The sequence below is a fragment of the Melanostigma gelatinosum genome, assembly GCF_949748355.1.
Source record: "Melanostigma gelatinosum genome assembly, chromosome: 15".
Taxonomy (NCBI): Eukaryota; Metazoa; Chordata; class Actinopteri; order Perciformes; family Zoarcidae; genus Melanostigma; species Melanostigma gelatinosum.
Genome location: NC_136648.1, coordinates 4722533 through 4794621, shown reverse-complemented (window position 1 = coordinate 4794621; position 72089 = coordinate 4722533). Strand labels below are relative to the sequence as shown.

Genomic DNA, 72089 nt, shown 5'->3' with positions numbered 1-72089 from the left:
ACAACTTGAGTTTCCCTTTGAGATTTACTGGTTATTTCTCTGCATATTATCTTTATTGTTGGGGCCACAGTAGACCTATCGGTGCTGAAAGATCAAATGTTGACCTTTTTAACAATAGCCACTTTAAAGATGATGGTGTTTTTTTTACCACAAAAACAATGTTTCTCTTGTTTGTAAGGCAATGTCTTTTGGGGAATGAATTCTTAGTTTTCTATAGTTTCCCCCGGTTGTTGAGCAGAGATACGCCACGCTGTAAAGAACAGGTATCGACAAAAGAAACTTGATCAGTCTTGAGTCTCAGGAGACAGTTGAGAGTCCCACAATGGGACATCATTAAAGTCTAATAATCGATTGAATATTGGCACAGTTTTCTTCCAACTTCACCTTTTCTAATTTTAAGCATCTGGATTAATTGCTTTTATTGTTGAATTTCTTTTAACGCTCCATTGAAGGACATCAAAGTGTGTGGATTTATATGCTGTAATACTGCACCTAATACTGTTGTATTTGTGGCGTTGTTTTTTATATTCTGATGGAAACTATAAAGTAAAGTTCATATCCAGCAACTCATGGAAACAAATCAAAATGTCCTTTACTGTAAACACCAAACAGGTAACATGATCTGACAGGAATGTTGATCACGATGTTCTGCAGAATATGATTTGCATACTAGCAGACGATCACAGAGCTCACCGCAGGTGAAAATGCGCTCTTCATTTCATAAGATTGATCACAATGCAGTTTGAGTTACAGTAAACAAATGAATGTGTTATGAGTGAGTCAGTGACTCATCACTGGTTGAAGGAGAGCTATTGTAAACACTGTAAAAAAGTATAATTCTGCATTTTCTTTACTTTCACGACTGCATTTGTGTTGTATTTTATCTGATCTAATCTTATTTTCGAATGCACTTATTCACCTTAAATAAATCACTTTAAATTGACTCTGGTGCCGATACAGATAAACCTCAACATGAGCTAAATGAAAACCACCGAAAATCACCGACTTCATGTTTAACGTGTGCAGATAATCATGTATTTTTTTCATTTTAAGATATTTCAAACTGTGATTATATAAATTTGTAATAGAATCCACAAGTCTTTATTGGCCCTGAATAGAGTGGAAGCAGATTAATTTGATTTTCAGGACAAGAAGAACCATATCGAAGGGTTCAAATCACATCAACCGGCTTGTTTTACTCCAGTTTTATGACTTGTATGCAACTTTTTTGTACTTCAGAAACGAAGCACAATGTGTTTCACGTGTTAGAATTGATTTATCTGCGTACAAGGATTTCAACTTTGAGGTATTGTACTTAACAGCTTTGGGAAAACAATACAGAACAAGAAGAAGCTTCGGACAACTTGAGTTTCCCTTTGAGATTTACTGGTTCTTTCTCTGCATATTATCTTTATTGTTGAGGCCACAGTAGACCTATCGGTGCTGAAAAATCAAATGTTGACCTTTTTAACAATAGCCACTTTAAAGATGATGGTGTTTTTTAACCACAAAAACAATGTTTCTCTTGTTTGTAAGGAAATGTCTTTTGGGGAATGAATTCTTAGTTTTCTATAGTTTCCCCCGGTTGTTGAGCAGAGATACGCCACGCTGTAAAGAACAGGTATCGACAAAAGAAACTTGATCAGTCTTGAGTCTCAGGAGACAGTTGAGAGTCCCACAATGGGACATCATTAAAGTCTAATAATCGATTGAATATTGGCACAGTTTTCTTCCAACTTCACCTTTTCTAATTTTAAGCATCTGGATTAATTGCTTTCATTGTTGAATTTCTTTTAACGCTCCATTGAAGGACATCAAAGTGTGTGGATTTATATGCTGTAATACTGCACCTAATACTGTTGTATTTGTGGCGTTGTCTTTTATATTCTGATGGAAACTATAAAGTAAAGTTCATATCCAGCAACTCATGGAAACAAATCAAAATGTCCTTTACTGTAAACACCAAACAGGTAACATGATCTGACAGGAATGTTGATCACGATGTTCTGCAGAATATGATTTGCATACTAGCAGACGATCACAGAGTTCACCGCAGGTGAAAATGCGCTCTTCATTTCATAAGATTGATCACAATGCAGTTTGAGTTACAGTAAAGAAATGAATGTGTTATGAGTGAGTCAGTGACTCATCACTGGTTGAAGGAGAGCTATTGTAAACACTGTAAAAAAGTATAATTCTGCATTTTCTTTACTTTCACTGCTGCATTTGTGTTGTATTTTATCTGATCTAATCTTCTTTTCTAATGCACTTATTCACCTTAAATAAATCACTTTAAATTGACTCTGGTGCCGATACAGATAAACCTCAACATGAGCTAAATGAAAACCACCGAAAATCACCGACTTCATGTTTAACGTGTGCAGATAATCATGTATTTTTTTCATTTTAAGATATTTCAAACTGTGATTATATAAATTTGTAATAGAATCCACAAGTCTTTATTGGCCCTGAATAGAGTGGAAGCAGATTAATTTGATTTTCAGGACAAGAAGAACCATATCGAAGGGTTCAAATCACATCAACCGGCTTGTTTTACTCCAGTTTTATGACTTGTATGCAACTTTTTTGTACTTCAGAAACGAAGCACAATGTGTTTCACGTGTTAGAATTGATTTATCTGCGTACAAGGATTTCAACTTTGAGGTATTGTACTTAACAGCTTTGGGAAAACAATACAGAACAAGAAGAAGCTTCGGACAACTTGAGTTTCCCTTTGAGATTTACTGGTTCTTTCTCTGCATATTATCTTTATTGTTGAGGCCACAGTAGACCTATCGGTGCTGAAAAATCAAATGTTGACCTTTTTAACAATAGCCACTTTAAAGATGATGGTGTTTTTTAACCACAAAAACAATGTTTCTCTTGTTTGTAAGGAAATGTCTTTTGGGGAATGAATTCTTAGTTTTCTATAGTTTCCCCCGGTTGTTGAGCAGAGATACGCCACGCTGTAAAGAACAGGTATCGACAAAAGAAACTTGATCAGTCTTGAGTCTCAGGAGACAGTTGAGAGTCCCACAATGGGACATCATTAAAGTCTAATAATCGATTGAATATTGGCACAGTTTTCTTCCAACTTCACCTTTTCTAATTTTAAGCATCTGGATTAATTGCTTTTATTGTTGAATTTCTTTTAACGCTCCATTGAAGGACATCAAAGTGTGTGGATTTATATGCTGTAATACTGCACCTAATACTGTTGTATTTGTGGCGTTGTCTTTTATATTCTGATGGAAACTATAAAGTAAAGTTCATATCCAGCAACTCATGGAAACAAATCAAAATGTCCTTTACTGTAAACACCAAACAGGTAACATGATCTGACAGGAATGTTGATCACGATGTTCTGCAGAATATGATTTGCATACTAGCAGACGATCACAGAGGTCACCGCAGGTGAAAATGCGCTCTTCATTTCATAAGATTGATCACAATGCAGTTTGAGTTACAGTAAACAAATGAATGTGTTATGAGTGAGTCAGTGACTCATCACTGGTTGAAGGAGAGCTATTGTAAACACTGTAAAAAAGTATAATTCTGCATTTTCTTTACTTTCACTGCTGCATTTGTGTTGTATTTTATCTGATCTAATCTTATTTTCGAATGCACTTATTCACCTTAAATAAATCACTTTAAATTGACTCTGGTGCCGATACAGATAAACCTCAACATGAGCTAAATGAAAACCACCGAAAATCACCGACTTCATGTTTAACGTTTGCAGATAATCATGTATTTTTTTCATTTTAAGATATTTCAAACTGTGATTATATAAATTTGTAATAGAATCCACAAGTCTTTATTGGCCCTGAATAGAGTGGAAGCAGATTAATTCGATTTTCAGGACAAGAAGAACCATATCGAAGGGTTCAAATCACATCAACCGGCTTGTTTTACTCCAGTTTTATGACTTGTATGCAACTTTTTTGTACTTCAGTAACGAAGCACAATGTGTTTCATGTGTTAGAATTGATTTATCTGCGTACAAGGATTTCAACTTTGAGGTATTGTACTTAACAGCTTTGGGAAAACAATACAGAACAAGAAGAAGCTTCGGACAACTTGAGTTTCCCTTTGAGATTTACTGGTTCTTTCTCTGCATATTATCTTTATTGTTGAGGCCACAGTAGACCTATCGGTGCTGAAAAATCAAATGTTGACCTTTTTAACAATAACCACTTTAAAGATGATGGTGTTTTTTAACCACAAAAACAATGTTTCTCTTGTTTGTAAGGAAATGTCTTTTGGGGAATGAATTCTTAGTTTTCTATAGTTTCCCCCGGTTGTTGAGCAGAGATACGCCACGCTGTAAAGAACAGGTATCGACAAAAGAAACTTGATCAGTCTTGAGTCTCAGGAGACAGTTGAGAGTCCCACAATGGGACATCATTAAAGTCTAATAATCGATTGAATATTGGCACAGTTTTCTTCCAACTTCACCTTTTCTAATTTTAAGCATCTGGATTAATTGCTTTTATTGTTGAATTTCTTTTAACGCTCCATTGAAGGACATCAAAGTGTATGGATTTATATGCTGTAATACTGCACCTAATACTGTTGTATTTGTGGCGTTGTCTTTTATATTCTGATGGAAACTATAAAGTAAAGTTCATATCCAGCAACTCATGGAAACAAATCAAAATGTCCTTTACTGTAAACACCAAACAGGTAACATGATCTGACAGGAATGTTGATCACGATGTTCTACAGAATATGATTTGCATACTAGCAGACGATCACAGAGCTCACCGCAGGTGAAAATGCGCTCTTCATTTCATAAGACTGATCACAATGCAGTTTGAGTTACAGTAAACAAATGAATGTGTTATGAGTGAGTCAGTGACTCATCACTGGTTGAAGGAGAGCTATTGTAAACACTGTAAAAAAGTATAATTCTGCATTTTCTTTACTTTCACTGCTGCATTTGTGTTGTATTTTATCTGATCTAATCTTCTTTTCTAATGCACTTATTCACCTTAAATAAATCACTTTAAATTGACTCTGGTGCCGATACAGATAAACCTCAACATGAGCTAAATGAAAACCACCGAAAATCACAGACTTCATGTTTAACGTTTGCAGATAATCATGTATTTTTTTCATTTTAAGATATTTCAAACTGTGATTATATAAATTTGTAATAGAATCCACAAGTCTTTATTGGCCCTCAATAGAGTGGAAGCAGATTAATTCGATTTTCAGGACAAGAAGAACCATATCGAAGGGTTCAAATCACATCAACCGGCTTGTTTTACTCCAGTTTTACGACTTGTATGCAACTTTTTTGTACTTCAGTAACGAAGCACAATGTGTTTCATGTGTTAGAATTGATTTATCTGCGTACAAGGATTTCAACTTTGAGGTATTGTACTTAACAGCTTTGGGAAAACAATACAGAACAAGAAGAAGCTTCGGACAACTTGAGTTTCCCTTTGAGATTTACTGGTTCTTTCTCTGCATATTATCTTTATTGTTGAGGCCACAGTAGACCTATCGGTGCTGAAAAATCAAATGTTGACCTTTTTAACAATAGCCACTTTAAAGATGATGGTGTTTTTTAACCACAAAAACAATGTTTCTCTTGTTTGTAAGGAAATGTCTTTTGGGGAATGAATTCTTAGTTTTCTATAGTTTCCCCCGGTTGTTGAGCAGAGATACGCCACGCTGTAAAGAACAGGTATCGACAAAAGAAACTTGATCAGTCTTGAGTCTCAGGAGACAGTTGAGAGTCCCACAATGGGACATCATTAAAGTCTAATAATCGATTGAATATTGGCACAGTTTTCTTCCAACTTCACCTTTTCTAATTTTAAGCATCTGGATTAATTGCTTTTATTGTTGAATTTCTTTTAACGCTCCATTGAAGGACATCAAAGTGTGTGGATTTATATGCTGTAATACTGCACCTAATACTGTTGTATTTGTGGCGTTGTCTTTTATATTCTGATGGAAACTATAAAGTAAAGTTCATATCCAGCAACTCATGGAAACAAATCAAAATGTCCTTTACTGTAAACACCAAACAGGTAACATGATCTGACAGGAATGTTGATCACGATGTTCTGCAGAATATGATTTGCATACTAGCAGACGATCACAGAGCTCACCGCAAGTGAAAATGCGCTCTTCATTTCATAAGACTGATCACAATGCAGTTTGAGTTACAGTAAAGAAATGAATGTGTTATGAGTGAGTCAGTGACTCATCACTGGTTGAAGGAGAGCTATTGTAAACACTGTAAAAAAGTATAATTCTGCATTTTCTTTACTTTCACTGCTGCATTTGTGTTGTATTTTATCTGATCTAATCTTCTTTTCTAATGCACTTATTCACCTTAAATAAATTACTTTAAATTGACTCTGGTGCCGATACAGATAAACCTCAACATGAGCTAAATGAAAACCACCGAAAATCACAGACTTCATGTTTAACGTGTGCAGATAATCATGTATTTTTTTCATTTTAAGATATTTCAAACTGTGATTATATAAATTTGTAATATAATCCACAAGTCTTTATTGGCCCTGAATAGAGTGGAAGCAGATTAATTCGATTTTCAGGACAAGAAGAACCATATCGAAGGGTTCAAATCACATCAACCGGCTTGTTTTACTCCAGTTTTATGACTTTTATGCAACTTTTTTGTACTTCAGTAACGAAGCACAATGTGTTTCACGTGTTAGAATTGATTCATCTGCGTACAAGGATTTCAACTTTGAGGTATTGTACTTAACAGCTTTGGGAAAACAATACAGAACAAGAAGAAGCTTCGGACAACTTGAGTTTCCCTTTGAGATTTACTGGTTCTTTCTCTGCATATTATCTTTATTGTTGAGGCCACAGTAGACCTATCGGTGCTGAAAAATCAAATGTTGACCTTTTTAACAATAGCCACTTTAAAGATGATGGTGTTTTTTAACCACAAAAACAATGTTTCTCTTGTTTGTAAGGAAATGTCTTTTGGGGAATGAATTCTTAGTTTTCTATAGTTTCCCCCGGTTGTTGAGCAGAGATACGCCACGCTGTAAAGAACAGGTATCGACAAAAGAAACTTGATCAGTCTTGAGTCTCAGGAGACAGTTGAGAGTCCCACAATGGGACATCATTAAAGTCTAATAATCGATTGAATATTGGCACAGTTTTCTTCCAACTTCACCTTTTCTAATTTTAAGCATCTGGATTAATTGCTTTTATTGTTGCATTTCTTTTAACGCTCCATTGAAGGACATCAAAGTGTGTGGATTTATATGCTGTAATACTGCACCTAATACTGTTGTATTTGTGGCGTTGTCTTTTATATTCTGATGGAAACTATGAAGTAAAGTTCATATCCAGCAACTCATAGAAACAAATCAAAACGTCCTTTACTGTAAACACCAAACAGGTAACATGATCTGACAGGAATGTTGATCACGATGTTCTGCAGAATATGATTTGCATACTAGCAGACGATCACAGAGTTCACCGCAGGTGAAAATGCGCTCTTAATTTCATAAGACTGATCACAATGCAGTTTGAGTTACAGTAAACAAATGAATGTGTTATGAGTGAGTCAGTGACTCATCACTGGTTGAAGGAGAGCTATTGTAAACACTGTAAAAAAGTATAATTCTGCATTTTCTTTACTTTCACGACTGCATTTGTGTTGTATTTTATCTGATCTAATCTTCTTTTCTAATGCACTTATTCACCTTAAATAAATCACTTTAAATTGACTCTGGTGCCGATACAGATAAACCTCAACATGAGCTAAATGAAAACCACCGAAAATCACAGACTTCATGTTTAACGTGTGCAGATAATCATGTATTTTTTTCATTTTAAGATATTTCAAACTGTGATTATATAAATTTGTAATAGAATCCACAAGTCTTTATTGGCCCTGAATAGAGTGGAAGCAGATTAATTTGATTTTCAGGACAAGAAGAACCATATCGAAGGGTTCAAATCACATCAACCGGCTTGTTTTACTCCAGTTTTATGACTTGTATGCAACTTTTCCCTCCTCCTGCGTCACCACCTGTGGGTGGTTTGCTGATTAAAAAAATTCCTCAGCGATCGTATGCACATATAAAAGAGCAGAAACTGCTGAACAAAGAACATCCCTCCTGCTCAACACTTGACTTTCACAGCTCAGGTAAGTCTCTTAGGAAAACGTCATCCGGTTCTCTCTGAGTGATACTTTTATCTTTTTAGCTCATTTTAATTGTTTTAACAAGTTTAATTGAGGGGAATTGCTAGATGAAATCTATTTTGCTGTGTGATTTGAAAGACTTTTGTACAACTCAAAACACGATGATTTAAGGTTAATATCCCCTGAAAGACAACTGGAATGCTCTGGTTTATAGATTATCAAAAATGTAACTGGTGGTTTTTAAGTTAGCTAACTTTGTCTAAAGAAGGAGAGTTGCTGGAGTTAGTTCTTTGTTTCTTTTGATGGTTTTGTAGTTTATTTTCATTTTAATTTTAATTTTTTGGTCTTTGCATAATTCAACATCTTTTCAGTCAACCAAATGTGTTTTTAGAAATACTTTGTTGTTGTGCTTAATTGATTGCTGATTGATTCAATGCAATCCATTTTGAACATGCTGAGACTTTAAATTTCTCTTTGCGTAATTAATATTTGCCAACTCAAACTGCAGTGTGTTGATGATAGACCGGCTCTCCAATCACACTTTTAATAACTATTCGTTTTTTTGTTCATTTACTGTCTTCCTTTAAAGAATGGCACGTGGATTGACCCTGTTGGTTGCAGCGCTGGTCGTTTATGTGACTCAGAGTGTCCAAGGAACGTCTCACCTGTCCTTTTCCAATGCTTCGGTTGGTTTTCTTTCACTTAAATTCTGTGTAAATCATCACAACACCTGCTTGACCTTTGTAATTTAAACGGGTAATGTGTTTCCACCTTGAAATTCTGTTTTTAAAATGAAATGCCAGGTTTGAAGGCTAATTAAGTAAAAGGGAGAAAACGCCAGCTATTTTTGTTCACCACCACTTTTTTTTTTTTTTAAAGTAATGGCTAACCAATATAAGGGTTTATGTCTGGGTCTTTAGAGCTGTTAACTGATGATCATTTCCTGTGTTTGGACTTCTCTCTACTCTTTATTGTTAAATGTTTGTTTCCAAGAAGCGGCTGTAATCGTATAGTTGAATACATAACTTTGCTGAACAACAGAACATGATTCTGCTTTTAAAGGGCTACTCCAGCACTTCAGTATAGCACCTCCTTAAGGTTGGGGAACTCTCAGGGGATTTATTTTTATTCAATTGATGCACCAGAGGCCAAGATATTCTGACTTAAAGTCCCTAGGTGCCAGATCCTAAAAACACTGGGTCCTATTTCCATCATGCAACTCTGACATTATATAACAGGCTGAGTATACTCGTCACCCTGTGTATACATGGAGGCATTAACTCTGCAAAGAAATGCAGATAACGCAGCCTCTGGTTGACAATTTTACATAGTTTGCGTTTTTTTCAAAACAAATAAAACTTCAGAATTGGTGACTCATTATAACTGCTCCGAGGGCAGAAACGGTTTAGAAAATAACAGACTTTAGCTTCATTTACTGCACAAAATATTTTCATAGCCATGAAGAATTTAGTCCACTGAGTTTTCTGTTTGTGTACCAGGTGGACATCACTCGCTCAGGTTGCGGAGTCGATAAACTGTGTGTAGAGACCCCAGATGACTGCACTCCTGGAACAGACAGCTGTCTGTTTGTGTCTGTGGTCGCCGCCGCCCCAGTGGCTCCCAACGGCGCTATGCTGTCCATCGAGCTCAGTGGAGAGTCCACAGATATAATCGCACTGGGCCTCACTGCGAACGCCTCAGAGGTAACGCACACTATTTCAAACATCTTTTTGCTAAATTAGACACTCAACTTAATCTCATGCTGCTTTTTAAGCAGTAAAATACTTTTATACAAATGGGGGACAGGTTTGTGTCTGCGAAAAGATGCTGTTTTCCGGAGTAGAGATCCTTTTGACATGAGGCCAAAGTACAGAGTATTGTTTCCTCTTCCCCAGAAACTTGTTAGGCAGCCGTTGCCTTGTAGAGTCAGAACTCGATGATACTATACTTGATTTACAAGTTTATGATAGGTTTATGTTATGTCCCGTTCCTTATTTATACTTTTCTGGATCTAGTTAATCAGTGACATGGAACCATCTCAATGAATGCATCTGTTAAATATGACTGGCATTTATTGACTCGAAACAATATTTATCTAGTTGATCAGGGCTGCCTGGATAGTCCATCAAACAGCTGGACAATGTGTCTCTTATCTCATACTGAAGGCTGTAAAGAATACAATATTGTGGCTTTCATAATTTGTGCAAAATAAGGCCATTTCTCCAACCATTAAGTCCATTATGATATCTTCTGTATAAACCCATGGACTTTGAGGATCCAGCCCTTGAATTGGGACATAGTGTGAAATATGTTGACGATGGCAACAGGTGCTATATGGCTGCTGTGTTTACACAGAAAAGTAACAAACTGGTGACTTTATTACTGGATTTTGAAATTACTTTGGAACAGTGATAGCATCATCAACATGACATGTGTTTTTTTTATTTATTTTTTTATTTTGGCGCCTACAGTGACTATAAATGAGAAATTATTCACGGCAACAAATCAGAATATTTAAACGTGTTCAAGCATATTGTGCAATGACTTTCCAAAATGATGTGACATGAACACAGAAACATGCAACAGGGAAGCGGAAGGAAAATGATAATACTGAGGAACGGATGAGTTGGAAACTAAACTCCGGACTGTTGACTCACTATGTTATTTCCAGCCTTAACAAAGACGCTGACTGTTGGAATTTGTCATGTGGTCACTTCAAGGTTGATGCATTACCCTTTAATCACTATTTTATTTTCTGCAGGGTACCACCATGTTCTTCATTTGCGGTAATGACAAAGGGTTCGTCTTCAGTACAATAACACTGAACAACACAAACTCTGCGCCCACCGGAAATGAGGAGGTGAGGACTCGTATTTACTGTCGTATAGATGTTGGCGTAAGTAAATGCACTCGTTTCATGAAACAAGGGGTTAACAGAAACTAATACACATTTACATACATGCTGATAATTTAGTGTCTATACTGCGTATGCTAAAAAGAAATCCAAATATTCCAAAATTTAAAAAAGTCTATGTCACTTACTGAGCAGATACTTAATAAAGTTATAGATTCACAGCCTTAGAAACAACGATAGAGCAAATGATAAGAACAGACATTAACTTATTTATACATTTCAAATACTTGTGTCATTTAGTTCCAATGCTTTCAGTAGGTTGTCTGGGGTGTCAGAAATCATGCTAAGAACTTTTGAGATCCTAAATCATTGTAGGTAATGGATTAAACATGTCACCAACAAACGCTATAAAATGATCCTTTACATCAGGGGTCTCAAACATAAAAATATATTGTTTTTAAATTAGACTTGAAAATAAAAATATCCCGATAGTCGACATTATGAGATGCCTAAACAGTCATAGAAGCAGCGCTTTGGCTTGTTGCTGTACACTTGAAATGTATTGTGAGTACATTGAAGACTTTAAATGTGACTTTAAACGCATGAAATACTTCATGTGGGATTGTGCAAACGCACCCTTGAAAGGATTTTAAGCGTTGAACAAAGTTAATGTAATAACTTGATATTTGTCTTTGCTATTTTCTTTAATCGTTTGATCCAGTAATGTGAGTTTCTTAACCCGAAATTAAGAGGATTTAAATTATTATCGAAATGTGCTTAAATATATTTTTATATAACTATGTACAATAGTTTTACACTTTAATAATCAAATTCAGAGTTATTTAACAATATGTTGGGAGTAGTTACATTTACAACCGGCCCTTTGTGGGCGACATGATGCTGATGTGGCCCGGCATGAAAATGAGTTTGAGACCCCTGCTTTACATCGGGTAAGACAGGAGTTTATTCACTGGACCATAATTGAGCAGCATCACAAATTAGTCAAATAAGTGAGGCAAATCTGTTAAATTAAAATGTTTTCTGTGAGTAAATGTGTTTATAAAAAAAAAAAATTTCTCTGACCTTATTTTACCGCACCATAACTTACTTTACGTCACGCAACCTTTCTAGCCAGTGTCAGATATCCGTGGCACGGTGAATGGAACTCAGATCGATTGTGAGTTCAACATTACAAGTGTGAACACCACCAGAAGCAGAAGCAGCGAGGCTACCACCTCCTCCATCCTCCTCGGGACTGGGTTTCTTGGAGGGAGTAAGTGGACACACAGTAACACACGCGTACATTAATATACAAGATTGCTTCACAACAGGATTTCCATGAAACCTGAATTCTTAAAACTAAAGTTGCACAGGATTTTGTTTATTCATCTATTTCATCCTGAGTACACAGTATCGTAGGGGAATACTGTATGTTCTCTCGCGTTGGAAAGTAAATATACATTTACTAAAGTACTGTACTTGAGTCTTTATTTTCCTTATTTCTTCTCATTACAGTTCAGAAGGAAATATTTAACAGTTTACTCCACTATATTTAATGACGGCTTATACTTTACAAAGTAAGACTTGAGTACAAAACCTATGAAGAGCTTCTAAAATGTAGTTTATATAATTTAAAAAAACAGTATATACAAATACAGCTGAAACATATTAGTCATGTGACTATTTTCCATGTGAAAATATTTTGTAGTTTCAGCTTCACACGTGAGAAATCAGATTTTAATAGCAGTTTTTTATTTTTATAAATGTTTGCAACAGTGGTTGTGAAGGTAATTTTGAAATTGGAGAGAAATGTTAGTATAACTTGAATGTACAGACAAAAACAGTGACGAGAACAAGTAGACCTTAAATGGAAAAATAACCTTTACTGCGTTTCTTCTTTTAGCTTAGCCCTCTTTTCTCCAGATATACAGATGGATTTACTCCTTCCTCTTTCAAACTGGAAATGTTTATTTTACTGTGACTTTAACTGCTGCCCATGAGAACGTGTGTAACCGCCCACTGCTCTGTCAATCTTCAGTGGGTGTCCCCTTCTTCTTCACGCTTCTGAACAACGGTCCTCTGAACCTCGCCGACCCAGCCAGCAACCTCATCAGAAACACAACAGCAGCACCCAGCGTCAACGCAACAGCAGCACCCAGCGTCAACGCAACAGCAGCACCCAGCGTCAACGCAACAGCAGCACCCAGCGGCAACGCAACAGCAGCACCCAGCGGCAACGCAACAGCAGCACCCAGCGGCAACGCAACAGCAGCACCCAGCGGCAACGCAACAGCAGCACCCAGCGGCAACGCAACAGCAGCACCCAGCGGCAACGCAACAGCAGCACCCAGCGGCAACGCAACAGCAGCACCCAGCGGCAACGCAACAGCAGCACCCAGCGTCAACGCAACAGCAGCACCCAGCGTCAACGCAACAGCAGCACCCAGCGTCAACGCAACAGCAGCACCCAGCGTCAACGCAACAGCAGCACCCAGCGCCAACGCAACAGCAGCACCCAGCAACACACCGATGCCCAACAGCGGTGGAGCTGTCCAGCCTCTTGGTAAACAAAACGCCACTGTTTATATATTTGCATTTTCGTTTTAAGTCTTCAGATACTGATGTCTGAGAACAATCCACAACAGCAGTAACTAAATAACGAGAGATGGAGGAACATCTCATTTTGTTGGTCATATAATATCCTAGACAGAAACGGGTACGTCATTTTAAATTGATAGGAAAGGTTCTTAATTTGGTCCGTTTAGTAGCTGTTCTGGAGCTTTCGATTGCATCAGATGATGGTTGTCAAGGAAATTGATATATGATCAAAAGCTCCAATAATGAGTTCTGAATATTAACTCTGCATGAAGTTTATAAACTCCATAAGTAAATGTATGCTGCTTGTGTACAGTGACTATAATTATTACAAAACACACTTTTGTTCTCACCTCTGGCCATGCAGATAATTTCAGTTTATTTGTTATAAAGATATTTGTCAGTTTCTGCCTCTACCCAAAAGCATTGGAGATGAATAAAGTGTTACATGTCTGTCCATAAATGTCTCCAATGAATACCGATGACCTGTTCAGAGTACCGGGGACATTGGAAAGAGATGAAGCTATTGCGCTTCATCAGTGTAATTTGTCAATACATCACAAATCGATGTCCATTGATGATATTGTTGAGGCGGAAACCGCAGCAAATGAAATCAAAAGAAATTTGATTTGTAGTCTCTGCACTGAGCCGCCATGTCATTACTGAATCGACAGAACAAACATTTAGTGATTAACTCCTTTTTGTCCCTTTCCTCACCAGCTGTGCTGCTCCTGCTGAGCGTCCTCTCGCTGGCGGTCATGCTGAGAGAAGGAGGTTGTGGCTAGTTGGATACAATGAAGACACAAAGTGTTTTTACTGCACTTAGATGTGTTTTAACTGTTTGTACTTTAAGCTGAAACTCATCACTTGTCTGTTAGAGTCTTCTGAATAATTATATACTATCTATCTATCTATCTATCCGGTTTGCATTTGTGTAACTCTTTCCTACTAAACTTGATCTGCAAATACAAATTGTAAGACTTTGGTTTGAGCGGTTTCTTGGCAGTTAACCTCAACTCTCAAACCTCCTTTATGGGAAACTCAAGGGAAGAGTAGTAGTTTTATTCTGAAATGTACTGTGACTGTAAAATATCTGTTCCTGGGATAACAAATAAGTTCCATCAAATCTAAATGAATAAAGTTGAAGCTATTTTTGTTTGTTGCGTCACTTCGTTGATGGTTTTTTGCCACATCATGAATTGCACTGCCTCTCACGGTACATAACCAGCCATGACTTCAGGGCTGCAACTAATTATCTCAGTTAAGACATGAATAACAAACACTTTTCTAAGAGGTGAATTGGCGTTTCAAAACTGAATGGTTTGCTTGAGACTTTTCTGTAAATTACAGCTCTACATTAAATTACATGTTTGTACTTTACTCATACAGAGAAATGTTACTAAAAGCTGCTATATATATAATTTTGTGACTTCAGATTGTTCACAACTAAAATTGCTCCTGAGGAAAAACATGGTGAAATCTTTAATCCAAAACAATGGTCATGAAATCAAACCATGACATTGTCATTTGTTTGGGGACTCTCTCATTTAGGGACATTCTCGGTGTGACTACAACTTCCAACGACAGACCAGAGTTTGGTACAAAACATTTCTGCAGCTTTGGCCATTGTATTCAAAGATATTGCTAAAAATCTGCAAACAAACTTGAGCAGTCAGACACTGATTGTAAAGAAACCAACGTTTTTGCAAGTTTTTCTGTTTGCTGCTAAGTTTAATTGAACCAGATTCAAGGTCATTAATCAATTCCTGCATTTTATTACTGTATTTTATTTCTTACACTGCTTTTTATTTTAATGACTTTTTAATGTTTCAATGAATGTTTTTTAAATCTTTACTTTTGCCTTGTGTTTTAATGGTTTTAAGTGAAGCACTTTGTTGTGGAATATTTCTATGAATAGTCGGGAGAAGAGTGTCAACGTTATCAAATCAATGTCAAATGAAACAGTCTGGATGAACGATCAAAGTTGTAATAGTCAATTTATTTGCTTGCAAGCAAAGAGAACACAGTCTCACAGATACATCACCGTCATCTGCAAGAAGGTGCTCTGACAACATAGTCAAATGCATGGACATTTATACTCAGCCAGATGCTTCCTTTGATGTCACTGTGACCTGGTCAAAGTGTTAAGTCACAGTATGCAGAGACGGAATAACCCTGTGAACCATCACACATCATAAATACCTAAAGAGGGTCCCGCCCTTCCTCTAATGCTTATCAAAGGAAATACCGTATTCAAGACCCCTCTGTGTGTCCCCGTCTCCAATTTGGAGACAGACACAATACACAGGAACAAACATAACAAGATAAACAAGGTTTTGTGCCTGCACTTCCAAAGACTTACATTCTTTAACCCTAAAGCATAAGACTATGACATATTTTCCCACAACTTTGAATTACCTTGTTGAAATGTGCTGTACAAATAAACTTGCCTTGCAAAGTAGCTAGCAACTGTTATTTATTTAGTGGAAACAGATTTTTACAAAATGTCCATTAATATAGTGTAAAATAAGTTTGCATAAATATTCACCCCCCTTTTAAAGTGACTGACCTAATTCAGAGGTCCAGCTAGTTGATGCCAGCAGTGTCGCAGGTAGTGGAATGGAGATCACCTGAGTGCAGTCGATGTGTCAAGTGTTTGTAGTGTTCCTGCTACAATTGCAACATGAAGACAACACTCCAAGCAACTCATTGAAAAGTACAAGTCAGGAGATGGCTACAAAAATATTTCAAACTCACTGGACATCCCACAGAGTTTAGTTAAATCCATCATTAAGAAATGGAAGGAGTATGGCACCTGTTTAGAGCTGACCGGGCAAGAACTGGTGAGGGAGGCCACCTAGACAAAAATTTAGCTTTTTGGCCATCAGACTAGACATTATGCAGTGTTTGGTGTTCGCCAAACATATCACCACAAACACACCATCTCCACCGTGAAGCATGGTGGTGGCAGCATCATGCTCTGGGGATGCTTCTCAGCAGCAGGCCCTGGAAGGCTTGTAAAGGTAGAGGGGAACATGAATGCTGGAGGATAATCAGACCCTGCAAGAGAACTACGACTTGGGAGAAGATTTATTTTCCAGCAAGACAACGACCCCGAGCATACCGCAAAACATACACAGAAATGGTTCAACGACAACAAGGTGAATGTTCTGGAGTGGCCAAGCCAAAGCCCAGAATTCAGAATTTGTGGCTGGATTTGAAAAGAGCTGTAGAATTGCAGTGTCCAGATGTGCCAGCCGGATTGAGACACACTCAGTGCTGTGATTGCAGCCAAAGGTGCATCTAAGTACTGACCTGAAGGGGGTGAATATTTATGCGATCGTTTACTTTACCTTATTTTTAATTGACATTTTGTAAAAATCTGTTTTCACTTTCACATTAAGGTTTTTTTTGTTGCAAATTCTTGTCAAAAAAGGCAAATTATAGCTGTAATAAACATTTTCCTTTTGAGTAGAATTCCTATAAGCTCTTATGCAGAAGGTGCTATTTTTTTCATTTGTCAAAAACTGAACTTTAACTTGAGGGTAAAATAATGCACAAGTTTTTGCTTAGTTTCCCCAAACAAACACTGCTGTAGTTTATCGGGGGGGGGGGGGGGGGAAGAAAAGTGCTTTCCATTTTAATATTTTATTGCAATTTATTCCTTTACAGTTGTGAATAGTATAAAAAAAAACAGACCTTAACATACAGACACACAAGGTCAAAACAAACTCACGATGAAGAAAAACAAACACACGGACCCTAAAACCGGCCTTTCGTAGCTGAATGTCTGTCCTCGCATTAAGACATGTCCGTCGAGCTGTCGTCTCTGAGAACATTAACAGTCTTGTGTTTCCGGCTCCTCCTGAGGGCAAGCAACGACGCAGTAAAAACACATACCGAAACCCACAGATAGTTACTCCTGGTACAGCAACACTGGACAAAACAAAAAAAAACTAAATCGGCTTTACGGACAACAGTGTGTGTGTGCACCATGCTCGAGTGTGTGTTTGCTCTACAACGCGCGTGTTAAAACCGGAGTCCAAGTTCCTACTGGAAGCTGTGTGTACACTGCATGCGTCGGTGGAGTCCGCGCCTACGAGTCCTCTTCGCCATTGACACTTTCGATATCGTCGTCACCTTCCACGTGCTCTCCTTCCTCCTCCTCATCATCCTCTTCTTCGTCCTCCCTCTCTTGACTCTTCACCTGCAGGTTGAATGAGCAAAAGATTTGTTACGTTTAAGCCGTGTTATACTCGGTTACAAACGTTTTAAAAGAAGATTATTTTAAGGATTACACCAATATACTGGTTTGCCAGCACTAGTGAACAATATAGAGTTATTAGAAATTCAGTGTAAGCATTGAAAACCTGCCGTTTAAAAAACGTGCTGGCATGAAAATAGCCATTAAATGAATCAGTAGCTTTAATGCAAAAAAAACAAAAACATGGCACCTCTTCCTCCTCCAGCAGGTCTCCATCGTCCTCCTCCTCTTCGTCAGAGTCGTTCAGCTCCTGGCACTCTCTGTCTCTCTTCATCATGTCGTCCTTGTTGCTCGTGTGCGGCGGTGAAGTCACCTCGCCCGGCTCCGTTTTCATGCCCTTAGCTCCTGCCGCAAATTCAGATATCAGAGTCAGAGAAACCGTGGCTCTGTGCAACCCATCTGGTGTTAGCAAGAGAAGAAATGTGTAGATAGAAGCAGGAGTCAGACACTGCCCACTAAAAACATACTGCGTTTTCCCCCCATACCCGACTTCTTGCTGTGGTCCTTGTCCATGTGCTCCAGGCTGTTCAGCAGGTCGTCCACTTTGCTTTTGATTTGGGTCAACTCCCGCTTGATGGTCTGCAGCTCGTCCACTTTCACTGCAGAGAAAAAAGACGACCTCGGGGTAATAACACGTAAATTACCACTGCGCAGTACCCGGATAGTCTTTGCTGGATGCTGCTCCAGATAATCTTACTTGTTTTGGACGAGGAAGTCCTCTGACCACTCTTGGAGGAAGAAGAGAAGCTGCTCTTTGGTCGCCGGCTGCTTCCTCCGCTCAGGCTGACCCGCGGGCGCTTGGACGGGATCACGGCCCGCGACAAGGGGGGAGGAGGAGGGGGAGCGGGGACACGGGACGGGTACGAGTACATCCTGGAATCAAACACAGGACGAAAAAGATTAACAGAGTCTGGTACAGCAAATGTATTTCATTCAACGAGGTAAAAACTGTGTCACCTGCTCTTTGAAAGACCGAAAGAACATCGTTTTACTTTCAGCGTTCACAATGGACTATTTTCATGCATGATTCACAGCAGGGACAACGACTTCAGGAAATACAGAAAGTGTGCAGAGTGACACAATAGATAATCCGTCAGTTTCCTTCAACCTGAAACATTTGACTCACCTGTCGTAGTAATCTCTCTGAAAGTCATAGTCGAGTTCAAAGGAGGAACTGCTGCTACAAAAGACAAACAAAAAGGAGTCCGTGTCAGCTTTTAGATTTAGTGACAATACTCTTGTTTCTGTTAAGCCACGCCCAATTGTGGTATTTGTCCTGAGATGGCACAGAGTACCAGCTGTTACGTTGTTAGCATGAGCGTCATTGGGACCGACCTGTACATGTCTCCAGCTGAGCGTTTGGAGGTTTTTGACCGGTGTGGTTTGGGTTCTCCAGCCAGGTTGATGTCTGAGGAGAAAACAGATCACAGAGAGTGATGCAGGGGACTTCACATCTGATCCCTCTCGCTGTCAAGCTGTTTACTAAATCTCATTATTTACCTTTAGTCTCGATTTTTATTTTTTTATATTAAAATAAACAAGAATTTAAGCCAACATGTTGGAATGATTAACAATGCAGTCACAGTTTTACCAGCACTAGAACATCTTGTATCTCCTTTTTGCTGGAGGTTTGTCCAACACAAACTTGAGAGTATTTGTACACTCAAAGTGCATTTGTAATTTCAAGAACTTACTTGATAATTGATATTTTTTGTGGTAAAATATCAGACACATGCTCCAAAGCACATTGTTTCTGTCTTAAAACATTTCTGGATTGTTAACGTTGCAGGTGGTCACAAAAAACAACAACTAAACCTTCAAAAACAGTTCACAAAAACTTCACATTTCAAAGCTGCAGCCTTGAAAGATTAACTCGTAATGACGGTGTGTAAAATGTGTTTTTATGTTGTCCATAGCTTTGGCATCAAGGAGTCACACGGTAAAGGTTTTTCAAATTCTACAAGTATGTTTTTTTCCTCTTTAGACTTTTTTCTTGTGCGAGATACTCGTTAGTACTACCTCATTATGCCTTAATGTTTACTCAACTCAATCAGGAAAAACAACCCTTACTATTAAACATATGCAACCTGTGACAAAGCACCGTAAATAATCGTGCTTTGTTTCACGGGGTCACACGCTCTCACGGTTGGGAACCACCGTCCTACAAGATACAAGTACCGGTACAGTCATGAAAAATATCTTAGAAACTAAATCCTTACCAAGTACTTGCCCGACAATCATCCTCCCGTCCTCCCCGTTGACGGCAGTTCGGGCGTTTCTCTCGTTGGCGAACTGAACGAAGGCGAAGCCCTTGTGGACAGAGCAGCCCACGATCTTGCCGTATTTGGAGAAGATGGCCTCCACATCCGCCTTGGTGACCAGCAGGGTGTTGAGGTTGCCGATGAAGACCCGCGAGTTGAGGGAGCGTTGGTCGTTCTTGTTGGTGATGTTGCTGGCCATCAGGCTGGAGGTGGTGGGTGAACGACTAAGCAGGAAGACACACACACACACACACAGACCCCAGATTTAGTGGCAGAATGAGTAACATTCCCCCCCTCTGGACCATTGTTTTTGCTGGGTGATGACCATGAAATAGGACAACAGCGTACACGATCAGCAGGCTTTCCTGGGTTCAGGGTCTTTTTTATTATTGATCAACTCAAAAATATTGTCAAGTCTATTCGTGCTTTTATACAGTACTACATTATGGTTGATGGTGAAGCAGGCAGAAACAATTACGTTTCATTTCACTCAGCAGGAGCAGTTATTTTATCATTCAGCTGTAATGCCCCGTTCAGACCACTAGAGGCCGTTTTAGCTACACCACGATAGAATCTGATCTCTGTATTTCCCACAGAACAAAAAGATCTCAGTGGGTCCCTGGAAATATTAGGATCGCCAAATAAATTTGAATAACTTCTTCTAGTCTTATTTACCATTTACATATACAGTAACATGTGAGCCACATGGATGTTCATTTTGTTCTGATAAATGTAGCCATTTTCTCACATTACATTTGTTTATCTGAGAAAACAAAAAGAAACGAGTGAGATAGCCAGTTAACTCTGCCTAAATGCATTTATTTGGTCTTATTTTTTAAGTATTTAACACGCGTCTATGTTTTAGATAACATACATAAGGATATACATATATTGCTATGAAAGGCCTGTAAATATGGTTACAGCAATTTAATTATAGGTTTATCGTGACTTGGTTTGTCATGTATAGAAATTGGGTACCCAGACACATTTTGGGGAACCCCTTTCTAAAAGACTAAAGGGAGGATGCCAGTCCTCGGTGAAGCCCAGAGCCTTGAGTGAATTTAAGAGCAGCAAACATGTAAAACAGTAGTGGCATCAACAATAACCAACCCACCCCCGGCTCACAGGGGGTCTAACATTCATCACTCACTCCATAGCGTCTGTGTGCAGGGCTGCTGTCGTCTGATGTTTGACACTGTGGGCTGGGATCAGTTTGGGCTGGCGTCGACCTTTCGCCCCTCACGATTTTATACTGAGGCGACAGAAAACACACCTCAGTCAAGCCGAGCAGGGTTATCTTGCACCAAGTCTTACCTGGCTGGAGTGTATACAGGAGTTAAGTGACGAGAAAAACACTAACACGGCTCTTAAGGAAATCCCATTACAATTGGCCACTTTGGGACTCAAACCTGACCCCAATGCTTGTTTAAGTGCAATCCAATTATTAAACATAAGCAGCTAGAAGTGAGACAATACTGTACACATCCAAGTTTAAGAGAAACAAATCTAAACCCGACTGAACCATTACAATCATATCACCAACCGGACAGAAAGTAGACCCTAGCTGGTCTACACGTGCTAGTTTGTGTTGCTTTTATGAAACAGATGTAGGAGTTTGTACTTTATGAGGGTGACGCCCTTTTAGAGTTACGTTAGCTGAGGATCAACTTGCGTAAATATACTTTAAAATATATCACAGCTGTCAAATTGAATAATAAACTGTGGCGACTTGAGGTATGACAATAAGAAACCTCATTAACATTAATGGAGATTTGCAAATTTATAGTTTAAACATGAGTCATCCCATTTATGTCGTACTCCTTAAACATTGAGGAAATGTTACCAGTTTTATTATATTTAACAGGTATTATTGATTTCTAAAATATGTGCAAGCCTAAATTTAAACTAGTTGGAGAATATGACGCGGTACATATAAGTACCATCTTTAACACAATATCAATACTAGAAATGAGTTTCAACATTTAACTCTTTAGAAACTGGAACATGGAAAGTAGAAGACATTCAGACAGACTTTAAAAGGAAACTGTAGATCAGTAATGTGATAGCTGCATCATCACTGAAATGTATGATTTTATAGGAGCACCGTGTGTTTGGGGTTTATTCGTAAGTTCCAGTTAATGTAAACACTATTTAATGTATTGGCTTCTGCCTCTAATGTAAAGACTACACCGGGCTTATATGTGTGTCCCTGCGGCCTAGGAGTAAATGTGAAGGCGTTGATAAACAAACAGCCATAATACTCATTCAGATCAATAAACGTTTAATTAATAAAATGTGTATTTGTAACCTTATGTCAAACAACACTGGGGCCACAGACAGTTCAAAAAACACTTCCACCAAGGAAGTACAAAAACACGGAAAAAAATCTACTCCACAAAAAAAGAAAACGCAAAATCTGGAGATCATCAAAAAGTAGCTAAAAACACCCACAACGCCGACAGCGCCCCAATCAGGTTGGAGTGTGAAACACGGGCCTTGTGTTAGCATTGGGAGCTCAAACACGGCTAGCTAACGTTAGCCAAAACCACAAACATCAAAGCATCACAAAAAAAATACAGAGCAATCAAGATCAGGCATCTCCTTTGCAAAAAAACGAAACCTGCAGAGTTCTTGATAAATGCGTAGTCAATAATCTGTAATCAGTGTGAAGCTGCAACTATAAAAAAAACAATGGACGCTCTGACGCGGCTAGCTTAGCTAGCGAGCTGGGTGCAAAGCGTGCCAAAAACAATTCAGTCTTCATAATAAAACGCTACAAAAACAAAGCTACACAAACTTACGAAAATAGACGAGAATGTAGCTAAGATGCATCCAAACCGTCGTGTTTCAAAACGATAAAAATAAAAATAGCACAACCAGCGCTTGTGTTTTCAAAAAGGAGGATGAGTCTCAGAGTTAGCTACGCTAAGCTAGCACATTACGTTCTGTCCACTTGCAAAATGGAAAAAAAAGCGTCGTCGAGAAAAATCCAAAAAGGGAAGGAAAAATAAAAAAAAAATGTCTGGGGACAAAATACTCACCACGACCGTTACGAGTAAAATGTCTTGCTTTCGGTAAAATCGGTCGAACGTGTTACTTTAGGTCGTCCTTTTAATGGTACCCCCCTTTGAGCAGCGAGCTAGCTTTCATCTAACCACCGAGCTAGCTTACGTCACCGGCAATGTCGCAGGACTGAACAGGGGTAGCTGGTTTTGGGTCACAGAGCAGTCCGGAAGGGCGGTAGCTAAGCTTTCGCTGCAACACGCAGGGTTTTATGCTACCTAACTGCGCTTTCTAAACCGGTGTGGCCCGGTCTCTAAAACGTACTCACCCTGGTGTCTTGGAAAATCAGTCCCTCCCGGCTAAATCGTATTCGTCTTGATTGTTTTTAAATTAGCTTTTAACTTTGTTTTATTAGGTTTTTTTCAAACAATTGTAATTTATGCTCAAAACGCTTCTTATGTCATGGTTTTAGTTTTCTTGGCATGAATAAAAATCAATACTAAATGATGATGCGAATGATTACGAGCATTATGGCACCTGTATCTCTCTTATAATAATACTTATAATAATAACTTTATTTATTTAGTACCTTTTAAAAACAGAGTTTACAAAGTGCTTTGACAGACAAAGCAGCAAAAGCAAGGCAATACGACATTTAGTACCATAACGTGTGCAATTCTTTTAAAGAGATTCATCCCAATATTCCAAATTGTTTTTGTGATTGTTGTGGAGAACTCATGCATAAGTGATCTTTGTAAAATAACCTTATCTGACTATAGTAATAGAGTCACATTTGTAGCTTTGATTATGACTAATTTCCCCACCACCTATAACCTGTATCTTTGCTGAAAGCCTTTTAATACAGGTTTGACTCCAGAATATGAAGGATAATAAACTATGGATTACAAAAAAAGAAAGAAAAAAACCTGTTGACATGAAATAATTGGGTTAAATCAGTGGGGTAACAGTGGTAAATTGGTCAATTCATGCTAAAAAAAAAAGTTATCTATTTATATCCACAATTTATTTGTAAGATTTAAATATTGTACTTTTGAAAACAAAGAACATAAAGCAACAGATCACTGACGTATTACCACAGACAATCAGGAGGTGGCGCTGCTTCTATAAAAATAAATGAATGGGGACACTGGAGATATTTAGATAAACTCCACATTTACCAAACAATAACTGAACATTCATAATTCATCAAGTCGCCATGAGCTACAAGAAAACATCAAAGTCAGAATAAAGGATTATGACCCACCTAGATTATACTCATAGTGATTATTCTTGTATTTCCTAAGTGAAGTGTAATTTTGGTTTGACTACAGTATGTGTGACAGCAAATGACCTGAATGTACTGTCTCAGGTTCCTCATCTAAAGATAGATAAGAAGTTTCATATTGGAGTTTAGCAAGATGTTTCACGCTCATGCAACACCAACACTGGTGTTTTAAGGTAGGACAATTTACATTTTCATCATAATCTCACTTAATCCTATTCATATCTGTGTCAAATTTCAACCCGAGCAGGCGTCTAATCAGCTAGAACAATTGAACACACCTGTGTGGGAGTACCAGTGTTGTTAAATGGGTGGTCGTCCTATCTCACACAAACCTCTTTGTTTTTGATTTGTCAAAAAAAAAATTTCAAAAAAAATCTCAAAGCACATAGCCAACGTAAAACATTTAGCAAACTTTGCAACATTAGTCTGGTAAATGCAGCAGAGAAACTACTCGAATACACATCAAGAAATAATGATTAAATAAGCAACAGCTGTGCCAGCAGGTGGTCAAAGAGAGTCATGTGATCAACACAGGTGGGAAACTCTGCAGACATCTAGTGTACAGGTATTGTACAACACACCTTTTTCACTCCACACTATACTGTAAAGACCTTTTTAAACGTGACAGCGTAAACATTCAAAATGCTCCTTTTGTATTTCCTGTTGCGATGTTTGCTAATGCAGTAGCAGACAGGAAGTAAACTTGGAAGAAAGCTGTTGCATTAGCAACAGAATGGCAATGAAAATGTCTGCAAGGAATGAAATGGTGCGTTAAGTGTCCCAACAGGCCAGCATCCATAACACCAACCGACACTGGAACCTTACAGCACATCTTACTGTAATACAGTCAGTATTTATGTATTATTACACCTGTGCTGTTCTTGGTATGACAGTTGTCTCCAACCTTTTAGGCTTGTGACAATTGAAATGAAGCAATATCCGCTCTTGACCCCTCATCACAATGTCAATGTCTTTGAGTTGTGAGCATTTCATCAAATAGAGAAAGTTAGACTATTCAGAGGTATTTAAAGGCCCTTTCTGTTCTCATTTCACAGCTTGTTAATCATATTGTGACCCCTCAGATTTACCCTTAGTTTATCAGCCACGGTGTTATGATGAAGTCAAATGTATGCAAATTTATATTGGAGAAACATTTATTTTTAATTAAAAACACTGGATGAATCCCATGGAAAATATGGGCTCAAAATCGCCTGATTTGTAACATCACCATGTCATTTCCAGTTAAATGTTTAGAGTTGATTAAATTAGATTTCACTTTAATTAACTTCTGTTCATAATGATATGATGGATGATATTCTCACCGTACCAATGGCTTTTTTTTTATTGTTTTCAGATGCCACAGCATGAAAAGCACAGGTGTAAATGATGAATGAAGGCTGCATTTCTTTTAGCTGCTCCAGTTTTAGGGTCCTGGTGTTGTATATGTTGGCTCACTGTCACACTGTCACACTTTCATGGTTTACTGGGACACTTGAATAGAACGGAGCCTTTGTTAATGTTATTAGCAACACCTGTGGTTTTTCCTGAAAAGTCTAAATGTCTACTGGGAGAAAATGTCTAGAATATGTCTGAACGAGTTTATTGCACCTGAGGAGGAAGAGAGTCAGAAAGAGAAAAGGATGTCAAGCAAAAGAGACCAAAACCAGCTGTTTTCTGTATCTAGTTAGGAGATACAATAGCCCAACTTTTCGTGGAGAATGTGTTCTTTTGTGAATTGTTTTCTCCCATCTGGTTCTGTTTTTTGAGCGGCGTCCCAGAGGACTTGTTTACAGCTCTGTGCATCATCTCGGGAATCAGAAATACAGCTCTGACTTGCAGTTTCACCGTGTAATAAGATACACAGATAAAGGGTTTCGGTGCCTCATTTGTGTATTTATGTCAATCTTTGCAGTGCGAGGAAGGGCCAGATGTTTGACAGGGTGTCACGCAGTGCGTCCAAGTTCTGATGTGATTGGTACAAATGTGGGAGGGACAGGGAGCTTGCTTCACCTTGGGAATTTGACGAGGATAATATTTAGCATTCATTTTTTACCACAGTGTACATTATGCAGAGCTGACAGAGATTCCACAGGAAAGTCTGCAAGCCAAATAACGTGAACATGGTCAGTACAAGGCACCACAAACACACTGTGTACACAATTATAGGGGTACCACTGGAAATAATGATTACAATACATTATATTATTGGTTTGGCAGATGCATTTGTCTAAAGCGACATTCAATCTTTTTGCATGCATTTTGAGAAATTTGAGGTTCAGTGTCTTGCTCAATGTCATAATCATCCAGATGACACACAAATGTACCTTTCTCTGTTACCAAACGACTACAGGCCTATACATTCTCTCTGCAAGGGAATTAAACAACAAATAATTAAAAGTGCCTGGACTCTGCACCAAAATGTAGACAAAACCAAGATAATAATTGTCTTTTGCACAGACGAAGGGAGGCTGAAAGTTAGCGCTCTGAAAATCAAAAGCAAGTCAAAAAACAGCCTCATTCAATTACAAAGTGTGCATTTTACAATTTTAGAAACATAGTGAGAATCAGAGGATTCTTTTCCAGGCAGAAGCTTATCGATACGATCCTTTCCAGCCGGTTAGAAATACTAGAACAGCATTTGCCTCTGAATGAAGACAGAGAAAACAGGTCCCATCAGTTCTCAGGTTTCTTTCAGTTATAGAATAGAGCCTGCTTGTCTGTAAATCTCTCAATTGACTGGGAAATACATCTGTGACTGTCTTTTACCAAATTAACCATTTCGGCCTCTCAGGTCATCAGGTAAAGAGCTGCCAAATGTTCCTAGTTTGCAAACTAAATAAACTTCCAGAAGACATCAGACTTACAAAAGCCTTTAGATTAAGGTTAAACACGTCTGTGTTCTGTGCTGCCTTTGACTGAACCGTAAACACACATCATGCTACACATTATGAGTGCTGTTTATTTCAACACATGCAGGGATAAAAGGGAAATGACTGTGGTGCCATTAAAAAGGTATAATCTGAAGATCATCCATAATGGGTTTCATGTTTGTAGGAAGTTATTATTTAATTACTTATTTAATACTTGCCAGGTTGTGATACTTCTCTGTAAAGGGTCACTTTTTTAATTAAGACATAACATTTGCATAAAGGTTGTAAATGACTAATAATAGGTGATAAACAATTCAATTTGCAGTTATAAATGTTATTAAGAGTCAAGAGTGCAAAATGCTAATAAGCCAGCAGCAAAAGCTAGCCAGTCATCTGTGTTATTAAATGTTCACAACTAATGAAAGGTTTAATAATTCTAATCTGTGATTGTGAATAATGAATTGTACTGATTTTGATCCAGATGCGCTGCAGCTGCATTCACAAAGGTCAGTTGTTTTTGGAATCAAAGGAGATAACAAGACAAAGCAAGTGTGACACAAAAGGAGGATAAATATCAGCCAAGATCTGGCAACCCAGAAATTGTTGTTAGTTTACAGTGGTGGAAAGTAAGTCTACTTTTTTCTGAAATGTAAGCACAAGATCTGAGTGTTAACTGATATATACAGCAAAGTAAATTATTATTACATTATTATTAGCCATTAGTATATGGTTTACAAATTCTTAATGTCAACAAAAGGGTATTACCTTATACACTACTAGGCTATAGCCCCTTGTTATTAAAAATCTTATTGGAAATTTGTACCAAGAATTATATCGGAATATTATGAGAAAATATCACAGCAAAGCCACGAATGATAATGTTAAAAAGTAGGGATGATGTCACCATGGAGTTATGTATTTATGTAGTTTGGTAATTGAATTACTCCAGAAACGTTCAGTCAGTGAATCAAATTAGCTGCATCACATCCTCTGTTTATTAATAAGACTTTAAAAAAAAGAAGTTTGCCTGTGCGTGCGTGTGCGCGCGCAGCAAAGCAGATGCAGGCATGTCCTGTGAGCTCGCGGTGCAGAGAGCGCCGCTGTGACAGGGAAGCACAATCCGCGTGCAGCCAGCGCGAGGCAAAGACCTACTAACAAGCTGTGAACTACATCTGGACGCAAAACGGTAAGAACAGCCCTCAATGTAGACGTTACCTCATGCTCTATGTTGTGTTTTAACAGTTTGTGGCGAACGTTTTAATGCAGATTCTGTGTTTTTACGATTCAGTTAGATCACTTCAAAATATGCCTTTTCTCTTCTGACAATGATCATGATGCAAAACCACGAGAAGTATTAAGAAGTAACGTTAGACATCACTGTAAATGTTGGCAGCTGTCTGTAAACACTCACTCCAGCTGACACATGAACCATTGTTTGGTGGATTTGCAGCAGCTTTACAACTACTAACATGTCAAGAAGTTACGATAAATGAAGAAAAACTTTGCTAAATAGAAGAAAACAGTTCCACGCTGTTATTCAGAAATGTTATCAGGTCTAATTGTACCTCTGTGGGTTACACAATAACTTGTTTTGATTGTGCAACAAGGATTTGAAGAAGGCAATTAATAGATATGCTATACAAGTGAACTCTTACCCAAATGTGATATTTCTTCCCTCTTTTTACTTATGGGACTCTTCCTTTCCGCTCCTCTGCAGTGCACTGATTTATGTAATGTTACTGGAATGAAAAATGCTGCGCAGGGGGTGGAAATCTGGTTTTCTGGAAGCCAAACAGATGAGGAGGCTTGTTTTAATCATTAGTCTCATGGTATCACTGACATGGAGCTTGTGCTGGGGACTCATGGTTTATGCTCAGGCCTCTGCCAGCGCTCCCACAGCACAGAGGTGTGTGCAGCACTGAGTCACAGATAATTACATCATTTACCTCATTTCATCTTATATATGTGGCAATTACAGGGGCGACAAACAAGATTTGTACTCTTCCGCAAAGCTGAAACTGGCGTTAATATGCCTTTGGGAGGTTGGTCAGGTTGTTGATCAATACCCAGAGATTATTTCACCAGATGCTCAGATTGTTTGTTCAAGTGCTTCGATGGAGCATGGTGCTATATGAGCGAGAGACAAGAGCGAGCCAAGATTAGTTTCAGCCCCAAAAATATTTGTTTGCCCTGGCAGTGTGTATATGTTTGGCTTCATATCACACCAGGGAGAGAAAATAACAAAAGCACTTTTAAATTTGAGTGGATGCTGACTTTTCAGAATGTAAACAACGGTTTCGAAATGTTTAATCAGATTACAAGTGAAAGTATCAACGCCGAAACAGAATCCACTCATTCTGCAAGATAGTTGTGAGGTTATACATTCCTTATCATCAGACTCAGGCTGGTTGAGGGGCAGGGGCGAAAATAAAAGGGCACCAGTATTGGAGCAGCGTGTAGAAAGTTGCAGAGCAACCCTTATGGCACTGCATTGCATCTTCTAATGGTAAGGCCACCCGGGCACAGCATCACATTCTATCTAATGGGAGGGCACCTTTAGGGCACTTTATCATGTTTTATCTGCTGAAAAGACACCTTACAGGGCACTTTATCATGTTTTCTCTACTGGAAAGGCACCATGGAAGGCACTTTATTCATTTTCTCGACTGGAAAGGCACCATTTAAAGCACTTTGTCATGTTTTCTCCACTGGGAGGGCATCCTAGGGGGCACTTTGACACAATACATTTGAGAAAAACATCGAAATAAAACAAAGGTGTTTTTATACGTTTGGAAAGAGCCAATCTGCATAATGAGTCATTTTACTTTTGATACTTTAGTTTTGCTGATAATACGTCGGTACCTTTACTGAAGTAACATTTTGACTTTAGGACTTTTGCTTGATTTTGAATATTTTTAGCGTATCTCTACTTTTACTGAGGTAAAGGATCTCAGTATTTTTTTGTGTGCAGATTAAACAAAGAAGATTCAAATGTATAACATACAATCTTTAAAGGTGTTAGTAAAAAACGAAAAAAACACAAATGGCAGTAAATTAAAAACACAACATGAAGAAGAAACAAGTTAAGCTCTGAGGGAAAAGTTGGAGTGACTGGATCTCTTTTGACTATGTAATCTTGTTACACCCTCTTCTTACTACTTGATGAAAACACCTGTTGAGACACAATTTCCTTTGTTTACTTTTAGTAAATTTGATTAAGATTTGAGCAATATTTGGATGGACACGACGTATTACTACAATTCCCTCTGGAGGCTAATAGAGGTCATTTTAAGTCACAGCGTTGTTACTAATACCACTTTAATACTTGTGTTTACAAAGATGACCTAATGTATTTAATTAACGGTTCAAAGTCCCCGAGTGACTCCGATCATATGGGATTTATTAGTGGAAGGCAAGAAACTAATTATCTTTCTCTTACATAAATATTTGTTACCATGAAAAAGCCTGGAGTCTGAATTTGTCACATCCGATCTCGTGCTAGTTTGGACTGCTGTTTCATGACAGCCTGTGTTCACGGTGATGAAATGGTTCATCACTTGTTTTTCTCAGCGGCCCGGTCCCTGCAAACCTTTCAGGGACATTAACAGTGATTGCCCTATAAGCAGAGCTCATTGTGGTTTGGTTCAGAAATATTATTCCTGGCTGAGAGGTGCGTGCTCTTTTGCAACACCCAAGGGTGACACAGCTGGGTAATGCGACCCGCTGCAAGTATCAGAGGCAACTGTTTCAACATTGTTTCTGGTGTGTATTAACTGCAGGCCAATGTCTTTTTAATTTGGTAAATTATTTCAAGTCCCAGCACTTTTCTTCTTAGCACAGTCCAGTGAATTAATGGGATTATAAAGGGTTACAGTTAATACATGGAGGTAGTTTATCTCTATGATTATGAACAGATTCTTGCTTGTGGTTATTCTCACAATACTTGAATAGAAAACAAATGTCTTGCGTGCGTTTGTGTTTGTTTGTATCTGGTCTCTTTGGTTTAGATGTGATTACGTATGTAGCTGCAGGGAAAGCCTTCTTGGTTGAATGATTTGTTGGACAGTGGTGTGTTCGGATCCTTGAATCAAAGTAGCAATAACAAATATAAAATGATTACCTTAAAAGTTAAAACCCTGCATTTAAAAGCAGCCTTTAAGTAATAGTAGCAAAATAGTGTGAAATGCAAACATGCCCACTATGTTCCACACAAGTTACATTGTCACTTTAACTTCAAATCAACATGTAAAAACAACCATTACATGAATACATTTTTAGAAAAAAGGACACTTTTTGGATGTGGGTATGCAGTATAATAATATACGTCCTATGTGGAGCAAAATAGGCTTGAGGATATTTTGGGCAAGTGGGGAAAAGCCCCCCTGCTGGCAGCAGAAAAGTGTGGTTTTAGTGGTACTGAATTAATGCATGACATACAAATCCTCGGTTACTGCCGTTATTTGTCATTAGGCTGTTCTGATATAACGGTGTTTTAGCTTGGCTCTAGTGACCGGTCATAGCCACACAACAGTCAAGTGTCCAGAGTGTGGGAAAACAACAATGCGCATGCCCAAAATGTGATCTTCTGTTGGCCCCGCTGCAGGTGTTTCTGGCTACCTGTCCATTATTAAATCTCTTTTTAGCTCTACGTTTGAAAATGCATCTAGTGTCTTTACCGGCTATAGTCGCCAACTGTGTCTGCCTGCTGTTTGGTGCTGGGCAGGTACAGACAGGTAGTGTACAGTGGGTTTATCAGAGCTTTTGTGTTGTTGCTGAAAACATGCTGCCTACTGCTGAAAACTGGGTTGATGATGAGAGCGTTGAGAGTGAACCAAAAGAGTAAAGTTGTGGGCTGCACATCTATAAATCTGATTGAATATAGACCCAACCCTTCAGCAGAGTTGGTGATAATTCCACATGACACATGTGGAATTAAATTTGAACATAACCTCTATACCTGTGATTCTTAACCATATAGCCACGGCCCATCATTGGGCCGCGAGCGCCACCTAGAGGGCCGCGAAAAACTTTCAGTTTTGCACCTGTGGGCCGCGGGACAGCATAGGTTATCAATTGAAGACACCAGAGATATCACTGTTATCCATGAGACGCTCAGTTACAATATAGCTTCCCACCACCGGGTGGCGGTAATGCGTCAGTCAGTTGTTTAACAAGCTGCAATAAGCAGAAGAAGACATTCAGCTAGCCGCTAGCCTGTAGCGAAAGTTATGGATAAGTTATTAAAAAGAAAAAATGAAGACGACAGTGGTGCCATACCCCCCAAAAGTCTAAATGTGTGCGCAAGTACAACCCTGACTTTCTTAAGTACGGCTTTGTGAACGGAGGCAACGAGGCAGAGCCGAGGGCTCAGTGTGTGGAATGTGGGCTAATGCTATCAAACGAAGCACTGAAGCCTTCAAAAATAAAGCGACACCAAGCGACGAAACATCCAACGCTCGTGGGAAAGCCTGTTGGGCTTCTTGTTGTGTATGCAGGTTTACATACACATGATAATAAATGTCTTTGTGATCATCACATTGTATCATCTCATTTATTTAACAAGGATTTTGCCTGTTCAACACCGGCATCCTCGATCCCCTCCCCTTCCGTTCCTACGGCTTGTTTGCGCAAATACGTCACAAAACATGTCCGTGTTTGGTATCCCAGCATGCCCAAAATCCTCATCTTTGTAAAGAAATCATCGATTTTCTTTCATTTCTTATGGTTTCTCCACAAAAGGAGCCCACACACACTGTCGAAAGTCGCCATAACCGCTGCAAGTCGTATCTTGCAGCATTACGACGGAAAAAGACACATTACAGACCCGACAACGTGCTGGCGGATGTTACCATGGAGCTACTGCCTTCAGATAACGCTAGTACTTATAGTACAAACCTTATCCTCCTCTTCCATAAGCCGTCAACTAACGTTTGCGTAACTGAGCTATTCTCATGCTCGTTCGTGCTCTCGGTCGTAGCCATTAAGCACAGCAAGTCCGCTACTCACACACCACGTCTTCGACCATATATACATAGTTTTTGCAATTTGCAAAGGCTAAAAATAAAAATAAAAGGAAAATAATATAATATCAAAATATAAAGGGAGAAACATCTTTAGTGTGTCAGAATATCATGTGGTTACCATGTGTCCATTTGTGTCTCCAAATGTCCTTTTAGAGCTCCGCCTGGATCTCTTCATGAAGAAACACTGTAGAATGGTCATACTTTGTCCAATCTTCTTCAAATTTGAGGCAGTTGTTCACTGATAGTGTAGTTGCAGCCCTATACTGTCCTTTACCTGTACAGATACAGCCACCGGCAGTTATTTATACTGAAAGATACTTTTTTATTTTATGCGGACAAAAATCTTAAATTTGTACTGACTCCAAAGGCCCACTGCTCTGTTTCTGTATGACCTACAGGTTGTCTGACACTTTTGATGCATATAGTCAGAGTGGGCCCCGGGACACTTTGTACTTGAAAAGTTGGGCCCCGAGGTCAAAAAGGTTAAGAACCCCTCTATACTAAGACAGTTTGACAACCTCTTCATCCTACGTTATGAAGTTGCTTGTATTGTCTTTTGTTCTCAAAAAGTTTACAGTTTGGAGATGAAGACATGATGTTTTTATAAAAGATAACACAATGAAGCTAATTCGTTTATTTCCCACAGGGTCTTCAGTGGGAGGTCAGAGCTTCAGCAGCTTAACAGCAAGAGAGCAGAGAGTTTCATCAATCATCAGTGCAGCAGCAGCAAACTATATTACAACATACATATTGGTAATTAAACTCAACAACCAATCGTCTTATAAAATGAGAACATCATTATGTTAAAGTAAAAGTGTATGTCTTACACAGCATGTAGCAACATAATGCACTGTCTTTGCATGAATTACCGTAGTGTTTGGCCATGTACATTTAAGAGAGAACCACGTAGAGGGATTTGTTGCAATAAAGTTTAAATATTATTACTGGGAGCCACCGAAAACTAACATACAAGGATAACAAATAGAGCAGTTAAATTAAAGAGATCTGTCAAGATTAATGACGCCTCGCAGAATCGGCGCAGCAGACGTACACATAGCTTTCCTCGTTTCATCCGCTCCCAGAGGAAATACGAATTTACATTTCAAAGTTTTAGTACCAAAAAAACAAAAAAATCAAAGAGCAGTCTTCAAAAGATCCAGAGGCCCAGCTGGAAGCACGGGGAGAAATGTTAAACAGGAACAAAAATGTGAGACTGAAAAGTGTTGGTCAGAGTGCCATTGTTTTGACAGGAATACATGTTGTAAAGTTACGATCCTTACCTGGAACATGTGTATGTTCACAGTAATAATTCATCTTTTAGTCATTTAGTTTCATTTAAAAGCATTTCTTTTCTTACCACACACTCCCAGCTTCATTCCTTCCCCTCTATTCCCAAATGTATTGGCAATATGACTCCAAAACTTTTACTGTCCTTTGTTTGAAAGCTATTGTTATATGTTGGCAGTGGTCTGGCACAAAATCAGGGCCTCGTATGCAGCCTCAGAAGCCCCCCCCCCCCCTTTAATAATACGTCAATTGTCCCGCCTGTACAATCAGTCGTATTTGTAACACCATTTGATAACGGTTCTTTTCTCAACAGACTGTACCGGTACTTATGTAGACACAGTCTTTTAGGTCTTCATAACACTGAAGCTGTCGGAACAGCTTGGCTGAATATTTTCAGTGTGAACTAATGATCTTCAGTAACATGAGCAGATTGTGATAGAAGACCTGCAGCGGATTCTCTCCCTGTGGCTGTTTCCTTAAACTGAAGACAGTGCTGCTTCATTTATCAGCAGGCCGACGATGATAATATTAGCTAGTTAGCCGTGTTGCGTGCCGATATTTCACCACTCAAGAAACACTGCTGGTAACTTTATCTTTGTCTTACCTTTCAGAGCGATGAGGGGCTGTGAAAAATATTGTTTTCGATACATAAAATATTAGATTATATATTCAGCCAACAGCAATTTATCATGCTAATAATGTAAAACTTTAATTCCAGTCTTTTAGGTACTTGGCTCCACTGATCCCCCTCACTACGACACTCCTGTCGGCTCGTTGTTTAAAATGAATTCTCCCATGACATCATATGGAGGAGTGCAGCATGAAGAGCTGGAAAGTATTGCTTGATATAGCCCTGCCTGATAAATTGGCAAAATTACAGATGTTTCACTAAACGTAGCTAAAAAAAACCCGCTAGATGCAAAACATAATCTATTTTCATACGGTTTCACAGACCAAATACCACCCAAAATTAGTTTTGAAAGACACGTTGGAGTCAGTTAGTACCCACCACACCAGACCCAGTCCATCGCAGAAGAGTTTTAACAGACGTCTTGTGATGTTGCTCCTATTTCAAGGCGCTGGCAGGCTGGGGAGTCCAAGTCTAGTCCATCGGCTTTGCTGCTGCTGGCCCTGCTGTATCTGGTTCAAGGGCTCTGCTCACACCATCTTGTGGTTTGGACCGAACCACTGTCATTTCACAGGAATTTCCTGCCATCTGCGCTCAGTCCCAAGTTTCTCGCAGAGCCACACCTGCTTGTAAATGTTTAGGTCTGCCAGGAGGAGAGCACGGAGGGATAGGTGAGCACTGATGGAGGCAGAGGCAGAGATCCACGGCCGCTTTCTGGCTCGAGTTTAGAAACAGTGGAACTGAAACTTACTTGTTCGGATTTTAGTTGAAGACAGAAATTTAGCTGATGCTGAGACAGGAAGATGGGAGACCCTATGGTACACCAGTCTAGGAAAATAACTGAAACATGTAAGTTATTTCCTGCACTTTCATGGTTATCTTAGCGACATACAAAGTTAGTTTTCAGATCCTTTGCATGAGTGGAAGTAGCAATAATACAACAATGTAAAAATGCTCATCCGTACGTCTTGCATAAAATAAAAGTTTGATATTTTGTAAAATTGATTTATTTGCTTTCTTGCTAAGAATTAGATAGCATTGACACCACTCATGTCTGGAAACGGAGAGAAACAACTATCTTGACTTTGTCCCAAAGGTAACAAAATCCACCTGCTGTCACCGATAGCGTCGGCCTATTATGTGTTATGCACATAACTTGATTCTGACAGACTGTAGCTGTGATTATAACTATATATAGCCATTGGATGAAGCAGCTTTGGCCGTTGCAGTCGCTGTGATTGCGGCTGTAGTCATGGCTGTGCTTGGGTTGTTATGATTATGACACAATAGTTTACAATGTGTGTCACACTACTACACGCATGGTTTGTGTGCAGTGAACTGACAAGGATGTGCTGGCTGTATTGAAGCTACTGTATTCCTGAGCTCCCGTGGTGTATTTGAGGCACATCTGTCATGTGTGGCTTTCTTGTCTGATGTTTATAGGAGCAGTAAAGCGCAATCACAGCTACTGTGGCCATATCTGTGCCACCATAGATACGACCACAGCTGCAGCCACAGTCCAGGAGTAATGACCAATAAATGCATGATGTAGAGTGTTGCATCATCTGTCTTTTCCTCCGCAGAGCGTTTCCCTAAACTGGTCCTGTGTTATAACTGGACTGGACCAACACACTAACGGTTCATTTCAGGGGAAATGCAAAATTCCAACCATCAGCCTCGTTGGGCTCCGTAGTACTGAAATATTTAACGGAAAAATAAAAAAATAACAGCGCTCATTATGCGGAAAATGGTTCCTGTTTTATTATTATTATGAAAAATATCATTGGGTTATTATTTCTGATGCATTAATGTGTATGCAGTTGTTGGTCATGGTGAAGTCAGTCTTAACCACTTTATATACTTTTTTTTATAGCTTTCATTCATTAATAGCAATGCATCATATTTTATAAGATCGTCATATGTTTTTTATGGAAAATGTCAATCATGAACACATCTAAAAACTACAGCTGTCAAAAAAATTAAGAATACAATATTTCCCTCTGAAACTAGTTTATAGAAAAAGGAAAATGCATTTCTGTGAAAATTGAAGACAGAACATCCAGTAAAAATAAACAATGAAAAAAACAACTCTGCTGTTACCTCGGAGAGATTTCACATTTCTAAAAGTGTTATTTGGAGAATTCACTGTCTCACCATAGAAAAGCCCCAGGAGGGTCACTGTGTCTAAAGTTAACAATTCAAGCCTCTTGCTAAGACGACATGCATGAATTGTGATCCAACAACACATTCTTATTTTGTGCAACATGAGACTGTGTTATTCACCTGCTCCCACTGAGTTTACTTCAGGGAAGTGCCAAAGATTTTTCTCTGGCTACAAAACAAAGTAGCCTGCAGTGTTGTGGAAATAGGAGTGTTAACACACAATGATACAAGTGAGCACATTTATCAAAATAACGGAATTATTTTTTTACCAGCGAAGACGCTGTGAGAGCTTAACAGTCTTTGGCTCAGTGTGGCCACATTGACCACGTGCATGACTTGATGTCAAACCGGGTCGCAGCTAGCTCATAGGATGAATATAGGATGTGTGCATGTAAAGAAAAGTAAAAGTAAAAATGCTCATTCTCCCTTTGTTTTCTTGAGTGTGTGATGATTACATTCAAATTAATTGGATTTGGTGCAAGAAATTCCTTGTCACAAAGTGTGGTGTGACCAGACCATAGAATTAGAGTCGGAGAACGGATAGGAGACTGTGTCGTTCTCCTATCAGCAGGTCGTCCTTCAATCAGAGGATCGGCAGTTCGATCTCCGGCTCCGCTAGTCCATGTCGATGTGTCCCTGGGGCGAGACACTCATACACTGATGGCCCCTGCCATCAGTGTATGACTGGGTGTGAATGGGTGAATGACATGTAGTGCTAAAGTGCTTTGAGTGGTATTACCAGCTCCGTTAATGATATACACCAGGGGTTCCCAACTGGCGGACCGCGATCCGGGTCCGGACCCAGACGCAATTGCATCCGGACCCAGAACATATATATGTTTTGGAATTATACATATAAGACAGTTAGTTCAACTTTAACCGGCGCAGTTTATTCAGCCGTTACGGCACTTGTTCAGCGGTGCAGGAAATGCACCGACCAATGCGGTGTAAATCACATCAGGGGATGCAGCTCAGCCAATCAAATATGGGTATTCTGACAAGGTTCCTGACTCGAGTGAGATTTACACACACCGTGACACACGGAGGAGAGACGAGGAAATAGAAAGAAGAGCAGGAACATTGCGCTGATCAGAGAAGTTATCTCACATGAGGTTCTCCAAAAAGAGAAACGTGTTCAGAGAGAATAGAATTTATAAGCAAGAATGAACAGACTCTTCTATGTTAATTCTTACCACAGGCAGGTACAACCAGCATGTCTCATATGTTCAGAAACCGTAACTATTGATAAAAGCGGCAAATTAAGCGCACTACGAGGCAAAGCACAACTCCTTTGAACAAACGTACCCACTCACATCTGAAATGAAGACACAGAAAATAAACATAAGAGCCCAAAATGATCAGAATCCAAAACAGTAATTCACTGTCCAATGATGTTACCAGAGAGAATAGAGCTGAAACAATCTGTTTAATAACCACACATAAAGTCCATGCTCACAGATTTCTCTTTTTAGATGACAAAAATATAATATTGTGGCTTTTGTTATTGACATCACTTCACACCTGAATGAACTGAATTTAAAGCTGCAGGACAATTCAGTGAAATTCATTTTTCTAAAATGAATTACTTTATTTTAAGATGCACATTTTTGAAAAACTTTCTGTTATGTCAGTTGTTCTTTAATCCAGCTCTTATTTTACTTTAAATGAGAAGAACATTTATTTATGTATTTCTATGTTATTTATAATCCATCCAGTTAAATTTGAAAACTGAGAATAATAATTTGTTAAAATATAATTGATGTGTACTTTATTTGATTTGACAGTTGTTGACTACACAGAGACGTTGTTACGACTACTAGGCTTCTTGAATATATTTAAATATATATGGCACTAAATAGCGCGAGTTACATATTATTGTAATGTTTCGGACCTTTGCCCGAGGACATTTTCTCAATCTGGACCTTTTGGAATTTTAGTTGAATACCCCTGATATACACTGTATGGATTTGGATCTTGTATCAGTGATCCATGGAAACCTTTGGTGAAATAATGATCCAAAACTGATTTCTGAATGTGACATTCTGACACATTCCTCTATTTAGGTTTGATGCGGATTAGAGTTGGATTGTCTTAATATCAACTTGTCTCCTAAACGTAAACGTTGAGGTTATTTGCCATGTCTCCCTGAAAAATATTGATTTGTGGCTTATTGTTCAGAGTGAATTAAAAAAGAAAAACACTTTTTCCTTTGCTTCCAGCTGCAGTATCAATATAACCGGGCATGGAAGAGTAATCCCCTCCTCTGATAGGGTCTTGTGGTGGTTTGACATTCCTTCATTTTGAAGCTGTGTTTCCACAGTCATCAGTGGTTTTGTCACCTGGACAAAATGTAGACATGACATAGCGGCGTTGGCATCGGCATTGAATTTTGTCACGGTATTGCTGCAGCTTCTGATCACTCACTTGGACGTTGCAGGGATTTTCTTGTGCTTTCTGGAAAAATGGTCATCAGCACCTTTTTCTGTAGACTTGGCTGCAGGAATGAGACGTGTTCAGAAAGGAGGAGGCAACTTGCAGCCATGTGTCACTCCTCAGTGACGTTAGTGTCTCGAGACTCCTGGCACACCTGGACATGACCTTACTGTCCACAGCTGTTTGAGCCCCTGCTCGAGGCTAATATTAAATAAATGGTCTTTGAAGCTTTCTTGTTCATCTGTACCATTAACTAGTCATTACAATCACTATTAATATTCATAGCATACTTGTCATCTCCAAATAGATTTCCTTTAGATTCAGATACATGACCTTCCACGTATAGCCTCTTAGAAACAGTTTTATTTTACAGTTTTTGACTACAGTAGTTATGTTGATCTTATTAATGTGTCATTTCTTGGTATGCCACTGACAACAGCTTGAAAGACTACATTCTTGAGTCAGTTCCCAGCATAATTAGCATGAATCACTTTGTACTCGGTTCAGTTTTTTGGGGGAAGAAAAGGTGTCGTCCACCTCTAATCTAACAGTCTGCGTCTTTGTGCAGCTCTTGCAGCTTTCAGTGTCAGGTCAGCAGCTTCAGGTTGGGCCTCTTCCCTCAGTATAAATAAATGTTTCAGGAGGCTCCACCTCATGATCCTCTTGTTTAGGTTGCTCAGCTGAAGCTGTTTGACAGCTCGTATTGCTGGGAACATTTTACGGTGGCCGAAGACGTAACAAAAACAGAACACTTTGCCGAGATGTAATGCATATTACATATGAAGCACAGTCTGTTTTTAGAGGGACAAACTCCTCTGCATATCCTATAATAGTCAGACCTAAATTGCCCCCCCCCCCCCTAGTTTGAACAGAAAATCCAGCTGTTCATTCCACAGCGGGCAGGATTGTGCTCCCAACTCAGCTATGTGTTTGATCTGAATAGATGACTTTCATATATGTTTTGCACTACTTCCTTGACTGTGAAGCTTTCCTTTTGAGTCGTGTAACATAAGTAAGATGTATGTGTTTGCTCTGTGTCTTCTGATGGAGATATGGTGCACGAGGTGGGGATCAAAATGTGCAGGGATTTCGTACCAGTTGATGTAAAAAAAGATGTTCCTGTAGTGGTGGATGAGTGAGAACACCAGCAGAACTATGAGAGCCATTTAATGCGAGTTACTGTCGTGTGAGGAGATGTAGAAAAGCATTGCATTTTACAGCCTGACATTTATTATGTGATTAATACTGTCCGGGACACAGCTACAGGTCCAACACTGACACTATGCCTAATGTGTGTCGATGATTGTATTTTGTTTTTATTGTAGTGTTCTCGACAAAAAAACGACTCTCTTGTTTAATTTCCACCTGCACAGTGTTTTCCTGTAGAAAACTGTCGTCTTTCTTTAAGTTTCCAAGGTGTGAATGTGTGTAAGTGTAAGAATGTGAAGCAGGCGGCTGTGCTCACTCAATTTTCTCTGAATAAATAAAGGAAAATGACCAGAAAGTAGAGTCAATTTAGATTTATTAGCACACTCATAGCCCACAAAATTGGTTTCACAGGATTAACCTATTTTCAAAATGAACGCCTTGAGGCACAAATTATTTGGAGAAGTGTAAACTCTCCCCCTCCGGCCAACTTTCTCTGCTACTGGGATGCCGATCGCTCATGTCGTTTATAAAAACACAAGCGGCAGTTGTGAAACTAGTTCTGTAATTCACAGGTTTTCTTTAATGGTCAGCCAGCCACATTCATGAGAGTTTGTTCTCTTGCAAACATATTGTCCTAACCTGAAATATATTGCACCTGTGGGTATTTCTACCTACAAAAAAATGTATGCTCTTTTAAAACCACACTTATTTTCCCTCTCAAACACATAAAATCTTATATGATTTATATAGAAATGTGGAAACCCATGATGCTCGTTCCATATGGCTCTGTGATCCTGTTATTAGTGATGTGATAGTAACTCCCCGCTTTAAAAGAAATGACCAAACTAACTGCACATGCACTCATGCATACATGCAAATTCATGTCTGATTACTGTACGCGCTGTGAACTGGCAAAAATTTGGTCTTAGTTAGGAGAAGTTAAAAAAACAACAATCAAAGAATAAGAATAGCTGATTTTCCCTGATACGTTCACATGCATCTGATGAACTGATAGTTCTCTGCTTTGCACAAAGAATGAGATACTGCATAATGTGCATAAGACAAAGCGCCAGATTCCTAAATTCATAGCAACAGACACATTTGCAGCTTTTGATGAGGACCCCGTGTTAACAAGTGTGTAACTGCAAATCCACTCCGATGCCTCTGTGACACCATTGAAGATTATTTAGGACGGATTAGGAAACTGGATTCTGTTTCCTCTGTGTATTCACATCTCTCACTTCAAGAAGGATCTTTTTCCCATGTTTCGCTGAAACCAAAAAGCACAGAAAAAAGTTTGTAATTCCAGAACCAAAGTGCTTATTGTTGAGACAAGTACACATTTGCTTGTCCTAAAATGCCACAAGCTGTGTTTAGCTAACCTCAGCAAGTGAGTCTTTAAAAGACACCACATGAGATGAGCCTGCTATTTTATGTAGTTTGCTGGCTCGCTGAGGCTTTGTGGGACACTTTTCTTAGTTTTACTGTCTGACTCGTCTTTCTGGATTTGCACCAAAGTTCTTTGTGTACAGACAATGCTAAAATAAAATCGCCTTTTTGCTATATTTGCTGCTGGATTTCACTTCGTTGGAATCAATGTCTACATGTGTCCTGGTTTGATGCTAAAAAAAGCTCTAGTAAGAGATTACTTTGATGTATTGTTGTGAAACGAGTGTTTTTATTGCATCTGAAATCTCACGGTTTGCCCTCAAAACTCTAATATTGGTTTTAGCTCTCAAAGCCAACAGGTACTAGGTTGCAATTATCATGCTTCAAATACACCCAACCACTTCTGCTGCACAAGACTCATTAATCCTGTTCAACTTGTTGACACATCGAAACCTCTCTAATTAAGATTCAACCACAGTTCCCATGGCTGCTCTGCTACACGACTTTGGTGTGTGTGTGTGTGGGGGGGGGGGGGGGGGGGTTTACGGGAAGAGTCATAAAACTGTGAACCAGACGATACCAGGAAACTTTGGGCATGAACCTACACTTAGTGACTCCTTCGTCAGCTAATATAACTACAGAAGTGAACTTACTCATCATCTTAGCTGTGTCGGCTTCTGGCTCGTAAAATAACGATCTCATTGAATCTTTCCGATGACTAATTGCACGTGGCGGGGATCCTGTTGAAAATGACGATCTTCAATATCTGGCAGATGGCAGAAAACAGTGGAAATCAAGTCTTTTTTAATAAACACTCAAGGACTCTTGCACAGTAGAGCTACTGTATGTGTGACAGGGGTGGGGGAGCTTCTGTTTGACAGGACTATAGCTAGCACCGAGATGTGGTCCATTACTCGTCTTCTGTTAACAGGCATCTGGACCAGGTTCCAGGCAATCGACTGGCTGTTTGCTGCAAGGGTGGCCTTAATGCCCGCCGTAATGAATCAGGCCCGACTGTTACAGCAGCTCAAAGGAAACCAAATATACACTCGCTGCAGCGTCGCACTCGGAGATGTTTGATTGAAGCCTGCTGACATGAAGGTCGGACACGCTGTTTGTTTTGGTTTTACTTCATCTGGGACCGTCTCTGCTGGTCACCTTGGTCCATTTGTTGTTCACGACTGAACGCAGAGGTGCCAATGGCTGGAAATGAGGGAATAACTTTCAGAGTGTGACACATTTTGGGTCTTGGATTTCAACCCTTAGAATGGCGTGGCAAGTAGTCACGGCAGCTGAGTCACAGCTTTACAGCATGGCAATAAAAAAAGAAAATTCTGAGTGAGTGGTGGAATGTATAATGTGCATTTACTCAAGTCCTGTACTTAAAGGGGTATTTTAAACATCACACTGTTTACAGGCTAGTGGGGAGTACTACTGGATATGTAAAAAATAAGTTGTACAAAGCCTTTTGTTGCTCCAGAGGCTGGAAGAAATACTTAGATGAATACAGAATTGTGTATGAGAACTTTGTTTTTCCTCCTCAGTTTATCTTGACACCTATAGGTTGGGAACCACTGGACTGAACTCCACCTTGAATAGCTACAACAGCCACAGGAGCCATTTTTAAGTACACTTTGTTGATAATACTTCAGTAGGATTTTGACCGCAGTACTGTAATTGGTAAATGTACTTAAGTAAAGGATCTAGTTACTTCCTCACCCGCTGGTTCTCAAAGCTGTAATGTGTCGTGTTTCAGAAAGTGTTTTGTATCTGATCGTTTGTCTTTTTAAGATGACTCATCTGGGTTTGGTTTGTGTCTCCCACAGCGCAGCTCGACAGATGACGACTGACCACGCAGCAGTTTGGAACAAATGACAGGAGATTACACATGCTGAATGAGACGATGCCATGAACCTAATCTGATTACATTTGAGAACTGAAAAAACACTGTCGATGGCTTTACCTCCAATGGATTCCTAAAGTTTCAGCATCACTGATTGTACTGAAAGGATCTCTTGGTGGAAGTCAACGAGAGGAGGGGGGGCCAAGATGTGGCCCCCTGACCTCGGGCCTCCAGACGTCCAACTGACTCTTCCTGGTTTTGGAAGTGTGTTTGAGGATGCCGAGGACCCTCAGGCGCCGCTGTCTTCTGGTGGCTTCTGTCAACCCTCGATACACTCAGGCGGTCTGGGCGTGTGCTGTCTTCCAAGGACTTCCCTGTGCCTGTCCTCGCTGGGCCGTGATCTCACCTCCCTGCTCAGCTGTAAGACAGCTGGATCTCACTTAGAAAAGACTGTGGAGGACTTTGCCATCACAGCAGATCCGAAAAGCAACACTCAGAGGTTCAGTTGTTACCCACAACCCTCCCTCCCTTTATCCTATATGCTCACCAGCTGTGCCACATCTCCTCCTTTCGGCTCCCCACCTTCCTCTCTTTCCTCTTCCGCCTCCTCGTCGTCTTTATTTTTTGCATCTTCCTTGCCTCTGTCTGATGCACCTGGCGGCAACAAAGCTCCTCATCTTCAAATAAAGATGCAGGAAGAATATCACTCGATAAAACAGGAGCCTGCGGATGATTTCTCGCCTTGTAAGAGGGAACCGTTTCAAGTGAACAACCAGCAGGTGGAGCTGTTCCATGCGGGCCAGCCCATCCAAGGTCAGGACGGCACCCCACATCATTTCCAGAGTTTCAATGGACCCGTAGGCCAGGACCCCAACGTGGACCAGCAGGACCAGCCATGTCACTGGATCGACTGCAGTGCCACTTACAGCAGTCAGGAGGAGCTGGTGAGGCACATCGAGAAGGTGCACATCGACCAGCGCAAAGGGGAAGAGTTCTCCTGTTTCTGGGCCGGCTGCGTGCGACGCCACAAACCCTTCAACGCCCGCTACAAGCTGCTCATCCACATGAGGGTCCACTCTGGAGAGAAACCCAATAAATGCATGGTGAGCCGGTTCGCTTTTGTCTGGTCGATCACGACAAACAGATTTTCATTATTTTTTATGAGAAGACAAACACAACGTTTCAATTTTAATCACATAAAAACAAGTCATGCTTGTTCAGTGCTGGACAGCTTTCTACTGCTGCCCATTGAACAGCTTCAATAGGCATGCGGTGACTTCAAAGAAAAAGAATCCCATTCATATATTTCCAACACAGTCAAAATGTCATGTTTGTGTGAGAAAGAAACATTAAATATTTAGCAATGACGTTCAGCAGTCAGATACCAATACCTCCATCAGGAGGCCCTCAATGCAACGTTACTCACAATGCCTAATGAATTTTGAGAGGTGCAACTCAACCCGTTTTCGATGACTTGAACGCTTCCCTGACCACGAGATGCAGTAGAGCCAATACACACCAACACACATGCAAATTGCAAGCATGGGAGTGGCATCACACGCATTTCTGAAATGGACTGCATTGAGCTGTAAAAGGTCTCAATCCAACAACAGAACAGAAATTATGTTTTCAAAACAGTAAAAGTATAAAAAAGTATATATAAAAGTCTATACATTTTGTTAAAATAAGTTTAATGTAATTGCAAAGAATAAGAACTCTACAATGAACGTTTCATTTGAGGTATTCAGCAAAATGCAGGATATGTAAGTTTGTAAATGACAAACAAAGAAACAGATTTTATTTGGTTTTAGTCCTTGACACGTGCTTGGGTACACATTCCAGGTGATGACCAATGTGAGCTCCTCTTACATCTTAAAATCAATTTACAAATCCCAGACTTTTTTCGATTGTCCATAACCCATTCATTGATTTCATCCATGATTTATCCAAAAATGTAGGAAATCCAACTGGCAACTTCTGCAGCCTAGCGCCGCCAACGCTGCTGCAACCATTTTCAGTCGGTCAAAACAAATCTCCTCCTGTCCGACTTTATGTTGCCTTCCGATGGGCCGTTTAGAGGTTTAAGTGGGTTTGGGAGGCATTAACCTGCTTACAGTGCGTCTCGACTCTCAGACTGTGCTGCCGTTGATCAAGAGTCTGTTAGACGGAGAGATGATCAAACGGTTTCCTCCCCTCGCGACAGGTTTCCCTTACTCATGCATGCCAGAGGAAGAAACGTGGCAGTGTTGAATGAATGGAGGTTGTGTCTGTTGCACTGAGCATCCAAAAACCTGCCAATTACCTTGTGGTTAGTCTGACAAATGCAAATAATTTATAGTTACTAAGTAGTGATGCAACAAACTGATAAATCACTCATTCCTGTCAGAACCATGTTCCCACAGACAAAGCTGTTTCCCGCCTTTTTGAAGTTTCTCGTCCTTCGGAAACATGCACATAAAGTTTTAGTCCTTCCGTCCCGGTTGATTTGGTTTAACCTGGGATCACAGGTAACTGCAAGTGCGGTTAAGCAAGTCCCAGAATTCTCAGGGCAACAAACAATTGCGAAGCAGAAACATATATTGGAAGAACAGCTGAATTGTCGTTTTTTACCAACTCACATGGTCAGTAATAGTTCGTTCTTGAGCAACCACAATGTGGTTTACTGTAGAGTTGCAACCACTCGTCAAATTATAAATTAGTTGATTGACAGAAAATGAATCAACTATTCATACACTACAAACAACTATTTTGATAATTGACAGACACATGTTGAAGTTTCATTTATTTATAAAGCAAATGTGTCAAATATTCTGTTGTTGCAGCTTCTCAAACGTGAGAGTTTGCAGCTTTTCTCATTCATATGTGACAGTGCCGACCATAAATAGCATCAATAATTGGGTTTGAACACATGGAAATCTTATGGATCATAATTTTAAGTAGCATATGATATTTTAGTTTGTGAAGTTTGTTCCCACAGAGGAAACTCTTTAAACATTTCCTGCCTTTCCATCTGTCTGAGCAGCTTGTTTTGTGAAACGTGCAGGCTGTTCATAGGGGCGATGGACTATATATCTTATAATTACAAAAACTACGACAAAGATGAAGACAAAACCAGACCAGGTTCGGTTCACGAGGAGACAGAGACCGCGAGGGTTCTGCATTGACCATCACAACAGTGGCCTTTGAGCCCAAGCACAGAGTCCGTCATCAGTGTGTTTCTGAAACGCAACTTTTGCAGCTTGAACACGTTCCGCTCCAAATCCCAGAGGAGTGAGTAACTCTCTCCGTTATTCCCCGGCGACTCCCTCGCTGTCATCAACCCGAGACTCCGATTAATAATTCATTCAGAAATCTTCACTCAGGTGCACGCTTACTACTTCAGTGAATTAGCTCATTGAAGGACCGAATCTGCTGCCAGCTTGTAAATATATTACTGTGGAGAGTCGCCTGCACACAGATTAATAAAGTTAAATCAACATCAACACGCACACAAAAAAGTCAGTCACACTTCACGACGTGAATAGCGTCATTTTATTTTTCATTCAGCGCTCAGGCCAAAACATGTAAATTAAGTCATTCCTATCGTGCAGCAATGGAAAAATGAATCTTTCATATGAATGTAGTCAGTGTGTTTTAATGAATTCAGCCTCATTTACCAGCTCGTTATGTCAAGTCTCAGATCACACATGTGTTTCTCAGGCTGTAAACACGAGCTGCCAAAGCGTTTTTAAATCCACTGTGGTGGAGTAATCAGTCATAGTTAATGGTAATGAAGTGGCATTCATGTGTAGATACATTTGAAGGGTACGTCTTGTGATATTACTGTTAATAAATCCCATTCAAAGACTAAAACCAACAATGATCTTACTAACTAGGATTATCTAAGTCAAACATGATGGAGATATTATTGCTCTGTGCCATAGAGCTCCATTGTTGCCTAAAAACAGTCACGGAGAGCACATCACTTAGGCACAGCGTTGAGCCGGCTGACATGTTTCCTTTATTACAATGAACACGGGCACGAAAGTTAATTATGAGTCAGTCCCTCATACATCGCCAAGACTGTCCACCAAAGACAGATGACGGCATCAATCTTTTAAGTGTCCCACAACAACATGTGCTTACGTTCAAGTGACAACAGCCTCTAGCAGCAATAACAATTATTATAATGGGGGAAAAGGAGGAAGTCACATGACGTTGCCTATGATCGCCAAAGAGGAGGAATGTCGGGGTGGATGGATGGGTCAACAAGATGTTTGCCTTTTACACGAGAGGCTGCTGTTTGTTTCCTGTTTCCAATCAACAGTCCTCGTTTGGTTTTTGAAAGCGTGACCAGATCCCCTAACCTTAGCCATTATTGTCACCATGACTAGGAAGCTCCCGTAAACTTAAAGAAGTAATTTTAACCCAAACCATGGTCTTTCAATTAACCTAGCCGTGTTATTAAGTGCCGAGATCTGAGCAAACCTGAACCAGAATGTTGTACAACCGATTTGTATCTTATTGATCCGCAGCTGAAAATGGTCCCCAACAAATGCAATATTTTCTTCTGTTTTGAGTAGCGTTTGCTACAGACTACAGTGCCCACCTGTTTAAGGACATTACTGAACCTTGAAATAAATATAAAAAGGAAACTATGTATTTGTGAGCGGTTTAAAACCCAAAAGAAAAAGTATGTTGTCAGTAGGAGCCAATGGGCTGGAAGCTCAGAGCCTCAGACAGGAAGTCAGAAAGAACTGACAAATGGACGACACATTGTTGATTTGGTCTTTTCATGCTGTTGAATATTACATGCATTCAATCATCAAATATTTTTATATATTCAAATGTTAAACATGAAAAGGAGGAAGGAATATTCAAGGAATAAGCTAAATCTAAAAATTGCAAGATAAACCTGAACCTCTTTAAACGTCAGACAGTTGAGATTAATGTGCAGTTTCCTTGATTTTCCGAGAATTTGTTTTCATCTCCCAATTCTATTGTAAAAATAAAGAACACATTATTTTGATAACAGTCTTTAAAAAAACAAAGGAAATAACAAACTGTCACAAAACTTAGATCAATCTGTGCTCGTATTTCTACTCTCTCAAAGACTCCAGAAATCTGTTTCTATTTTGGAGCCATGTATATAAGGGTGGGGTGACATTTCTTTGATTTAAAAAAAAAAACGAATGTTTTTACTACCATGGCCATGGGGTGAATTAACAAGCCGGAACGAAGGAGCATTAAATCTTTTCTTCTTTCAAAAAACGCAAACTAAAGTTTCTGAAGCACAGTTCACGTAACGCATCCAACTTTTATATATTTCATCCACTGGTTTTTTTATGGGTGGCTTTTAATTTCTGTTTTTGTTATTTCATTGTTTGTCAAGACGATTTCAAGTCTTGGATAAATTTTACCATGATGTAGTGCTTTTCATACACGGACTTATTAAAGTAAACGAGGTGACTGACATTTACTGACTCATTAGCGAGACCGAATAAAACCCCTGGAATGATTATTGGGGAGAAAAAACGTTTCCATACTTTCCTAAAAGGATGAAACGCTGAATTCTTGTATTTTGGTTTTAGTATCAAAACCAGGATCTCATTGCAAAACAGTATTAATCCTTTTCGGAAACAAATCTGAACTTAATCATTGTAATACCTTGAAAGTACACGGGGCATGCAAAACACACTATTTTGCGTCTATCATCCTCTTTGTTAATAGATGACACTTATTTTCATCCTAAATGAACGTCTGAACGTTCTCGCTAACTCAATGTTGGTGCTCCAGGAGGTTTCGATCAAAACATGAGAAATATATCCATTTCAACTTTGACTTGCATGCCAGAAATGAACACATTTGTAATTGTAAGTCTGTGAGATTGAATGTGACACAGTTTCTATAGAGCTTTATTTGACGGAGTGCAGTGTGTATCCTGCTGACTCTGATATTTACTTCTTGTTTGGCTCCAATCCAACAGAAACGTTTTTACCACAGTCTGGTGTCTGTCTGTGTGTGTGTGTGTGTGTGTGTGTGTTTGTGTAGTTCTGTTCCAATTTGCTTCATGGGAAAAAGCCCATTACCTGAAGTTTATGATTCAATAACCCGAAACGTATGAATTTATAGTGTGATATATCGCCACTTTCTTAGTTATTTTTGTTGGATCAGACTTCAACATCACTCATCTGGGATGTGGGGAAGTGATTTTTATTATGTGTTAGTTGCAGGCAAACCTACTTTTAAAAGGTGCAGATGGGATTTGCATATGATTTGTATAAGACGATAAAAGTTTCAAAATTTAATTTAATTCCGTTTTGTTACCGGAATCGAGTTTAAACGAGGATTTATACACATAGATATGAATGTAAAATACTTAAAAGGCCCAATGAAGTTCAAACTGCCTTGTGTTTTGCCCCTATTCATCATTATATATAAAATATGCATCAAACTGAAATGTGCCAAATGTTGCGTGAGCATCCCTATGACCTCTTTTTTATTACATTATATTATATGTCACTGTCCTCAATTGATAGTTGTGTCAGGTTGCAGTAAGACTGTTTGTTTGTATTTTCCTTGTCAGTTTGAGGGCTGCTCCAAGGCCTTCTCACGTCTGGAGAACCTGAAGATCCACCTGAGGAGCCACACAGGAGAGAAACCGTACATCTGCCAGCATCCCGGCTGCCTCAAGGCCTTCAGCAACTCCAGCGACCGGGCCAAACACCAGCGCACACATCTGGACACGGTCAGTAACACGCAGCCACACACCACACGTCTTAAAGAGTATACCTTCGTTTAAAAAGCACCGTATTCTAGCACGCCAGTGTATTTAAAATATGAAAGCAGTGAACAGAGTTTTCTATCTGTTCCATCTACTGAGAGACAGATTAAATGTGTGTCTTGTTCACCTGGTTGAGACCACTGTAGTACATGTATCTATTAAATGACATCTTCAGTGCATAAAGAAAATACAAGTCCTTTATAAAAAAACACAGGCAGCCGATTTCGCCACCTGAAAACCATGAATGATGACACTGATGGGAGAATGCAGCAGGGGGTTCGGGGAAGCGGGAGCGATGAGTGATAAATTTAGGATTCTGTGGCAAAAGAAGTTATGAAATCCACCACTGATGCAACTTGAGAGAAAACAGAAAACTTCTTCCTCCAAATCCGAACCTGTAAATGAAACTATTGCTCCCTGTCGTGCACCAGGTGCCAAAAACTATCATGCAACTATCGTGGCTCTTTCCTGTTTGGTTCTTTTATGTCCAGCGGTGGAAAGTAAGTGTATTTATTCAAGTACTGTGCTAAGTACAAGTTTTAGGTTCTTGTATTTCTGTTTTATAGTGCTTTATACTTCTACTTCACTGCATTTCAGAGACAAATATTGTACTTTATACATTTTTCGACAGCTGTAGTAATGAGTTCCTCTGAAGATGTAGTGGCAGCGGTTGAGTTGCATTGTGGGTAATGTAGGTGCCAGGTTTTGACAAGAATTGGGTGGAATAAAAGAAGACATTGTCTCTGGTTCGGCTGCATCTATTTTGATTCTTCGGCGTGCACTGCTTAAATCAGAGTTATCTGTTCAGAAAAGGATCTTCCATCACATTTGCATCAAGTCATTAGGGGCATTTATGTAAAAGCCATCTATGTCTGCCTTTACTTTAACATATAAATGAAGCAATGTAATATATAAAACATCAATCTGCTGTATGCTTTACATACACAGACTCCTTTATGATACAGGATTTGTTTGTAATCAGGGGTTCACTTTAATTTAAAGTGCCACTGCTCCCCTCTTTCCTCCTCTGTCTGCCTACAGCACAGCACATTCTTTGGGATCGTGAAACTACATACCTGCTGTGGATTTATTCTGTAAACCACAGTTATTTTTACTCCTGCTGACAAGCGACGAGGACTTAGCAGTAATCCAGCGAATCAGATCTCTTATTACACGAGTGAGATGGAGCTGCACGTTGCACTCCTGTGTTATTACAACAAGAGGAGAAAGTTATTTTCTCCTTTTTGTGGTTTCACGCTGGCTAATAGCGGCTTCGCAGTTGCGTCACAAATCAAGGATCAGACACATCTGGCAACTGAGCCCCAGATGTGTCCCAGAACTCTCTGAATGTAAATAATTGCTGAATATAGCATAACCAGCCAAGAAAAGACTGGTGTCAATGCAAGTTATTTAGGTTCGACTGAATATCTTTTATTGTGTTGCTAATGTACTAATGTTATAAATAATAGTGTGTTACGAAATATTTGTTTCCAAAATTAGGTCAGTCTCTTGCATGCGTGTCTCAACGACAATTTACAGCTCACTTAACCTCAAACCGGTTTCTGCACGATTGGTTTTCTAGATAAAGATCAACCGGTAAATGTTGACCAATCAGAGGCGAAATGACAAACAGCAAATGAAACACAGAATTTTGTTGTTTTCTATTTGACTTTGACTGCTTCGTCACTTTGGTTCGTTAAAGCATTTCAGTCATAACATCTTGAATTGCAGCAATACACGGAAAAGCTTTGTTTCAGCCAAACCCATCAATTTTATTTCTAGAATTTTGACAAAACTAATTGCACACTGACATGTGTATTCAGCAATTTATGTCCTAGTTTTAAGCAGCGGACAACCACTATACAAACACTTATTAAGCATACAAAGGCAGTGGGGCTTAACACTTCATTATCCTCTTCGCCTCCCAGGGAATATTGTTCAGAAACGGTTTCATAAGATCAAGATATCGCTCAATTTTTGGCAGCATTTAATGCCAGCCACTGTAGAGGAGTAGTTCTGATGCCAGATCTGCGTTAGAGTCATTGCACATCTGAAATTTAATCATTTCTGCCTTTAAATGTGCTAAACATTTGCAGTTCCTCACTGCAGCTGTTTGCTAAATGCATCCCTTTAACAGAAGTACAGTTTTGGTTTTATTTTGATTAACACTGACTGTTTGTGTCTCATTTATCTTTCTTACATTCCTCACAAATCCTACTTTTTCTTATTTAAAATTCTTTGTGTTTTTGACCGAATACATGATTTGTACTATTTTAAAAACCTGCCAACTCTCAGAATTTTAGAACCGTTCATTCAATTAACATTGTGTTCTAGGTGATAACACCTGTGAACAGACGATTCTGACACATAAACCGCTAAAATTCACCTTTTTCATAAAGTTTTCATGAAAACTTAATTGACTCCAAATATATCTGAGCTGTTCCTCGGTAACTCTTCTCTCTCTTCTTCTCTTAAAGCCGGCAGACGAACGGTAAATATCCTCCATTTTTTAGTTGAGGAGTGCGTTATGTTAAATGTTGACATACTCTTCATGTCCTTTCTCTCTCTGTTAGTACATATGTCATGTAAAGGAACCACATGTATCCTATGTGTTTGTGTGTATCATACACAGGACTACTGTTCGCAGTCTCACGTCTATAAACCATCTGGATATGACTCGTTTTAACTTGTGCTATTATTTGTAAACACAATTATACATCATATCCATAAACCATATCACGTGGTGAATGTTGTGACCTGGTTTACAAAGTCCTGTATTTGCACGAGTGGTTAAAGTACAGAGTATATAATAGAGGGTTCGGTCGGTGCTATTTTGTCCAGTCGTGGAAAGAAACTAAATACTCTTTCTCAAGTACTTTTTAACTCCTCTGAATTTATTTGACAGTTATAGTCACTAGTTACAAAAACAAAACATATGATCAGTTTAAGAAATACAGTTTGTGAAAGATGAAACCAGTAATGAACCACCCCCCCCCCCCCCCCCCCCCACCACTTTTCAGATGGTTCCATATAAGTAATTATTTAAACCCCAAAGAGATGATCAAAGATTAGGGAAAGCTCCAAAAACTGACGTGAGTGAAGCAGAGCTTCATATTTTTTCTTTTTGTTTTCTACCCCAATAATCATCAAATTTTTATATGTATTATGACACAGTACTGGATGGGGCAACAAAGCATTTTAAATGAAGGCCTTTTACTTGTAATGGAATACTTATACATCGCGGTATTGGTAGTTTTGCTTAAGTAAGAGATCTGAGTACTTCTTCCATCACTGATTTTGTCAATGGTGAACCTAAAAATACATATAATGATGTGTATTTCAGGGTCTACTTTGTTGTTTGGTGTATTCACAGAAATGTTGTGGACATGTTATTTGTCAGATTTGGAAGATGAAAACACTTCAGAGTACTCTGAAGTATTGCTTTCTCATAGTTTTCTCTCTTTCTTTCTTTCTTTTTTTTTCTTCTTCACTCCTCTTCAACTCTTCTTGTCGTGGTTCGTTCACAGAAGCCGTACGCCTGTCAGATCCCAGGATGCACCAAGCGTTACACCGATCCCAGCTCGTTACGAAAGCACGTCAAAGCTCATTCCGCCAAAGGCCTTCAGGAGAGGGAGGTCAAGGTAACAACTGCAACTATGTTCTTACATGTTGGACATTTAGCTGACTGCAGAATGGGATTAGTTCTCTGGTCACCGACATATTTAATAAAACCGTCCTGTGTTTCTAAAGATAGATTAGGTTAGACTATATTAGATTAGATGTGGTGGAAGGGCTTTATATAAACTGTTTTATTTTATTCTGAAGTACTTTGTATTACTTTTAGTGGCATTTAACAAGCTTTTATTGGACAGGGACATAGGAGAAGAGAATGATACACAACTCAGGCACAGCGCTGGACTCAAACCAGTGGCTTTGCGGTTACTTGGTCAGCTAGTTACCACAAAGCCCTCATAAACTATTTCTCTGTAACTTGACGGTCATGTCATCTTACTGCTTGACCTCAAGTGCACAAAAGTCATATTAACTTTCATTGGAATTTGATTTTGTTTTAAAATACGATCCATGTCCGTCTAGTGGTTAACCCTAATCTTTACTCATCTTGGTTTCTGTGCAGTTTTGAAATGGTGCAAATACTTTTTCAGAAGGTTTTCTGTCATGATAAGAATAACATTCAAATTAAAAACCACAATTCATGACTATTTTTGAAAATGATCAAATTCAAGTATATTTAAAAACATAAATGGGTATAAAATATAGTCAACTTCAGTATCAATTTCCCAAACTCTGATATGATAGGTGCAGAAGCAGTGTTACTCATAATAATTAGATAAATAATTAGATGAGTTAAGATAGAGCTAAATAGAGCTTTATTCATCCTGCTTTGCTTTACAAAGAATGAAAAAGTGCAAATGTGCAATATCCATAAGCATATCTCAAATCTAAGACATACACAATGCCAAAAGTATAAACAATGTTCGCGGTAAGAATCATAAGAAGCTCATATCTCAAGTTACTTGAGTGGGAAAAATGCACACTCAGAAGTGATAATTAGTGCTGGAAATACAACTTTTAGATACCACACATCATGTTTGAACGCACAGAAGTGAGGAAGAATGAAGAAGACAGAGATCCCGATTGTGTGTCGACGAGAGCAAAAGTAAAGGAAGTGAAGATCAACGCTCAACAGAGGGAAGAAGAACAGCATTTACTTTTGTATCGCCTCTTAGGTTCGTCTGATGACAGTCAACATAGCCGCCACAAAATGATTGAAACAGTATGGAAGTTTGTTCCACCTTTGGAGAATTACGTTTAATGTTAAGGGCAGAGTGAAATGGTTCCTTCCTTTCTTAGAACCTCAGGGTTCCTCGGTGGTTCTAGGTAGCACCCTGTCTGTGCGTGTAGAACCCTTGTTTCTGAGAGAAAGGGATGGAGAGCAGCAGGAGGAGAGAGTCAGCATGTTTATGATTCAGCAGGGTGAAAAACAAAGTATTACACACGCTCCCTGGAAGTCCGAATAGGGAGCCTATTGTTCGGCATTATCTGGGCCTTGTTTGTTTTCTATGGACCGTCAGTGACACTGGGGCTTTGTGTGTATTCCCATGGCTTGTTTGGTTTAAACAGAAACACGTGTGCTTGTAAGTTGTGACATGGCTAACACGCCCTGCGCTGCAGTAAACCCTGTGGGGCTAAAGAGGACTTTGAAATATTAAACATGCACTTCATAAAGTCCTCACGGTTATACATTGTCCCCGAGCTGATGCGTCACAGCTATTGAAGTTTGAATCTTCATAAACACTGGTTTGGGCGCACATTTTTCGCAGATTATTCAGACCCCTTTTGTGGTTCCTGGGTGTCCTTCGCGAGCTTCTCAGCGGGTCCCGGAGCTGTCCATAATGTGTTTTGGAAAGTCCTGGGGGATCCCCTGTTAACGCTGGATAATAAAGTAAATTGTCCTGCCTTAACTTCGTTTGAACATTTTGGAATAAGATTGCCTAACAAGATTTCTGGATATCGAGGAGCTGGATCGCAAGACGAAACACGAACCAGGCATCTGGTTCAAGCATCATTTCTCTGAAAAATTAACAGTAGAAAAGTGCCTGCAGAAATCTCACTGTGGTTTCAATTGTTCTACTGTATATAATCAAAAGAGAAGTAGATCATTTCAAAGTTTGGCTCCATGGGAGCTGTGTTGCCCAACAGCAAAACACAAATGGAATAGAACTACACTGTACGCTGCAGCTTTAAGTTAATTACTCCCATCCCTACATGCAGGCAGGCATCCGCACATGTCCACCAACGTGAAAACATGACACTAAATGCACCAAAATATACATTTATCATTTACCAGCGTATGTTAAATTGTGTTTGGTCTGACAGGTGCAGGTGCACACAATGCTGGAACCGGACGTTTTGAGCGATTGTCTGGCGAGGCAGCATCTCCACCAAGGAAACGGCTCACCTCTACCCAGCTTAGATGAATACACAGGTAAGCACAGATGAAACGGTAGCAATATCAAATGAATACCTACGTTTACCTCTGTGGAAATGAGCGAAAACAAAATGGATACCTGCGTTTACCTCTGTGGGAATGAGCGAAAACAAAGAAAAGGGTAATTGCCCGAACACCTGGGCCGTTAAGCTGTCTCTTTCATTTTCTCCCATGGCCTCATTTGCTCCTTTTCCTCTCCCTCCTCTCCCCATTCCTTCGATGATAGCTCATCATGCCAGTGTTTACCTTGTCCAATTACCGGGCACTGACTGCGGGCGAGTTGGCCCTCTCCCCGCTCGTCCCTCAGCTTCTCCAAACCTGCTTTTCCAGCCAAGCTCTTTTTCTTTCCCTTTCAATGGCTGAGCCGGGATCAAGAAGCTGTCAGGTACACTGAGGCTCAGTTGGCAAAAGAGAGGGGAGAGTGTCCAGGAGAGCTGTCCATGTCTATTACTTCAGACTACTTGCTGCTTTACCCAGAAGACTTTGAGGGAAAAGCCTCAAACGGCAACACTAACAGCTATGTTTATTCAGGGTGAAACAAGCATGTCAGTGTTTAATTCTGAAAAGGTCCCAAGAGGACTTACTCCTTATCAGAAATGGCCAACGTTACTCACTGTTGTGTGTATACCTGCGTATGTACATTACTGTGTGTGTGCTGGATTTATGGTGACATATGCTATCATCATCAGCTGCCCTTAAACTCAAAGCCAAGTGTTGAAAGCCCTGCTGGTATTTGTGTTAATACTTTCAATGAACGTCGTCATAAAACGTTGTTTTCAGTATTTAACACTGACCTCCTGTAGGTTTTAAAACGTGTCCCTGAAGAGTCTGTGTCTTGATTCTTTCGTGCTGAATTGTAAAAATTAAAATCGAAAGAGTTCCAGCTCTTTCGATTTTCATATCGTTGTATGAAGTATTTTACCGTTTTAGTTAGTCAGACAAAACAAGTAATTCACCGTTTCACATCTTGAACTATCTTCTGACATTTTACATACTATTAATTGATAAATGAATCACTTTAAAAAAGTGTCAGAGGAATGGAGAATGAAGTATTCATTAGCTGTGGCCTTAGCTTGCTTGCGTTGTTCGTGCTCATGTATTTAGCCAAGTTTCAGAAGTTTCGATGGACGTTCTGGTACGTTTTTTCCGAAACTGCTGTTAATAATACGTTAATCTAAGCCAACCTCAGCTTAACTTGGATTCTCAGTGAGGTGATTGTTTTTAATAGATCTCTCTCTCCTCCAGGTGTGTATTCAAACTGCAGCTCCGGCCACAACAGGGCAACTTCTGAGTTCCTCCCTCCGTCAGCAGACCCCTGCTCCAGGTACCGAGGCCTGCAGGGAAACTTTGACGCCAACAGCCCCATAGCTTCACTAACAAGCGCAGGAAGCATGAGAGAGGGGTGAGTGTGAGATCAATGCACGCAGATTTAAGCAGTTAAATGTGTTGCAGCCCCAAAGTCTATGATTCATTTATTAAATAAACGGTGAACACATGGGCTTCTTCAGCAATGCTGTTGTTATAAACCTTTGCTTCTTGAAACGTTTTACCACTGGCAAGTGGAGGTTACTTGCCTTGCTCATGGGCAGCTCAACAGTAGATGTTTTTCCATTCTGAAGTCCTATGTTTGTTATTGTTGCTTCGTAGAGTGAAGTCACCGTTAAGACAAACGAGCTTTCATATCATCAGATGCAGCTGGTAAACAATGAAAGTCACAATATATATTTTTATGTTCTCGCTGTCATGCATTTTGAAATGAAATTGCTTTTATGTCTTTAAAAGAGGATATTTTACTACTGCTATGGTAATGATGTTCAGAGGCAAACTTAAATGGTCAGTTCATCCAAATCACTCAAAAAAAATCCCCACATTTTCCCTCTTACCCCTGCTGGTGTCTGGCACAGGTTCGAGTTATCTGCTGCAGAGACTTCAGCTGCCAATCCGATACAATGGAGCTGAAAGAGATTTCATTTGCATTTGGCAGTTTTCATCCGGAGCTATTTTCTAGGAAAGATAAAAATAGGGAAAACTGACCACAGTTTTCTTCTCCTCTGTGTATTTTTCGGGTGTTCGCCCCAAAATCTTTATCCATTTGACAAATCTGGTCCGTACGAAAGCATTTTAAAAACGGCTTAACCCTTCCTCCGTTCGCCATGTCAAGCCCCGGATACACGGACGCCATCGAATACCCTGTCGGGATGTGACTTTTCTTCGCCTCTCTTGTCGGTGAAGCAGCACAAGCCCAGAAACGGGGAGATTGATGTGAGCTTGTGCATTCTGGAATAAACCAGAGACATTATCACCAGAGATGGAGTTATGGCTTTGTGGTTGCACTGATTGGGTAGTCGCAGGCCACAGAACTTATGTGTACTGTAAACTGAGACAAATTTTGTCTAGCCCATGTATAAAAGTATGTATCGTTTACATGTATAAACGATACAGCCGAGGGCCTCCAGGCCCGCAGTTTCTGAACAATATGGCCTCAAATCATTGGTCATTGAAGAATTGCCCGTAAAGTAACTTTTATTGGCACAACAGTAACAACAAAGGCAGTCCATCCAATAAAAAGAGTGTTGATAAGGGCCAGAATAACATTTTTGTGATTTAATAAGTGATATAAAATCTTCACATAAAATGCACATAGTTTCCCATGAAATCCTCCAGTACTTCCAAGAATCATTGTTTTTGAATGGGCTTAAGGTCTTGGAAGAGGAGTTAAAAGGAGAGTTAAGATGGTTTGTTCTCTTTGAACAAAACATTCAAAACTATAAGCTTGAAGGTTTATTATTGACCGGGGAAGCAGCAGTTTGACAAAAGATTCTTAGCGCAAAGTTCACTTATTGGAAAGCCTGATTTATTTATTTGTTTAAACTTTTCATCCAGTTTTTGAAACTTTCAGCCATGACCTTCATGCCCTGCAATATGTTGCAGTAAGTGAACCTTGAGTGAAAAGGTTTTGTTATTTGAAAAAATGCTGTTATGATGTCAGTATTAGTACAGAATATCATCAGCATTATACCAGGACTTGAAAATCATTGAAAGTTGGAGGATTATTTTGTTGGTTTAGGATGATCTTGAACATTCTGTTCTGTGCTTTTTCAAATGCATATAAAAATGCATTTCAATCAGGAGAGACAAGTCAGATAAGAAAAGATAATGATATGTGATGATAAAGTCTTCAGAGTCTTTGGCGATTGGACTCAACAGGGAGATTTGTAATCGAGGGGCGTCCCCCCCCCCCCCCCCCCCCAGTCCAGACACTGGTGCTGATGGTGCTGATTAATCAGCAAAGATTGGGCGGAGATGGGGAGGTGGAGGGTTGCGTAACAGCATCATGAACGTACTGAGGGTAGAGAGACAATCAGCAAGATGATAAGCCAACGATGTCATTGTGTCGTTGTGCTATTGGGTAGCTGATCTGGACAGCTGATAACATGATCAACAGCCCCGAACAATGACAGCAAGGAAATAATGAGTGAGCATGTGTGAGAAGTGGCAGATGTATGAGAAATAAACTACGGGCTGAGGCATGCAGGAGTATAGTCTTCCTGCCTGAACTTACGCAAGAGCTTCATAAAGATATAAAGGTGATGGATCCTTGAAAGTTCATTAAAAAACATTATAATAAACAGTATAACGACTGAACTTTCAGTTCAAGATGATTCAACTCTGTTAGCTTTAGCAGGATTTCACCCTGATGGCTTGGCTTTAAAAGATCCTGTTTTGGGGTAAAACTAACCATTTTAAAGTTGTTGGAGTTCACCAAACAAAGCCATATTTTAGTCAACTTGTAAGTCCGTCTGTTTGTGTTTGAAGGATATACAACTGTACTCGCCTTAATGCAGCATCTCTCAGCCTCCATCTCCTTAAAGTTTGCAGCCAGAGCTTCCATGACGCGCTGCACAATCTGTCCATTGACGTCTCTTTATAGACACTGAGGATGTCATAGAATCCCTCCGGTGACCGCAGAGTACGACGACCTGCCAAAGCCAATACCAGACAAGCACTTGTTTTTTCCCCCAAATGACTTAGCGAGACATTAAACACGTGAAAGTAAATTATCTGTGCTTCAAGGCATCGGGCTCTGACCTCATAGCCAAGCGCGTGTTTACTCTGGCTGAGACGAGCCATTTCGACTTCTTTTAATTATTTAATACTTGAGGGAGTCAGAGGCTTGTCCATCAGCGAGTATTAGTGATGTGCAGCGTCGGAGTGTTTTGCGGTCGGTAAGAGCTGGATTGGTTTTTTGGAGCAGCGTCTGCATCAGATGCAGACACACTAACCGGGATGGCTCTCACACAGAAACACTGTTATACAATGTGAAGGAAAGAGGAGTAATGAAGTTTACTTTGCAGAAGCCCTGGCTGACATCGGATCCAAACAGCCAGTTTAACTGAACTGTTTTGACATGTCCACACATTTTTGTATTTACCGTATCTCTAACGTGCAATATGTGCGCTCTAGTGTCTCGAAGTGCTTGATTGGTCGCGCTTAGATCACATTAAATCTCCATCTGTGTTACATACATTCAACATGATCCTCTGTGATCCGGTAAATCTGTGTCACGGCATCTTTCCTCTGCCAGACCTGAAAAACGGATCAGTTTAGCGTGCACAAGCTGGCACCTTGTAATGAACCGACTCATCTCCTCCTCCGATCCGCTCCAACTGTGCTGCCAAGCGTTGCACGCAACACAATGCGCATATAAACATATGAGCTTAAATTCTCCAAGCAGGATTCTTCTCATTCCAGATACGAGGAGGGCAGCTGGCTGCAGTTAGTCGGAAAGAAAAGAGAAATGATGAAGAGCTTCAGCCGGTAAAATATGATCAGAGGAACAGTTTCCTGAGGTTGCGATGACAGTCGCTCCCTCGGGCGTGGGTTCTCTGTTAAGCTCATGCATCTGAGACGTTTTGAGTACACACCGGCCACAAAACGACAGGATCGACCCAGCGGGGCCGCGCACGGCACGGCTCAGACATCCCAGCTATGTTGTTGCAGCGTCGCAAGAATGTAAGCCGTGGAACAGCCGCGGTTGTTTAGAGTTAAGGTCAGCTCCGATGGTTCTGGGGCCACCGAAGGGGGAATCCAGAGAAGTGTTGAATTCTTGGGGCTCGCAGTCATCGCGGCACATTTATTTCAACAGTCGTACTATATCAAAGCCCACTTTGTTTACATAATCCTATACAAAGCCTGGTCTTTATTACATTGGAAAGCCGCAGCCATCTGTAAGTTATATCAGTTTGGGTTTCAAAAAGTCCTTCTAATTAGTTTTGGCTTTCATTGGGTTTCTCCACCGAACACAGACGCTGTTAATTTAAACGTAATAGCATTTGACATGGGAAATGGGTGATAAAGAGACCTGGGGATGATAAATGATAGATATGTAAAGAAATCTCCAAACATTTCCTTTTTTTATAGCCGGTCAGATGAAAATATAGATGGCGCTTTGGGCCAGCAGCCATCGGTATCTCTGACAAGTTTATGAAGCCCACTAAAACCCTTCCAGCAGAAACCAAGGCCATTTGGCTCTCTGGGGACCAATACGGTCCAGTACATCATCCAGGAGGGTTCTCAGGCCTCTGAGATCCAACACGGGGGGGGGGGGGGGGGGGGGGTTTCAGCTACATATCTCCTTGGAGAGATATTCGCTCTTTCTTCTTGTCGACTTGGGTCCACTGACTCATTCGTTTCCATGTTGAGTCAGAGTGTTTGTGCACAGTCAGCACATTCTTGGAGCGTAGCGATGGATACAAAGACCGCCTACATTACCCCCCTCGAGGTGGAAATGCTTCCTTGTATAAACTGCACTGTTTGTACAAGAGTTTTAAGTACCGGTATGTACGTGATAACACAGCTGCTGCCACACTGTCAGATTCAACAGCATGAATACTTGCTCTGGGTTTGATTTGAGCCGAAATGTTTGCGTCAAACTTCAATCAAACCTAGTTTTAAACACGTCAAAAATGTCAAACCTGTTAGTTTAGATTGAGTCCTGTTATAAGACTCATAATTTCCTTCGAAAGTTCTTCATCTAATTCACTCAAACGAGTCAAAAGGTGAGTCCAGGGCTGCAATGGTGAGTTTGAAGCAACAGAATCTGCGATTAAAACACAAATGAATCAAGTTTCAATGTTCATCGTGGTTGTATATATCGTCTTTCACACTCACATAAATGTTCATGTCGGGGTACTTAGTAACTCAGCTACCTGGTGTAGTTTTGCCAACAGAAACGGACAATCGTCGTCGTTCATGTCCGCTAACGTCAGCGCAGTGAGCTCCTCGTCAGACCGAGTGGACGTCCAGCTGCAGGGCTACCACAAAACCTACAACCACCAACAAGTGTTCTCACAGCAGCAAGGTACGGACAGAGTCTACAGAACAAGGTGTCGGCATCAGCGGCCTGAACGCATCGGTGGGACAAATCGGTTCTTTTGTGCTTCTGTTCTTTTGAAGTTCCCTCTGTGTTTCTCTAAGGATGTCTGTACGGAGAGGGAAAGGTGGCTCAACCAGTCAGCGACGGAGGCTTCGAACCCGCCAGCTACTTCACAACCTCCTCGGCCTCTCACTCTACAGGTAAGACAGCAGAGCAAAGGCGTCCATGTGCTCCAATCAGAGTGCTTCTTCGCTGTGATTGGCCAGATGGGTGGTGGTGAGAGAGTAAGCGGGGTTTGATCTTCTCTCTCCGGGTGTTTTTCATCCACCTGTCATCGTTCTCATCCTCTTAAAATAACAACCTGAGAAGAAATGATGAAAATTCAGGAAAGAAACTGTAAAACACTGCAAAAACTGTTTTTACACTTGGCTGAGTGTGGTCGATGAAAAGCAAAAGGCGAGGAAGAACAATGGAAACATACTTGGAGAATAAATCAAGACGTACATGAAGCATGAGACTTCTACTGAAGAGACGAAAAATGGCTTCGAAAGCTTTGTGTGGCGCGATGAGGAGACTTAAACATTACTCAAGTTAACTGAAGAAACATACATTTATACTTTATTTCTATCATGTTTTCTCCATTTTTTCTCCCCCATACCGTTCTCTGGAGCTCATTTAGTTGCATCATCTCGTTGCTGCCTCTTCTTCTGCAGTGGTTTAATGGCACCTGACTGGAGCATTAGCACCACCAGCTGCTCAACTGGACGAACCAACTCCTAAAATTCACATACCAGTAGTGGATAGAAACGTTCCACATTTTCGTTTACAAATTTTCTGAAAATGATGACAAACTATGCGCTACATTTGGAGGGAAACTTGACTAGTCTTTATCTGTCACTTTCAATGTGAACAACTGAGTGCAACATGAACGCCTTTAAGGAGAAACTTGCCTCCACTTACCTCCTTCCGCCTCTTTATTACGACACCAGCAACACATCGTATAGACTTATTATTTCCTAGCAGGATGGACTTTGTTTCTGTTACCTTGGTCTTTTTAACTCTCATCTCATTGTACATTTTCTTACCCGGACTCACTGTCTGTATGTAGTTCTGGTCTGCTGGTGAATTCCTCTTATCTGCTCACTTTGCTTTAAGTCGATTTGGTGTTATTGGCAACACAAGGTAAGGTAGCTAATTAGCAAGCTGATTAAAGTTTAATTCTTAAAATGATTGTTGGATTATTTATTTTTTTAGCTCTGACAAAACATGCATACGTTTTCTGTTCTCTTCCCCTCAGGGTTCGACTTGTTGCAGGAGCTGCAGGGTCAGGCGGGGGGCGGTTACTCCATGTCTCCCTGCTCAGACGACAGCTTCCTCTTCCAGGCAGGAGGCGTCGACCGCTGCCTCAACCAGATCTACTCCATCTACCTGGACTCATGATGGGCCACCCGGAACCAACTCAACGGAACCAGTAATCACTTTTGTTTTCCTGAAGACAAAATGCATCAGACAATCACAATACTGTTAATTCAAGGCTGTAGTTGGCTGAATTATTGGTGTTCTTGACAGAAAATATGTCAGTGGAAGCTTTAACGGTACAAAAAAAGAAAGAAGCAGAATCGACTAGAGGCAGAGCTGCGGACTAAGAGGAAATCTGGTAAAATTGTAAATGTGAATAGCGGTGACTTTTTTTCATTCAGAGATGACCACAGCCTTTGTGATCTGGATAGAATGAGCTATGAGCTTTTATGTGCTAGTTTGATCTGTTGAAAGGTAGCTGGCTCTCTGGCCCTGACACTGATATCTAGTGGGGTTAATTCTGCCTCCAGGAACTGTTAAAACAATGTTATTTGACAGAATGGGATCTTATAATGTAGTGGTTCCCAACCTAAGCTCCATAAATACATCTGTTCGGGTGGAATTATGATTAAGAAGAAACCAAAGAACAAAACAACACAGTTCTGCTTCTTCAATCTTGTGAAGGGCTCGTTGCATGAGTGGAATACGGTCTCAAAACACTATGAAATGTAAGTCTCCTTCAAAATGATCCAAGGCACACTGTAAGGTTTCAGCAAAAATGCATTTTGATTTTGCACAAACCCCACAGTGTGCCATGGATTATTTTGAAGGAGACTTACGTGTGATACTTTTTTGAGACTGTATTCCACCTGTGCAGTGGGCCCTTCACAAGATTGAATAAGCAGAGTACACCTGAGTGATCCAAAGAGCACCTGCATGCGATCACCACAAAGACCCAGCAGCACCTCCACTCCATTGTTCTGTTTCAGATATTATACTCAACTTTAGATCTTTTTTTCAGTCCATAATTCAAATGAAACAATCTGAATCGTGAGAAGAGAGTAACACTTATTGGTTCAACTCTATTCAACTTACAGATGAATGTAAGGGGGGGGGGGGTAAGTAGGTTAAATGTAAGGTGTTACGAGACAAAAAAGGTTGGGAACCATTACGTTGTAATGGGTGATGTTTGCTCATTAGCATTCTGCTGCACAAGAGGGAAGTGCAGGAGAGCGGAGAGCACAGTAAACTGTAGCAGTGCTGCCACCAAGTGTCTGAATGACTGTATATAAATATTCTACGCATACAGTCTGTATTATGGATCAGTGTGGATGACTCCAGGGACTTAAAACTGACAAACCAACAAAAACTGCACTAAAATGTATCGTCTGTGATTTGTCTTTCATGGACTGAGAGGTGCCAACAAATATGTCTCAATATGTGTAATCTTAACAACAATCAAGACAGTAACATAATCTCCTTTTTTATTGTCTCTTCTGTTCCTTTACGTGTTTGTTGTATCAGTGTTATATTCTGTGAAAGGGAGGTGTGCATTGTTTACAGTAAGTTCTCTGCACTCTTTTCTGTCTCATCACGCTTTGAGAAAATGAACAACCAGAAAAAATGTTTACACTGATTTTGTAGCAATTCAGAGATTTTCTTATTATTGTCATTGAACAGTGTATATAGACTGTAAAAAAACTGTCTTTTATATCTAAATAAATAAATCAGTTTGTATATGTTTGTTATTGATTATTCATTTTACACTTTCAAACACTTATCGGTGTTTGAAAGTGTGTTTAGAGAATGTTTTGGGCGAGTTGAGTGCTAGTTAATACTGCCATCTGTTGGTCATGCAAAAAACAAAACAGTTGTACAGTAGAGGTACAGCTGAAGTCCAAATATGCAAATGATAAATCGGCTGATGGTGACAACAATGAAAGGAGAAAGTTAACTGAGCAATTCCATTAGACAGCTGATGAGGCAACGAGTAAAAGAAAATGTGGAATTAAGTGAATTTATTAAAATGATTAAATATTTACTTATTTATAAGCAATTGATTAATTCAATTGAACTTCACCAATGAAATAAAAGTAATTGAAACTAATTAATAAACAATCAAAGGAGTTGAAAAATGAGTTTGTAATGTTTGTAAACGACAACACAGAGGTAGAAAAAAAATCGAATTAGCTCATTTCAATCAAAGTATATCATTTGTAAAAACAGACAAAAAATAGCTCCATTATTTGCATTTTAATGTACATTAAATGCATCAATAATGATATCAAACCATAAAATATACGTTATTCTGAAATGAGCCCTTCTGCATAATGGCTACTTTTAATATACAATATATTGATGCTTTTTTACTTGCAACAGTTTGGTGACAAAGTGAGTTGAGCCACCAGGGGGCGCTCTGCCGTGACAGCGCTGCAGCAGCTCGGTTCAACTTTGTGCTGAACTCAAATCTGTCATCTTCAGTCGCAGATAAACACACTTTAACTGAACAGTGTGTATGGACAAACATGATTAACACCCTTTCCTACACGCACACACTCGCCTACACGAACACACACACACACACACACACCGCCTGCAAGCTGTATTTCCACATTCCGCTCGGAGGGAGACACACCCTCAGATCCGGAGGAGGAGAGCTTCAGCCGGGACAGTTGATGGGATGCAGAGAAGGAGAACAACGCCGCTGCCGTCGCTCCGCGTGACGCTTAATTGAACCTCAATCGAAGTTTCATCTCACGTGAGCTTCTGACGGCGAGCAGCAGCAGCAGACATGACAGTCACAGGTAAGACAACACGTTTTGTTTCTCAACCAGGTGCAAACAACATTTTATTGATTCAGTCAACTACATGCTGCTTAAAAGACCTCTCCACACTGTCAAAATACTGAATCCTGAATATAATTTTACCTTTAATTACATTTCAAACCTGTTTACTCTAAAAATGAGAGAATCAGCCTTTTAATTGTTGGTGACTAAAATCCCCAAATATCCTTCTGCGTCCTCAGTGGTGCTGCAGCCCCGGTTTTAACTTATACCAATAGTTTATGACAAGGAGCTGTATGAAAGGAGAATGGAGACCGTTATTTCAGAGGAAGCTCTGCTGCCAGAGAGGATGTAGCAACTCACATTGTTGGAAAGTGAGATCACCCCATGTTCTCCAGAATGAAGGCCTCGCTCCTCTCGCCGTGCGGCTCTCTTCACACCCTGAGAGGAGATGAAAATCCCTCTGTTTGGATGACGAGGCGTCACGTCTCAACATCCAAAGAGCAACTCTTCTGTCAATATTTAGAGCGAGTGCTCGACTCAAGTGTGCAGAAAGCTGAAAGATCTGCCTGAGCTGTCAGATTGTGAATTGACTCCATATAACCTTTAGACTGTTTGTGTTATCGGGCTCAGATGGCAGTTATCTTAACTGGTGAATGGATGGAACTAGAAACACAAACAGAAGTCTGACTTCATCCAAACTTTGCTCGTACAAAAATGCCGACCGAAGCAACCAAATGTAAGCAAATTATTATCTACGTTCAAACACACAAACACTTTCCTTTTTCCTCCTCGGAGCTTTGAATATGTTGTGTGTTGATGGCTGTCGCACAGGACAAAAAGAGCTTTTTACAGAGCTGTGCTCCATGCAAATAATGACAGCGATAAGATATGAGATGCTGGGCACTAACAGGAGGCTCAGTTCACATGGTAACAATTTGAGAATAAGTTTGAGATAAAAAAAAAAAAGCAAACACAAGTTTTGCCACTATATCTGAAAACAATCTTTGTTGTTTTTAATCACGCATTCAACTGCATTAATCTCCTTCGAAGTGTTCAGTGATTATTAAAGAAGCATCACCAAACAAGGCCTCACCGAAGAACAAAAACAGCATTTCTTCCTCTATTTTCTGGAAGATTGATGAACACATCACTGCTTTATAATGAACAGAAATAGCTCGACTGAGCTATTTTAGCGTGTTGTTTTGTTTTCACAGTCCACAACTTCAACATGTTGTTGATGAGAAATCTCCACAAAACTGACTGTACGCTGCTCAGCATCAAACAGACAAAGCTAGAGACTAGCTGGTGAACAAAGAGGAGCATTTAGCTGCTTCAGAGCCAGATATTAAGAGTTGGTAGAGACCAACAGCCAGAGCTGGAAGGAGAGTGAATGTTGGACGTACATTCAGCAGGTGGACATAAACACACGTCTGCTCGTGCGCTTCGATCAAACCTTCAAATAGGAACCTGGTGTTTATCACAGATTATCTGTCTTATCGGAATCAAAATATTCTCCACCAAAAGTATAAAGTAAAAGTACCTCAACAGTTTACTTAACAACAATACTTAAGTGAAGGTACTGAGTTACTTTCCACCACTGGGTATTTGCTGAATAATCACATGTTAGATTATTATTTCTTTTCTAAATAAATCTGGGTAACACAACCTTCTGTGTCTCATCCTCCCATGTACTCGGCCAAACGCTCATGTTGGATACATTACATCATCCTCCTTTCCTTTGACGCACACTTCCTGCGTTTGTTATATTTTCTCCATTAGTTCATGAATCGTTTCTTCTAGCTGACATATTTAAACGTCTTCTTTCATCCAATATCGAACAGATAAGCTGGAACCAGTGCATTTCTGCTTTAAAACGTAGCGAATTGATTGTCGAAATAGTTGCTGTTTAATTTACTCTCAACAAGTTGCTACAGTTGTTGCTGTTTGAGTGTTAGTTGGGTAGCTGGTGAGATTAGCTGGAATTAGAAGTCACTGAATATGATTTCCGATTCCTCTGAGTTCATTTGCATCAGCAGGTGAAGTGAGCTGTCTTTGAGGCTAAGAGGTCTCTGAGGTCTCCGTGGTCTCAGCTGGTCCTGCATGAATTGCCCCTGTCGTCTGGGGAGTTTGCACATTCCTGCCTCCTAACAGTGCAGCAGCTCTCCGCTCTATTGTGGTGTGTGTGTGAGGAAGTCTGACGTCAGGACGGAACACACACACTCTGTCTCTTCCTGCCTGCTTCACATGTAAAACACAGGCCTCGTTAACGTCGACCACATGAGCTTTCATGTTCATGGGAGTTTTAGGAAGTGACCGGCAATTCGTTTATTTTGATGTATCCAATAGCAGGGTTTCCCAAAGGTTGTCATGTCACGGTCTCTCAGCGAGACACACGGTAGGAATGATTACACTAGAATTAAGCAGTTTCACATTATTTTAGGGACCTTCTCGAACCCCGTTAAGGTCATTTCTGCTGTTTTCTACCGTGCAGATGTGTTTTGATGTCTTGCATGTTTCTTCCTTTTAATTGTACCGTTAACCTGCCCGCTGCACTGTACTTTGTTGGACATGCCCCATCCAAGTTTAAATTCATGCTTTTTTTTACCATCGGGAACAACATGCATGAGTGGAGAGACGAAAAACAGATTTTTCTGGTTTACAAGTGCCGTCAGTATTTTAAACTGATAAAAACAAATGTTCCTCAATAGAATGTATTCTCTGTTTCAAAAGTTAAACCAAACAAAAATGTTTATTCTTTAAGGAGGTAAACTGATTGAATGAATGGAGTCTGACCAGATTTGAGGGGCTGTACAGTCCAAGTAAACCAGACAACCTGCTTGTTGAACTATTTTAGGCTCCAGCTTTACCTCCAGGTAATATTTGTCCAACTTTCATCTGTCAATTAACGGCACAGCCCTCACGTGACAGTCATGGCATCATCTGTTTCCTCTCCAACAGCCAAACACTGGACTCCTGATCCCTAGTGAACCGTGTCACCATGCCAACTCCCACGATCCTCACAGCAACCAGGAGTCCTCTGAGAAGCTGCTAGGTTTACAACTGTGAGTCCACATAAAGAGAATCCCCTCCAGTGTTGAGAGAGAGAGAGAGAGAGAGAGACCAGGAGGCAGGTAGGGCTGCCTGAGAGGGAGAGGCATGGGGCACTGTGGTGGCAATATGGCACAATGAAGTACACTCTGTGTTTTACTGGGGTTTTTTCTGTTTCAGAGATGGTTTGCCAGTGTGGAGCCCTGCTGGTTGTCACCTTACTGGTGAAGATGGGACTTGTGGTTGGATGTGCGTGTCCAGCAGCCTCCATTTTGTCCCAGTTTCCCTCCGAGGTTCCTGCTGACGTCTGTTGCTTGAACTACTCTGGCTCCGCTTTCAGCCATGTGCGCTGGTCTGTGTTTACAAATGAGACAAACATAGACACACTGGATCTCTCCTTCTGTAATATCAGTTCTGTTCACATGAGTGGCAAAGGCGTGTCTACACTGCGGAAGGTTTACTTAAGTCATAACAGACTAACGGCGTTGCCAAGGGACTTTCTGGCCGGCCAGCCCAGCCTGACGGAGGTGGATCTGAGCGGGAACCTGATTCAGGAGCTTCCTGATGGCTTTCTTCAGGACTCGTACAGCCTCCAGAAGCTGTATCTGCAGGGAAACCAGCTACGCTTCCTCCCAGGCTCTCTGCTGCAGAAGCCCAGTCTGCAAACTCTGGAGCTGGATGGAAACCCCTGGGACTGCTCCTGTTTGTTGCTGGAAGGCCTGGAGGAAGGCAGGAAGGTCAACAGGACCACTAAGCTGCCGGATCTGGGGAACTTGACCTGCGCCTCTCCACGGCACCTGGCCGGCAGGACTGTGTTGTCGGTGAAGCTTAGCGACGTGTGCCGCCCAGCTGGCCTCACCGCACTCTTCATCGTGCTCCCTCTTGTCATCCTGTCCGCCTTGATGCTCTGCTGGTGCTGCGGGAGGAAGAGGAAAGAAGCACCTGTGAGCACCTCAAAAAAGAGAGCTTCCAGGTGCAACGGGCAGAAGCATCGCAGCAAGCAGAAAGCTGCAGCCACTGAGCCGAAAAAAGCTGGAAACGAGGGGATCCTGAAGAACCAGCTGCTGCTGCGCCCAGCATCCACCCTCCTGGGCAGCACCAGGGACATCTATGAAGACGTGGAGATTAAGCTGGACTCTGTGGAGTCTCTTCCCCGAGCATCCTCGCGCTGTTCCGGCTCCACAGAGGAGAAGCAGGGCCCCCAGGAGCCCGAGCCGGCCGGCAACACGGACCTGGACTCGGTCAGCGTGACCGAGGTGATGAAGGACTCGGCCGACAGAGAGAAGGCTTACCTGACCCAGTCAACTGAATACTACAGCCTGGTGCCGGGCATCGAACTGGAGGACTCGGACCACGGCGAGTATGAGAACGTCAGCCTCTCGTGACTCCATGTGAGAGGAATAGTTCAACATTTTGGGAAATATGTTTCTGTTTTCTTAAAGAGAATTATATGAGAAGATCTGAACCGCTCACATGTTTATATGTTAAAAGCCCTTAAATCCAGTTTCTTTCTTTCTTTTCTGTTTCTTTGTACGTTGATATCTCCACGGTGGCTGAACAGATTTTTACCATTCAAACTTAATTTGTTTGCAATTTGAACTGTGTAGA

General features: G+C 40.2%; 2 protein-coding genes across 11 annotated transcripts; one reads left to right on the top strand and one right to left on the bottom strand.

Annotated features, from left to right (window-relative positions):
* Positions 1–17239: 17239 nt before the first annotated feature.
* LOC306789370 (heterogeneous nuclear ribonucleoprotein C) lies at positions 17240–23285 on the bottom strand. 7 transcript variants are annotated; one of them, XM_079285285.1, is made up of 9 exons: positions 22928–23285; positions 21277–21378; positions 20085–20350; positions 19201–19273; positions 18992–19045; positions 18563–18738; positions 18333–18464; positions 18056–18210; positions 17240–17808 (listed from the first exon to the last, which is right to left on the bottom strand). In XM_079285285.1, exons 2-9 carry the CDS (start codon positions 21279–21281, stop codon positions 17698–17700), a joined length of 972 nt encoding a protein of 323 aa, XP_079141411.1. In that variant the 5' UTR covers positions 21282–21378; positions 22928–23285; the 3' UTR covers positions 17240–17697. The 7 variants fall into 7 exon arrangements, with proteins under 7 accessions (XP_079141411.1, XP_079141412.1, XP_079141414.1 ...); XM_079285286.1 differs by having other exon boundaries at positions 18056–18207; XM_079285288.1 differs by having other exon boundaries at positions 18351–18464.
* Positions 23286–28378: 5093 nt separating this feature from the next.
* On the top strand, positions 28379–66376 carry LOC306789680 (zinc finger protein GLIS1-like). Of its 4 annotated transcripts, XR_013772678.1 has the most exons (10): positions 28379–28470; positions 44183–45302; positions 50765–50926; positions 54490–54603; positions 56861–56969; positions 58218–58374; positions 63191–63333; positions 63450–63548; positions 64646–65306; positions 65525–66376. XR_013772678.1 is itself a non-coding variant. In XM_079285756.1 (9 exons), the coding sequence occupies exons 2-9, from the start codon at positions 44406–44408 to the stop codon at positions 64786–64788; spliced, it is 1812 nt and encodes a 603-aa protein (XP_079141882.1). In that variant the 5' UTR covers positions 28379–28470; positions 44183–44405; the 3' UTR covers positions 64789–66376. The 4 variants fall into 4 exon arrangements, 3 of the variants coding, with proteins under 3 accessions (XP_079141882.1, XP_079141880.1, XP_079141881.1); XM_079285756.1 differs by having other exon boundaries at positions 63203–63333; positions 64646–66376; XM_079285754.1 differs by having other exon boundaries at positions 64646–66376.
* The last annotated feature ends 5713 nt before the right edge of the window (positions 66377–72089 follow it).

Bases quoted from the DNA above. Each gene is read 5' to 3' on its own strand.
- LOC306789370 (XM_079285285.1), bottom strand. The intron at 18,739-18,991 runs GTGAGTCAAATG...GTTTGATTCCAG, and splicing joins CAGAGAGATTACTACGACAG to GATGTACTCGTACCCGTCCC. The intron at 18,465-18,562 runs GTAAGATTATCT...TTTTCTCTGCAG, and splicing joins GACTTCCTCGTCCAAAACAA to TGAAAGTGGACGAGCTGCAG.
- LOC306789680 (XM_079285754.1), top strand. From the start codon at position 44,406: ATGTGGCCCCCTGACCTCGGGCCTCCAGACGTCCAACTGACTCTTCCT. The intron at 45,303-50,764 runs GTGAGCCGGTTC...TTTCCTTGTCAG, and splicing joins AGAAACCCAATAAATGCATG to TTTGAGGGCTGCTCCAAGGC. The intron at 54,604-56,860 runs GTAACAACTGCA...TTGGTCTGACAG, and splicing joins TTCAGGAGAGGGAGGTCAAG to GTGCAGGTGCACACAATGCT.